The sequence below is a fragment of the Ambystoma mexicanum genome, chromosome 2q (genome assembly GCF_040938575.1).
Source record: "Ambystoma mexicanum isolate Mex_15411 chromosome 2q, UKY_AmexF1_1, whole genome shotgun sequence".
Taxonomy (NCBI): domain Eukaryota; kingdom Metazoa; phylum Chordata; class Amphibia; order Caudata; family Ambystomatidae; genus Ambystoma; species Ambystoma mexicanum.
The window spans coordinates 1380831892-1380903980 of record NC_090924.1 but is presented as its reverse complement, the minus strand read 5'-3'; positions in this window follow the sequence as shown (position 1 = coordinate 1380903980).

Here is a 72089-nt window from a genome sequence, read left to right as displayed (position 1 = left end):
TTCTTCTACGCCTAAACATGGAGAGTGGAAGGGTCTACCTGTCATAAACTGGATAATATTTTCAAACAGTGGAAATAAAAGTAAACATGTAACTTAAAATGCTGATCCAGTCTTGGATGTACCGTGCATACTTGAAGCTCAACCCCTCCAAGACCGAATTCCTACTCCTCACCAAAAACACCGAACACCCAGACATACAGACCTGACAATCAACTTGAACTCGGAGGGCTTCAGACCCGAATACACCTCCTGTGTCAAGACCCTCGGGTTCCATATCGAAAAATACTTCTCATTCAAGACACACATAGCTAAGAAAACTGAGACAGTTTGGTATCAGCTCTCCCTCCTGTGGATAGTCAAGCCCTTCCTCCCTTCAGACAGCCTTAGATCCACCATTCAAGCATTGGTCTTATGCCACCTCGGAGGCCTCCCATCATCATCCCTTCTGCCCCTGACAAGTGTTCTACACCCGGCCGCACTCCTCATCAAGGGTATATGTAGATACCAACACATCACACCGCCCAGCATTGACCTTCACTGGCTCCCACTGCACGCACAAATCACCTTCAAGTCTTGCTGCATCACCTAGAAGGCAGTCGCCTTCAAGTCACCCAGCTACCTCACAGCAAAACTCTGCATCTCCGGCAGACAGCCCACCAGCAGAAGCAAGGACACATGCAGACTTGAAATCCGCCGCTGCAAAAAGGAAAAGACCAGAAAACAAGCCATCTCTGCCTATGCCCCAAGACTATGGAACCTTCTCCCGTCTGTATCAGACACGCCCCCACGCTCCAACAATTCAGAAAAGAACTCAAGACCCACCCCTTCAAATAGTCTCTCCTCCTCAACACCTAGAGCATCATGTCACCCCTCGCGCCACCTAACAGGCTAGATGCTGCCCGCCCCTCTCCTCCCTGCCACCCAGTACAGCTGTACCCCTCCTCTATCCTCCTCTGTACCCTATGCCTGCTTTAATATGGTTTGTTGTTACTACTGAAAAACGCTCCCTTATACATCTGTAATATTGTACACCTCTGTAAAGAGCTGTTATTTATCTGTATTGTTGTATACCTCTGTAAAGCGCTCCGTTGCTTCTCGAAGCTAGTACATCGCTCAATAAATAGTCTAATAATAATAATAATAATAATAATAATATTGATAATAATGATAAAAATGTGTGGCATGATGATAGGTGCACTGATTTTGTTCAAATTGGCATTAATAAATGTCTGTGCCCCATCTGAATGCCAAGTGACGCCTCTCAGTCTTGAGGTGCCGGCCATGTCTCCGTTTCAACATATACAGCAGATCTTTCAGTCATTCGGGGCTCACTTTCTATAATGATGAAGGTGATAGCCACCTACTCTTCAAAGTGCAGTTCAACCCCAATGTCCAGGCTCTCAACTTTACAGACTGTCTAATTACCGTCAACAACTGAATGGGATCACATCACCTCGAGAAGAACCATGTAAAGGGATTCCTGCTGGTGGAAACATCCTCTGGATCCTGCAGAGATCGAGTCCCAGACAAGGAGGACCCTGCTACCTCCCTGAGAATGTGGTAAACGGTCGAGGAGCAACTTGAATGATGTATTCCCTATGGTCCTTAAAGTGGCAGCAGCACTCAAAAGTGATGTGTTTAACCTCATAGTGCCGTAACCAACCTTCTATTTGACCATTCATCTACGTGGCCATGCGGTTGTCCACTTCTGTTCTCAGATTCGACTATGCCACCCGTGTTCACTTTGGGATTCAGAAGTACGCGGTGCAGTGCGTGTAGCGAATTAGAAATACAGAGGCTCCCACCTTACTTCACTTGTGCAAGTACAACCTGCTCTGCAAATTCTAATATGGCTACTGTTTGCTGCACAAGTCAAATGTTAGCCCCGTCTGCATAGCCCGTAGCGCTTTCCATGGATCAGGTAGGACGTTTCTGTTCACTATTCACCATTGCGACAGATGCAATCAGGGACCACTGCACTACAGTTGATTCCAAAGTTTAGAAAACAGTATAACTGGGGAGGAGCCTTTCCCAGCTTTGGGGGGTTTGAGGGCAAAGGGGAAGGTTTTTGGAAAGGCCTTCCCTTCGAAACTCAAAGCATCTCAGATAGTCCTGCCTACAGCATTGAAACCCCACTTTCCTAAGCTCTCGCTTTTGTCCCCAAAGGACTGTTGTGTTCACTAACTGAAAGGATAATCAGTAGCCCATGTACACCTCTTCTGTGGTGACAGTGTGCTCTACAACTGACCAATAGCACAACAGAAGAAATCTCGCTCCACTCAAAGGTAGGTCAGTTTCAAAGCTAGGTGTATGTGTTAAAATGTGATGGAACATGTCAAGCCTTGCTCTGTAGTCTTGAAATCCATGAGTATGCTGGTGGTAATAAGGAACACATGGCCCCATTTGCCACCTGATAATCATTGAAGGGTGGAAGTACCCATCAGTCTATCACCTGCATTGTACCATGTGCACCCTTTCAAGCCCTCTCTGTGTTCCAAGTTCCCCTGGCCTGCATCGGTCCAACAGGCTGCTCTTTATCTCCAGGTTAATCGCGTGAAATATCCACCACTTCCTGACACCCGACCTACTTCCATTCAGGCCACCTTTCAGTTCCTAATCATACTTCCGCCTTTTCAGTGCACGAGGGAAGCATTCCAGTGTCTAGTACATTCGAGGGTATTGCCTCATTCCATAGTTACCATCCGGCTGAACCTCCTGCACCTGTGGAACAATTCCAACATGGCACTCTGTGTACTCACACTGCTTCCAGTACACCTCTCCTCAGCTCCATCTCTCTCCAGTGACTCCATCATGCCATTAGCCTGCCTCCTGCATCTCCTCCCTGGATATCAACTTCCTTTGTAACCATTCCAACATGGCGCTCTGTGCTCCCACCCTGCTTCCAGTACACCTCCCCCAGCTGCACCTCTCTGCACCATACCGTTTGCCTGCATCCTGCATCTCCTCCCTGGATATCAACTTCCTCTGTAACCATTCCAACATGGCGCTCTGTGCTCCAACCCTGCTTCCAGTACACCTCTCCCCAGCTGCACCTCTCTGCACCATACCGTTTGCCTGCATCCTGCATCTCCTCCCTGGATATCAACTTCCTCTGTAACCATTCCAAAATGGCGTTCTGTGCTCCCACCCTGCTTCCAGTACACCTCTCCCCAGCTGCACCTCTCTGCACCATACCGTTTGCCTACATCCTGCATCTCCTCCCTGGATATCAATTTCCTCTGTAACCATTCCAACATGGCGCTCTGTGCTCCCACCCTTCTTCCAGTACACCTCTCCCCAGCTGCACCTCTCTGCACCATACCGTTTGCCTGCATCCTGCATCTCCTCCCTGGATATCAACTTCCTCTGTAACCATTGCAACATGGTGCTCTGTGCTCCCAACCTGATTCCAGTACACCTCTCCCCAGCTGCATCTCTCTGCGCCATACCGTTTGCCTGCATCCTGCATCTCCTCCCTGGATATCAACTTCCTCTTGTGCCATTCCAACTTGGCGCTCTTGTGTACCCATACTGCTTCCAGTACACCTCTCCCAAGCTGCACCTCTCTCCACCATATCGTTGGCCTGCATCCTGCATCTCCTCCCTGGATATCAACTTCCTCTGGAGACATTCCAATGTGACGCTCTGTGCACCGACCCTGCTTCCAGTACACCTCACCCCAGCTGCACCTCTCTCCAGTGTCTCCCCCATGCCCTTGGCCTTCATCCTGCAGCTCCTGCCTGGATATCAACTTATTATGGAACAATTCTAACGTGACGCTCTGTGCACCCACAGCCCTTCTAGTGCCCCTCCCCTTAGTTGCACCTCTTTCCGGGCACTAGTCGCAGAGCTCTGCAACCTGTGGCACTCCAAATGTTTTGCAACTCCCACAATCCCTTACTATTGACTCTACTGGCTAGGTTTGATGGGGTTTGTAGTACAAAACATCTGGAGAGCCCACGGTTGCAGACTCCTGCTTTAGTGTCTCCACCATGCCCTTGGCTTGCCTCCTGAAGCTCCTGCCTCGATATCAACTTGGTATGCAGACTTTCCATCGAAAAATGTTCCATCGAGGGTTTTTCCATCAAATTTTTTCCAATGCATATTTTTGTGGGGTAAATGGTTAATTTTCTTCTGGGTGTTTCTAAGGATTAAAAACTGGGTGTTGGGGAGGGGAAACTCCCCCCAAAAATGAAAACAAAATGCATTCAATGCACATTTTTTCAATGGAAGAAAATGTGATGGTACTTACCTTCAATGGAAAAAATCTGATGCAAAGACATGTAACCTATCAACTTCCCCAGTAGCCAAACCCAGCCTGTTTTCCTCCACCCGTAGCCCAGCGCCTGCAGACTGCACTAGTAAACAGAGGGCTGCCTGCTTCCGAGCAGCATGTGGTCCGACTCATGCCTACAGCTTCTGTTCCTGCCCTGCGCTACCTCTACCACTGGCAGATGGCTTCATATGTATGCATGCTCTGTGTGTGTGAAAATATTTGTGAGTCATAGTATTGGCGGCATTCACTGAAAACCACCGCCGCACTCGTCCCGGGATGTAATAATGTCCTCCCCTCCTTAGCAGCCACACAGGGAACTTTCCAGAATACACAACCCCGGGAACCTTCACAGCGCTGATCGACCCTCTCCCCGAATGATTGAACACAGAGCTTTAAGTGCAGCCTGGCACCACCCAGGTATAGCACAACCCACGCTGGCACACAGGAATGTTTCCTCTGCTACAAATGCCTTGAAGACATCCGCCTTCCGCATCTCAAAGTAGACCTGGGGGAGCCGGGGAATTCATGGGTAGGGCCGAGCCGGGGCCGAGCCCGAGGGTAAGGAATAGCTCTAGGAGCCCGCCACAGGATGAGCAAAAAAAGAGAGAGAGGCAATGAGAACATTAAAAATAAGTGCACAAAGAGGAAAGAAAATAAATGGCGGGTGCCAGGGCTGCACATAATGTCTTTCCTTTTTATGCATTTATTTCCTTGTTGCCAATCACTCTCCTGACATGCAGCTACTAACCCCTAAACCCCTTCCAATCGCTCCCCTGACATGCAACTACTACCCCCCGTCCTTCCTATCACTCACCTGACATGCAACTACTAAATCCTAAACCCCTTCCAATCGCTCCCCTGACATGCAACTACTACCCCCGTCCTTCCTATTACTCGCCTGACATGCAACTACTACCCCCGTCCTTCCTATCACTCTCCTGACATGCAACTACTACCCCCCGTCCTTCCTATCACTCGCCTGACATGCAACTACTAACCCCTAAACCCCTTCCAATCGCTCCCCTGACATGCAACTACTACCCCCCGTCCTTCCTATCACTCTCCTGACATGCAACTACTAACCCCTAAACCCCTTCCAAACGCTCCCCTGACATGCAACTACTACCCCCGTCCTTCCTATCACTCGCCTGACATGCAACTACTACCCCTGTCCTTCCTATCACTCTCCTGACATGCAACTACTAACCCCTAAACCCCTTCCAATCGCTCCCCTGACATGCATCTACTACCCCCCGTCCTTCCTATCACTCGCCTGACATGCAACTATTACCCCCCCGTCCTTCCTATCACTCACCTGACATGCAACTACTACCCCCCGTCCTTCCTATCACTCTCCTAACATGCAACTACTAACCCCTAAACCCCTTCCAATCGCTCCCCTGACATGCAACTACTACCCCCGTCCTTCCTGTCACTCGCCTGACATGCAACTACTACTCCCGTCCTTCCTATCACTCTCCTGACATGCAACTACTAACCCCTAAACCCCTTCCAATCGCTCCCCTGACATGCTACTACTACCCCCCGTCCTTCCTATCACTCGCCTGACATGCAACTACTACCCCCCGTCCTTCCTATCACTCCCCTGACATGCAAGTACTAACCCCCAACCCCTTTCAATCACTCTCCTGACATGCAACTACTAACCCCTCAACCCCTTCCTATCAATCCCCTGACATGCAATTATCAAGCTCCCATCCCTTCCAATCACTTCCATGCCATGCAAGTTCCAACCCCACATCACGATTTCAAATGCCTAAAAATGCACCCCGGTACCAACAATGAAATGCCTTACGTTAGTAATTGCAGACCCTTTGTTCACAGCGAAGCCCAGGCACCGTTTGAAGTCTGCATGTCCTGTTCTGTCCGACCATGGCTCTGATAGTCAGCCAGGTCGAGTCAACAGAGGCCAACATTTCGGGGGAGGACAGGGGCTAGAGCGATATGCTCAATGGTGTTGCACCACTGCCAGGAAGCAGTTTTACATCATGGCAATGGGCTGCCACCATTCCACAGTGGAATGCGATTGGTGGCGGCCCATTGAAAACATGGGAGAGGAGACCGAAGCGGCACCCAGGTCGCATTTATTTTCTTTACTTTTTATGCATTTGTTTCCGTTTTGACCATGCTGCTGCAGTCCCCTCTAACCGGATTGCAGTGGCACGTTCCAAAATGGAAATAAGCATACAACAATAGAAAAAAACGAACTGGCAGCCCTGATGGTGGTGAGTGCCTGTTCTGGCTCACTGGTGTGTGGTGGGTCCAGCACGCAGCAGAGGCTGCAGCTTTTTGTTATTTATTGCGCTTTCTTCCCCATTCGGTGTGGTGGGCAGCCATGGTGGGGCCCGTGGGGTCCAGGGGTATTGGCCCTAAACAAGAGTTGGGCTGGAGCCCCCATTTCAGCCCAGCCAGACCGGGACTCACCAGGCTTGCCCACCTCTATCTCAAAGTGATTGCTTTCCCTGGCCCCCAGGAACCTTAATTACACCAGATCCATCAGCGAGTGTGGTCCATTCTTCAGCTATAGGGCGAGGCAATGCTACAGCATTGTGTGTGCATGTGTAGGGCTTGAACAAATGGCCAAACTGTGCTGACTAGATGGAAGTCTGAACTGCTGCGGCTTGAGTTGCGTATTTTCTAGGGCTGTGTTGAAATTCAGCTTTGAGTAAGTATTCAGCCGAATTCCGACTGAAAATGAAATATATATCCGACTACTTTATTCATTATCACTCGAAGCCCATTAGATTCCCCTACATAATACATTAAGTACTGCTTTTAGTTCATGCCTGGTGTCATTCAGGCATGTCATGTTTATCCTTTAAAAGCATCATTAAACAAATGCTGCATTCACTTTTTTGATTGAGTACAGGCAGAACAGAGGTGTGAACGTGCAAGTGTCCTGCCCTTCATGTGCTGGACAGACAGACTTTCATCTGGTGATTTGATGGGGAGGGGTGAGCTCAAGCAAAACTCTTAGGGGCCGATTCATGGAACAATATACTGCAATGATGAATGTCCCATACTGCGATTGGGCCTGTGCGAGCGGGGCACATGTATTTCGGGGGTGCGCGGGAAGGTTCACAGGCGATTGAGCGGGTACGTGTATTTCGTGGGGTGCGCGGGAAGTTTCACACGCGATTGAGCAGGGTACGTGTATTTCAGGGGTGCGCGGGAAGTTTCACACGCGATTTAGCGGGGTACGTGTATTTCGGGGGTGCGTGGGAAGTTTCACACGCGATTGAGCGGGGTACGTGTATTTCGGGGGTGCGCGGGAAGTTTAACACGCGATTGAGCGGGGTATGTGTATTTCGGGGGTGCGCGGGAAGTTTCACACGCGATTGAGCGGGGTACATGTATTTCGGTGGTGCGCAGGAAGTTTCACACGCGATTGAGCGGGCTACGTGTATTTCAGGGGTGCGCAGGAAGTTTCACAGACGATTGAGCGGGGTACGTGTATTTCGGGGGTGCGTGGGAAGTTTCACACATGATAGGCCTTGGGCGAGCGGGGTACCACTCACCGTCTGCGTGTAGTAGAACGCGTTGCCAACACCCACCCGCTGTGAAGTAATAGCGTGTGAACCCCAACACCTGGAAAACACACGGACCGCACCCCACGGAAAGCACGTACAGAGCAATGGAAATCCACGTGGGATCTTCAAGCCCTGCCAGGGCAACGCCCGTGCACGATACGTCACAGACACGCTTACGCGTTAAGGGCCTTTGGTCCAATGAAATCGCGTATGCGTGCAGACGCACTTATGCGCTAAGGGCCTTTCTTCGAATTACACGCTGACGTGCAATTTTTTCACATGCCAAATCACTTCGTATCAAGCTGGCCACGCGAAAACCCACAGAAGACCACGCTCCTGCCCAAAAGGCCGAATCACTGCCCCCCAGAGCAACGAGCACGCTCCCACCTGCCATCTGCTGCTGCCTGACTGCCTGCTGCCCTCGTGCCCTGCCATTTGGTGCCTGCACATCAGCCATCTGCAGGGGTCCAGTTGCGGTGCCCACCCCTGCTGTAACAGAAGACTCCCGACTGGGATACCATCACTCCACAGCCCAGCCCCAGAACCCAGTTGCCCACCCACGCCTGCCTCGGGGGTCGCCATGTCGGGGCTAACTGAGATCACTGGCGACCCCCAGCCAGAGAGGCAGAGGGCCACCAGCTTCAGTCAAAAGGAAGTTGGTGTCCTGGTGGAGCTTGTCCTGGGGCATTATGATGACCTCTTCGGATCATCACGCGCCGACAAGGAAGGACGGGACAGGATCTGGGACGACTTTCTGGTTGCCATCAACGCGGAGGGGGTGGCAACCCGCAACATCAAGCAAGTCAAGAAGCGCTGGGAGGACTTGAGGTCCAGGACCCTCATAAAGGCCCGGCGCCTCGTGGAGGGGGGCCGGGGCAGCATGAGTACCATCCAGATGAGGTTCCTGGAACGCATACGCCCAGCGTTCCATGCCCAGATCCTTGAGAGGCAGACCCATCTGGAGTCGAGCGGTAAGTGGCCAAGCATTGTTGTGTGAGACAGGGCATGTTACAGTGTGCTGGTTGTCTGATACTTGCCTGTATGTGTGACATAGGCCATGTACGCATGTGTGTGTGCAGGGACATCATGGTCATGCATGTGAGACCAGTAATGTGTGAACCACACGGTTGGTGCATGTGTTTAAATGCAACATGGGGAGCCCTATGCGGAATGGACACATGAGAGCATGCCAGTCTCTGTTCCTGGACATGGGTAGGGGTGAGTGATGGGTGCTGATGCCATGTACATGTATGGTGTCCATGTCTGTGTGTCTGAGCTGCGTGTCTGTGACTTGTGAATGCCATGGATGCATGACACATGTCTGTGACAATGTTCAGATTCACTGATGCAGCCTAGTTATCCTTGCATCCACTGTGTCTGGGGTGTACGAGACCAGATGGATGAAACGACGTTGAAGTGTGTGCATGTGATAGGCATGACCCATGATGCATGTGAGTTCCAAAACAACATTGTATGTTTCAAGAGTCCCTTGGACATGTATGCTAATGTCCATACCATGCGCCATGCCTGTTACTGCATGTGTTTTGCCTGCACTGACCCATGTGTTGTGGAGGGACATGATGGAATTGATCTTTGACAGTGCCACTCATCTGCTATTGCTTCCTGTCTAGGGGACCATTGTACAGTAGCCTGATGCTTGTGTTCTATGTCTCCCTCTACACAGCGCCAAGTGAAGAAGAGGGCGGAGACGGACCTGTGGAGCAAAGCGGCGGGGATGCACCCACGGCTGCAGCGGAAGGGGTGGGTGAGCCCCCAGAGGGGCTTGCAATGGCGGAAGACGGTGTGGAGCCATCCAGGTTGGTGGTTTCCACAGAGGAGGAGGAGGCCGCTACTGAGCTGCACATGGGGCCTGGTGGGGGCATCCCTGCTGGTGCAAGTGCTGCAGTCCAGGGGCAGGGGCAGGAGGCAGCACAGATCACCGTGGAGGGGCCTGTGCATGTCACTGTCCCTGACACTGTGACTGCACCACCATGCACCAGCAGGGATGCCCCATCCCATGCCCGTCCGCAGGTAGGGGGGATGTCCATGTCATCTGACTCCCCTCCACCTGCAGACGAGGGGAACACTGGCCATATGGAGAAGGTCCTGATTGGTGTTGCATTGCGCACGCGTGACATTCGTGATGACGTGCGTGCTTCCCGGGGGGAGCATGCACGTCATCACAAAGAGCACCGTGCCAACGTGGCCCAGTTGGGAGCGGCCATGGTCGGGGGTTTCATACATGTGTCGGCCACTCTGGTGACCCTCTCCTCCTCTGTGGAGGCTATGCGCCAGTCGTTCTAAATGCAGTCTTCCGGCCCAGATGCCACCAGGGCCCCCTGTGGACCTGCCCCGACCAACGCAGCCAACTTGGTGGGGATCCCATCCCTGCCACAGTCGGAGGTCCAGCAGGGGTGGACACACCAGCAACTGGACCCCAGCAGATGGAGGATGTGACTGCATCATCGGGCAGAGCACGTGCAAGACAGCGTCGGTGGATTCCATCAGCCTGGATGCCGTCATGCTGGCAGAGGCAGTTGCGTCGGAGGCAGCGGCAGGCTCGACGTGGGAGGCATCATGGCTCGGGCCATCAACATCAGGGGGGCAGGCATCTGTCAAGGGTTTTGACCCATGTTGAATCAATAGACTGGGTAGATGTGGGGATGAGCTGTTGCCGCCCATTATTCTATCCCAGAACAAATTAAATCAATAGACTGGGTGGATGTGGGGATGAGCTATCGCCGCCCACATTCACGCCAGAATAGGAGAACTGCGCAGTTGGCACGAGACCACTCCAAAGATACAACCTTCTTGTGGGGGGTTCCACATCACCACTCTACTGTAAGGATGCCATCAAAACAATGTTAAACAAGGGTCCTATACTATCAAGCAAAAGACCCCTCTATTGAAATGCAGTAATTCAAGACAACTCAAAAATGGATGCAGTACCGACAAATTCCCCAAGGTGGCGCTATCGGTCTAAACTCTGACAGGGAAACTGTATTTAGGAGTTGCAAGAGGGGCAGGGACTTCAAAGCTTGTTAGTTAATTGGAAATCTTAGCCACCTGCTGTTCCCAGAGGCCAAGAGGCTGGGAAACCTTAACACCTCAGAGATTCCACACCAGGAGGCAGGAAATCACATGACCCTGTTGATTGATTGAGGAGAGACTTCCAGGCAGCCTGCTGGAGCCCACACAAAAGGCTCTTTCTGTTGAATGGGGTATGTTAATTTTGAGTGTTTCCTGTCAACAGCCCTCTGCCAGCAAGGAGAGACATGTGATCACTGACCCACCCAGACTCCTGGAGGCGGACCCAAACACTTGGGAGAGTTGAAATGCAACAAATAGATATTTTATAGAAACAGTGATAATTTATTGTAACCAAATGACAGGAATGTACAACTTTGAGAGTCTTAGTATGGAAAATGCCCTCACGATTTGAGTCCAAACTCCAATTTTACCATGTTCTGGGGCAAAACACCGCTAATTATGATTATTGTAGAAAATGTGTTCAAGATAGAGACATGGAAAGTTACGGGGATATATGTGGAAGGGAAATGTACCTTTGTATAATTTTTGATGAAAAACCAATGTTGTAAAACCCACTAAAATCGAAAATAAGTTGCCATTTTTGAATGCAAGCTCCAAGAAACGCCAGAGTCGGGACAGGGACTATCTTTAGTAATATATGATGTGTGTATGTGATGTCAAACAACTGTGTACCTGGGAAATATGTATTTGGATCAGGTATAGATGTGTGGGCAAATTGACCAGGGGAGGATCCTCTGACCCATAAACAGACCTCATCACTCTGACTCACAACCCAATTCCCCAATCATGGGAGAGGGGAGAATTGGGCCAATGACAAGTAGAGAGGGGCAGGCTCAGTTAGGCCCAGGCACACACCCATTTTCAAAACACATAAAAAGGGCCACTGAAACCCAGGTAGGAAATTCAATTCCATTTTCTGCGGGACTCCAGACTTCACATCCATCAATCTCCAAAGACCAGAACTTTACTTCAGAACTTAAAGCAAGGGCCTAAACCCACAAACTGAGAACTCTTCTCAGCAGGCCTCAGCATCCTTAAAATCATTTGCAAACTATTCCACAGCCGAGCGAGCTGTTTGAATTCTTTGCCAAGAACAATTGCCAGAGACCAGACCAGAGATCTAGAGAGACCCAGACCGCTGTGAGCAGAACCGGTGCCTGATTGACCCGCCGAGCAGAGAGAACCGAAGTCCAGTCCAGTTGACCAGATCCGTGACGAGGCCCATTCATTTCAAAATTAGGAGTGAGTATCCGCCAGAACTGTGCAGAACCCAATCTCTTAGTTAAAATAATCTAATTCAAGCTATTTTAACCTAATTTGAACAGCCTCCTAGAAATCGTGTCATCTGTCATTTTTAAAGCTGCACAACTGTCACCTGTCAATTCTGCAGCTGCAAGCTGTCACCTGTCATTTTCAGTTTCACTTTAAATCCGAAAATCTACCTTTGTTAAATAATCCGTATCTCCGGAACCGTTTGTGCTAGGAACGAGATTTCCAACGAACCTAGAACCGACTTCCTACTCCCTATACTTTTTCCGTAATCGCGAGACACGCACTCGCGAAATTTACCGCGATTTGCGATTTGGCCCGATTTCTTCATCTGTAGAAATCAGCAGCTTTTTGCTTCTCTTTGCTAAAATTCGTTTGCAATCTGCTAATCATTCATAGAGTATTGTTAAAGTGAGCCTGAACTAATATAAAGTAGCCATCACCTACCCTGAACCTCTAGAGGGAATTAAAAGCAATTTTAGCACCTTTTCACTTCCTTGCAAACCACATTAAAGTAATTCGCCTGTGTTTAAAACTCATCCCTGTTTTCCCTAAGCTTGCTGGGAGAACTGGAACTGTGTATTGCATTATAAAGTGTGATTTGTGGGGATTCTTGAAGATGTGTGCTCTCCTTCCATTTCTTGTATTGCATAGGGGGGGAGTGAATTGTCAAAAGAAAAAGTGATCATATCACCTTTTGCTAAAATCATAACAAGTTATTTCTGTACTGCATTTTATTCTACCTTGCGTTTCCTTGAACCATATAAAGCATTCTTTCCCACCTTATTCTTCTGTTCCTATTCATAAGTTACCTCTTGCTGACTACTGCTCATATTCACAAGTGTAATATCGATTATCAATTTATTTATAGAAGTGTGATATATATAGATATTGTTTACATTTTCAAATAAACCTTTTAATTTGCAAAACAAACCTACTTCTTGGCTCAGTGGGGTCCGGGGGATTCTAAGAGGGGGGTGTTATACAAGGGTTGTCATCCAGAGTACTGAACTGGATATAAAAATACATCAATAAGGGTTTTCCTCAGCATCCCAGACTAGGCATTGACTTAGCTGTAGTGTTGATTGAATATCGCTTACACATCGGCTGGAGGGCAGGAGAACCCTGGAATGGGAGTGTCTTCCGTGTGGGAGTGGTTGGGCCAGCAGATAGGTGCGGAGCAGCGGCGGGCGGAGGAGGAAAGGCTCACAATGGTCAGCGCGGAGAACTCCATGCAGAGGGCGCTGAGGCGGGCTGAGTGCCTCGAGGGTATTCGCAGGGAGTTGAAGCTGGACACCGCATTATCCCTGCAAGACCTCAGGGCCAGGGAACATGCCCGCCTCCAAGGCATTGAACAGGAGTTCGATGATGCCCTGGCCCATGACATCAACCAGTGAGCCTTCGGACTAGATTGCCGCCTTTGTATATAGTTATTTAGGTTTAGGTTTCATTTCTTTATTATTATGATTTGGAGTCCACAGACTTTGCTCCACTTTTTGTATATAGTTGTATTTTAGATAGGGTTCTTGGTAGGTTTCATTTGCTTTTGGGATAATGGACCCTTTAGACTTTCGTTTTCAATTTTCAGGACATGTATATACTTTCTTTTAGTCATATTCACATGGAGTAATGTTTTTTTATGCTTTCCATCTTTGGATTTCGTTCTATGGACTTTGGGGATGCACCACTTATTTTTTTCATGTTTTGGATTTCTTTTCTTGCTTGGATTTGACTTTCTTTTTCTTATTTCAAATATTATTTCTTCATTTGCATGTGTGATTTTCATTTTGACATTTGTTATACTTTTTAATACATTTCTTTATTCAACATTATTGGTGTGGTGTACAGTGATGATTTTGGTGCATGTCTCCATGAGCATTGGCACAGTCTTGTGTTGCAACTGTGTGGCTCTGTAGAACATTTGCTGATGGGCATGCTGGTTCTTTTCAGACTATCATGGAATGGGTGATTTACTAGGGAGTGGGTGCAGTGGTTCGTTGGTTGTTTGCACTGGGGGGTGGAGGGGTGGGATTTGGGTTGGCATTAGGGACATGGGTCTGTATAGTCATGGCGTGGTGTTTCTGAGGACATGAGTGGGGGCCTGCTGGCAGGTGCCCCACACTGCTGGGGGGTGGGGGTGCAAGGGGACATTAGTGGGACATGAGTGGGGGCCTGCTGGCAGGTGCCCCAAACTGCTGGGGGGTGGGGGTGCAGGGGGACATGAGTGGGACATGAATGGGTGCCTGTTGGCAGGTGCCCCACACTGCTGGGGGTGGGGGTGCAAGGGGACATGAGTGGGACATGAGTGGAGGCCTGCTGCAGGTGCCCCACACTGCTGGGGGGTGGGGGTGCAGGGGGACATGAGTGGGGGCCTGCTGGCAGGTGCCCCACACTGCTGGGGGGTGGGGGTGCAGGGGGACATGAGTGGGACATGAGTGGGGGCCTGCTGGCAGGTGCCCCACAATGCTGGGGTGTGGGGTGCAAGGGGACATGAGTGGGACATGAGTGGGGGCATGCTGGCAGGTGCCCCACACTGCTGGGTGGTGGGGGTGCAGGGGGACATGAGTGGGACATGAGTGGGGGCCTGCTGACAGGTGCCTCACACTGCTGGGGGGTGGGGGTGCAGGGGGACATGAGTGGGACATGAGTGGGGTCCTGCTGGCAGGTGCCCCACACTGCTGGGGGGTGGGGGTGCAAGGGGACATGAGTGGGACATGAGTGGGGGCCTCCTGGCAGGTGCCCCACACTTCTGGGTGGTGGGGGTGCAGGGGGACATGAGTGGGACATGAGTGGGGGCCTGCTGGCAGGTGCCCCACACTGCTGGGGGGTGGGGGTGCAAGGGGACATGAGTGGGGCATGAGTGGGGGCCTGCTGGCAGGTGCCCCACACTGCTGGGGGGTGGGGGTGCAAGGGGACATGAGTATGTGATCAGTAGTGCAAGGAGACGTGTGCCTTTGCTGGGGGGCATGCCCATGTTGGGTGGGCTGCCTGCGGGACATGACTAGGGGTGCAGGGTAGTCCCCTGTGGTGTGGGCTGCCTGCAGGGGCCGTGGAGGGTGTACAGGGAACACCTAGGAGGACCCACAATGCCAAATCACGTGTACGACTCCCCGGCACCTCCGAAATACACGTACCTTGCTGAAATCGCGTGTGAAACTTCCCGCGCACCCCTGAAATACATGTACCCTGCTGGAATCGCATGTGAAACTTTCCGCGCACCCCTGAAATACACGTACCCTGCTGAAATCGCGTGTGAAACTTCCCGCGCACCCATGATATACACGTACCCCGCTCGCACAGGGCCAATCGCGTGTGAAACTTCCCGCGAACCCCAGTAATACACGTACCCTGCTGATATCACGTGTGAAACTTCCCGCGCATCCATGATACACACGTACCCCGCTCGCAAACGGCCAATCGCGTGTGAAATTTCCCGCGAACACCAGTAACACACGTACGCTGCTGAAATCGCGTGTGAAACTTCCCGCGCACCCCTGAAATACACATACCCTGCTGGAATCGCATGTGAAACTTCCAGCGCACCCCTGTAATACACGTACCCTGCTGAAATCGCATTTGAAACTTCCTGCGCACCCCTGTAATACACGTACCCCGCTCGCACAGGGCCAATCGCGTGTGAAACTTCCAGCGAACCCCAGTAATACACGTACCCCGCTTGCCGTGCTGGTACCATGTTAGCGCAGCCCTTTGCGCTGGATTGGGGATTTTGATGGCTTTTCCCTGCGCGAGGGGCGTTCTTGGGGGCGTAACTGGCGCTGCTGCAGGGTCGCTGCGCCACTGTGCGCCACGGCTGGTTTTGGTAGCTGAAATCCATGAATACGCTTTGCGCGGAAATGGATTTTAGCGCACGCGGCTGGCGCAGATATTCGCTCGCGCATACTGTGCGCCAGCCGCGTGTGCCACTTGTACGCTAAATTCTATGAATTACCCCCTCAATATATTACTTTCTCTCTGATCTCGTCTGTATTTTTCAGTTAGCAGTCACTGAGCTGGAACAGTAGTTCATGATCGCGCTATTGAAAATGGTATTTTCTGAAGGCTCTTATTGATTTGCTGATGACCTGTGTGAGGAATCTGAAAGTTACAGGTTCAAATCCCACCAATTTTCAATCCAAATAATATATTGTAATGGATTGATATAGCTGTTGCAGAGATATCAGTAAGTTCAGGGGGTAGTGTGCCTGTAGCAAATAACGGCATCCTGACTGCAGGTCAAGGTTAAAAAGCAAGTAAAGTGGTTCATTCAAAATACCCCAAACTGTTGCAGCAGAAATATTCCTCCCAACATTAGAGAATTAAAAAAGAGGGATGGTTGTGTAATAAAGATAAGGAGATACAAGTTTACAATTTAGAAACATTGGATCAAATGGATGAACAAGTGAAACAAATAATTAAAATACACATGCACATGCCAATTAAAGATCTGGAAATCAGCACTGTCCCTTCCCTGTAGGGTCAACCAAGAACAATGGAAGGCTCAGAATGCCCTTTATATTGTTGTCTGGTATCTTTTACCATACCCCGAAACACCACAAGCATTCCCCACATGAAAAACAAAGGAAAATACTATCTATTAATCTAAAGACATGTTTTAATAGCCTCATCTTCTCAGTACCACGGGTAGAAAGCCTGGCTTTAGCATCCCAAAGGTTTGTATTGAACTGCACTTCAGCCATCAGCAGGGGGCTAATTGATGTAATCACTCCTCTTGTGTTTCAGTGCCTTGCAGGAGCCAGAAGGCTTAAGATGGACAGGCCCAAAAGTAACATTTGAAAGTGCAAGTAGACACATCCCAGTTTCCCCTCACAGTGATTGCATATATGCACAATACACTTTTGGGCTAGTCTTACGGACTTGGGCCAAAACCAACAGGCAACACGTAGGAATGCACAAGAATAGAAACGGTACCGTTATTGAGGAGTTTATTGTCTGATAATGTAGTCCTTTCAGGGTTTATACAAACACCTTCTGTAGACAACAAAGAAGAGAAATGCAATAAAGAATCCATCTACATATTTCCAAGTGTGTTTTTAATTTACAAAGATTTGTTCTTGTCTTTAAAACTTTATTGATTATAAAAGGCAACTATTCAGATCCGGCCGAATACTTGTCCAACTATTGGGTATTTGGCCGAATACTTAAACCTACTATTCGGCACACCCGTAATATTTTCTGTGCATTAGTAATAACTTCTGTGCATTAGGCATGATATCATTGATGCTGTTTGCGCTGTACATGTTTTGTGCATATTCTGCTTGTGAGTAAAGTTTAAGAGATTATTACGGAGGGGCACATTTTATGGGTAGCAGATTTGTCTGTGTGTGTATGTGTGTGTGTGTGTATGTGTGGCCTGCTGATGCCTGTGTTATACATGCTCTCTATTTACATGTGTGAGGAACCATTCGTTGGTGGAGTCTTACTAAAGCGGCCACTGCTGATGCCTATTCTACCTGCCCATCCTGCCATGCCCTATCCCTGCTTCCTTTACTCACTGCTGTCCCCTCCCATTGGATGTTCATACAGCCTCCTGTCACTGATGCATGCGCACACTCCTTGAATCCTCCTGCTACTTGCAGGTTTTCTCTGCTGACTCCACCTTTGCCTGGGCTCTTGCTCCTGGTTGTTCAGTCTGCCAATTCGACTTGCTGCCAGTGGCTCCTCCTAATTCCTGCCCCTGCAACCTACACTTCCTCAGCAATCGTCTACTGATTGCTCCGGCCTGCTTCACTAACATCTACATTATACTGCTTGCAATCACTGCCCCCTCCCCTCGCCTACTCTCTGCTCCTGCTACTTCATCCTGTCAGTTCTGGTTCCTTCTGCAACTTCCTCCTGGCACTGTTTCCTACCACCAGTCCAATTTTCTGTTCATACTTGTTGCTCATATGGCATGCTCCAGCTACCTTCTCCTGCCGCTTGCTACTACTGCCTCCTTCTTTTACTGATGCCCAAGTCTACAACTGCACTTGCTTCCTGCTCTCAATCCCCTTGATACATCTTTAGGACTGTTCAATTCTCTCATGAGACTGCTGTGATGTGCTTTGTGATGTGCCGGTATATGTGCAGTGTATATGTAAGGGAAGGAGATGTGTTGTATAGTGCTTGTCTGTGCATGTGGGAAGTCTGTGATGTCACCTGAAATGTTGTGCTGTGAATGAGAGAATGTTTGGGTGAGGGTTCCAAGCCCAGGCAGTTAGCAAGCCCCTACCTGGTGATGGGTGCCAGTGTTTTCATGTCCATGTAACTTAAATGTAAATGTAACCTAAGAAGCTGTTATTAAACCTAAAGTAGCTTACAAAAAGGCCAGAGGTCACTTTATTACAGAGACCTCCTACAGCTTGCTTCAATCTTCTTCTTATTCCCTGCCCCTGCTGTCTACTGCTCTCATTACTGTCTTTGCATACTGCCAGCGCTTACTGCCTTCCCCTGCCAATACTGATGCCCCAACTTCCTGCTCCTATTACCTTCTCATATCAGTGCATTACTCTTCAAGTACCTGCTCCTACTACCCCTATCACCACTGCCTGATCAGATTGCTATCTCTTCATCGAGGCTGCTAATGCCTCCTGATTTCAATATTCCATCATCCATCACTCAGCCTCTTCTGCCTCCTCATGTTACTTTGGCACATTGCATCAACCTGCGTCTACTGCTGCTACTGCCTCTCGATGTCACTCATGCACCTTGCGTCACTCTGCTCCTTGTAAGAGGATTCAATTCAACACTACAGCTAAGTCAACGCCTAGTCTATAATACTGAATGAAAACCCTTATTGATATATCTTTATGTCCAGTTCATGCGTTCTGGATGACTACCCCTATATAACACCCCTCTCTTGGAATCCTCCTGACCCCACTGAGCCAAGAAGTAGTTCTGTTTTGCAAGTTAAAGGTTTATTTGATAATTTAAACAATAGATATATATATCAGACTTTATAATAAATTAATAATTGAATATCACACTTAATCTGAGATGATAAAGATTAACAACGGAGAATCTGGCGCTAGCACACTTCTTTATAATCACTAAGGAGTTGACATGAAATGGATAAGATAGCAACAATACTTTTATGGTTTCAAATGGATGCAATGTGGAATGAAATGCAGTACAGAAAATAACCTGATAGGATTTCAGCAAAAGACAATGTAATCACTTTCTTGGACAATTCACCCCCCCTTTTATGCAATGCAGGGAAATGGAAGGAAGCACACAGTTCTCAGAAATGCAATCAAATGTGATTCAGTTCACCCCAGCAACTTAGACTACAGAAGTTTACAACACAGGCAAAATGCTTTGATATGTGCTGGCAATGGAGTGAAAATATGTTAAAATGCTTTTAATTCCGTCTAGAGGTTCAGGGTGAGTGGTATCTAGTTAATATTAGTCCAGGCTCACACTAGCAATGATTCAGGGATAATTAGCAGGTTAAACGAATTTCTGGAAAATGGAAGGCAAGCAGCAGCAGATTTTTACACGCGAAGAAATTTGCAAATCGCGGCAAAATGTCAAATCGCGGCAGATTTTTCCGAGTGCGCCGGGCACTATTACAGAGGAACTACAAGGACTATCACTATCGTTTTGGGGTCCTAGGAAAGCCTAGGATCTCAGCTTCCAGATGAAAGTTACTGCAAGTCTCTAGCACAAACGGTCGCGGAGATATGAGCGATTGAATAAAGGTCGTTTTTCAGATTAAAATTTTAAAGTTCAAAAAGACAAGTGCAGCTTGCAACTAGAAAATGACAGGTGACAGCTTTACAAATGACAGGTGACAGTTAGGAGACAGTTCTACCTAGATTAAAATAGGATTGAATTATATTATTTTAACTAAGAGATTGGTTCTGCACAGTTTTCTAGGTACTCACACTATATTCTTGAGTGAAATGGGCGTCGCCACGGATCTGGTCAGGTTTTAGACTGGACTCTGGTCTCTGCACTTCACAGTGATCTGGGTCAGCTCTCTCTGGTTCTGCTAACAGGTCAGCTCTACTCTGCTGGTCTGGTCTGGGTCTCTGAAGGTTGATGGAGGTAAAGTATGGATTTTCCCGGCAGAGCTTCCAGCTGCAAATGGATTTGAAGGTCCCTATCTGTCCTGTCTCTCTGCTTTTATGTGTTTTTAAAATGGGTGTGTGTGAGCAGCATCACTAGCCAGCCCCTCTCCACTTATCATTGGCCAAGCTTTCATTTCTCCCCTGATTGGGGGAGCTAAGTTGTGTCAGAGTGATGTCATTTTACAGCCTGCAGAAAGTCCACTCTTCCTGTCAACTTGCACACAAATCTAGATTTGAACCAAATACATATTTCATAGCTACACAGTGGTTTGAAATTACATGCACCCATCACATATCACAGGAGGTATACCCTGTTCAAACTCTGCTCTTCCTGGGGGCTTGCATTCAGAAATGGCGATATTTTGCACTTTTTAACTGGTTTGCAATCCCGGACATTACCCCAAATTTACACACATGTGCGCAAGGAGTATGGACATTAGTTGATGAAGTGTCAGATTTTTCACATGCACACATTTTGAGTAATATCCTCTTTTCCGCTAAAACCCCCCTGAACATGCCACCGGTTCTAAAAACCTCTTAAAATGTGGGCAGAAAAATCACAAGAATTATGGTGTCATTTAAATAATTTTCACAAGTCCGCTCTATGAGTTATTCATCTTTTTCTAAAACCATATTCTGGCTATAGAGGTGTGTCTTTTCATGTCACATGGTACAGAAACCAGTCTTTCCAGTTTCTGCCAAGCTCAGAGACCCTGCCCCTCCCAGCTTCTGCCAAGAGGAAGCTCCATTTACGACTCCCGCCAATAAAACATTTGCCTTAGTCAGGACAGGGCTTTGTTCAGAGCTCCTGTATTCTGTGGGGGCTCCCCTTAATTCAATTATCAGAGAGATGGCATATCCTTAGTGTGGCCAGCAAAAGGCAGATAGGCCTGGGAACACAGCTGTGACTCAAGTTTCACTCCTGATGGGGGGTAGTTGCCAGGCAGAATTCAGTTCCTTAAGCCAGGTTTCAGATAAAATGTCACTTCTGTTCCCCAGTTTAAGTGAAGACATTTTTTTACATATGCAGCTAGGATGCTGATTCTAAGTTTAAAACTATGACATTTAAACAATTGCAACCTATGTGACACTCAAAGTAGGTCACTCATTTCTTTTAAACATTTAGATTTTTTAGTGTCTTTCAGTCCAAATTTACTTAAACTGCTGAAATCCACAGCTCAGCCAGTCTTGCTATAAACCTTCAAGTCACTTCAGAATATAACTTTACATTGGATCCACCTCTCAGTAAGTCTTTCTTTGGCTTGCTTTGGGTTCATTTGTTCAGTTTTCTACAAAATCTGTTGGTTTTAAAACGCCGGCTTTTGGATAGTGGTGAGTACTGGTACTGCACCCCTTTTTGGGATTTAAGAAAATGAATTCCCAACAGTTATGGGTTTGCTTTTGGCAATCAGCCTTGCCATTCCCAATGGTTTCAGACTACTGTGTGGGTAGTCCACTGGTGGTTTTAGGCAGTGTCCTTCTGTGCTCATAGCATTGGCAAAAATGAGTGGCAGCCTATTCTTCATGCATTTCCCTGTGCATTTTCTGGGAAGCTCTGGCCATCATGATGTTTTCCATGTCAGTACTGCACAGTTTTGAGGTAGGGCTCGGATGCATGGGTAAATACATCCCACAAGCCCCCCTCTTGCGATGGCCATTCTATTTCACGAATGGGACTCGCAAGGCCTGGGATGTTTCCTCATCTTCTTCCAAAAGATGGCACAGTTCAGCATCTTTTTCTCCATCCGGTCGGATCGATTGGTTCTCCTCGCCGGTCCTGATGGGAATATTGGGCGGTACCCCGGGCCCGTTGCGTCTCTGCTCCCGGTCTCCGGATCGTCCTCCTTGGCCCGTCTCAAGGTTTTCTTTCTCCTAGGACGACAAAGGAAGAGCGGCAATACCTATTCATAGACGTTTTTCCACCACTGTTGAGATAGTGGGGCAGCATATGCATTTCATCATAACGAAACATTACCTTCTTATTTTGAGAAAAAAAACAGTATAACTAAGAGACAGTTTCTTGCAAATCACAATATTTTAGAGACTAGATGTGGTATGTTTTATGGTTGGAACTGAATTAGTCTGAGACAGTACCCGCTAGGATTCCAGTGGATTCCTCCAGTTGTTGCAGAGTGTGCCTGGGATGGCAACATTTCAACTGGTTTATGTGGACCCACTTGTCTTCCCCCTCTGCCAAAGGACCTTTGGGGATGTGGATTTTGTAGGCCACAGGGGAGATCTTGTCGATGATCTCAAAGGGTCCCTTCCACGTAGGCAAAAATTTCCGCTGTTTTGCCTGGTTTCTTTGGAAATTGTATAGATAGACCCGGTCCCCCACCTGATATTCCTTCCTGGAAGTTTTCAGGTCATAGTGGGTCTTCATGCTATCCGCTGATCTTTCTAGATTCCGCTGAGCATAAGCAAAAGCATGTTGGAGGTGTTTCCTTAAATTCTCCACATACCCATGAGTAGTGGAGGCATTTATCAGTGTCTGCTCTTGGGTCCTGTAGAGCAAATGCTGCGGAAGCACCATCTTGCGCCCAGTCATCAACTCAAATGGTGACATTTTGGTTGCAGATGAAGGGGTAGATCTGATGGCCATTAGGACCAGAGGTAATCGGATATCCCAACTTGGCCCAGAATCTGCCACAAACTTCTTTAATATGCTCACAATTGTCCGGTTATATCTCTCTACTGCCCCAGAAGAAGCTGCTCTGTAAGCAATATGCAACTTCCTTTTGACCCCCAGTATCTCCCACATCTTTGTCATCACTTCACTGGTGAAGTGGCTACCTCTGTCTGACTCAATCCTTTGAGGTAGACCAAAACGGGAAAAGATGTGGTTAATCATCAAGGCAGCTGCAGTTTCTGCCTTGCAGTTTGGGGCTGGGAGACATTCCACCCACTTGGTAAACAAGCATGTCACAGTCAACATGTACTTATTCCCCCTAGCAGAGCGAATCACGGGGCCTACAAAGTCGATTTGTAAATCTGACCATGGCAGTGTCATCCCCCGCTTTTGGAGAGGCGCACGGTGCGTGAGGGATGATGGCTGAAATTGTGCACACACAAGACACCCCTTCAAGTATTGGTCGAGGTCCTGCCCCATGTGTGGCCAGTATGCAACCTCTCTTAAGATTTCCAATGTTGTGTGAAACCCCCTATGACCGGCGGTGGCCACATCATGGGCGTGACTTAACATCAGGCTTCGGAATGAGGTAGGAACCACCCACTGATCGTGGCCAGCTTTGGATTTCCTTACCAGCAAACCGTCTTGGATTTGGAACATTTTTGGACATTTCATCAACACTCTTAGGTCCTCTTTCCCAATGTAATCGGTATCCGTCAGGGGAAAGTTCTCAGGGTCCTCAAGGTGTTGGTAAAATTTACCAATTATTGGATCCCCCTTCTGAGCGGTAATCAAATCAGCATCAGGGGTCTCCTTACTCCATTGGGCAATTGAAAGGTCGTTGTGAGCATTTGTCTGGGACCTAGTGATAGCAGTGACCTGGATTTCCCCCAACAGGGACTCAATCTCAATTAGATCCCCTTGGATGGCCCCAGTTTTGGCCAGCTGATCAGCTAAGTCATTTCCAGTTTTGTCTGGTCCCTCTATTTTGGAATGACCCTTGATCTTTTTCCAATAGATGGTCATCTCATTCGAGGTGACCAGGTCATCAATGTTTTGGATCAACTTCCCATGTTTCAAGGGTTTGTTATTAGCACATAACATGCCTCTGGTTTTCCAATTAACCAGGTGCTCCACGAACCCGTTCCGTACATAATCCGAATCTGTGATTATGACCAGTTCGTGGAGTTGATGCTGGACAGCAGTGAGGATGGCCTGATGCACCGCCATCAATTCTGCCACCTGACTAGTTCGGAGCCCAATTTTGTATCCAGCGGAGGGTTCTGGAAACTCCTTCACCCATGCATTCCCTACGCCGGCCACCAGTTCTTTCTCCCCGTTGTTGTCAACATGGTAAGAGCATCCGTCCACATAGACAGTGGGCATTCCCTCACACTTGTCTTCTTCAAAGACTTTGTGTGGGGAATTAAGGTATGCCTCCATGTTGTCCTTGATTTTTAGACTTTCGTCCTCGAGACAGTTTTCTCTGGCACAATCATGCAAGTCAGCCAGACCTTGCGCGAGGGGACTCTTCTTGTTTTGGCCATATCTGACCTCCACAGGAAAGCCTTGCATTGACAGAATCCAGGAAGTAATTCGGGAATTACTCACATTTCCGGTCCGGATTCTATCACTTTGGAGATATTGCAGAGGCTGATGTGGAGTCTCCACTATGATGTGTTCCCCCTGGATAAACGGGCGGTAATTCTTCAATGCCCACACCGTTGCCAGGAGTGCCTTCTCACAATCGTTGAATTTTTCCTCCACAGAGGATAAAGTCCTGCTCGCATAGGAGATTACTTTATTGACCTTGTCATGCTTTTGGTATAATACTGCCGTCAAGCACGTATTAGAGAACCCCGTCTCCAGGAAGAACTCCTTGTTTCTGACAGGGTAAGCTAGGCAGGGCGCTTGTGAGAGGCTTCTTTTGAGTTGTCTTACTGCCTCGGCTTGTTCTGGACCCCATTCCCACTTGACCCCCCCCTTCAAGAGATGAATCAGGGGTCTGGTGATCTCTGCGTAGCCCTCAATGAACTTTCTGCTGTAATTGGTCAGTCCAAGGAGGCTCCTTAGTTCCCGCAGAGTTGTGGGGTCTTTCAGTTTCTGAAGTGCTTCCACTTTCTTTTCCTGGGGACAGAGGCCCTGAGGAGTAATCTCATGCCCCAAGAAATTAACACGGGTTCTACACCACTGTGCTTTCTGGAAGGAAAGTTTTGCTCCGGCGGCCCTCAACTGCGTCAGAACATAACGGATCTCCGCTATGTGTTCCTCCACCGATGAACTTTTGATGAGGACATCATCTACATAAGCCAGGTTACCCCTCGCACCCAGGTCGGGCATGGCCTTATGTAGGAAAATGTTGAATTCATTGCCGGAGTTGAGGTATCCGAAGGGAGTCCGGGTCCATGTGTACTGCTGGCCCCCAAAGGTAAAAGCCAGTTTGTATTGGTCTTCCCTGCTGACAGGCACGGTCCAGTATCCATTGGTCAGGTCTATTGCTGTGAATACCTGTGACCCCTGGATCTGGGCCAGCCCTTGGTCAATGTAGGGCAGAGGCCATCGGGAAGTATGGACCCGTTTGTTGAGCTCCCTGAGGTCAGCACAGAGTCTCCACTGGCCGTTTGGCTTCAATATTCCCAGCACCGGATTATTGAAGGTGCTGTGGACTGGACGGATTATTCCCCGGGACTCAAGGTTCTTAATTATTTCAGTAAGGGACTCCATTGATGCGAGAGGCAAGCGATATTGCTTCACAAACACAGGAGTCATGCCAGGGTCCGTGGGGATTGTTGTTGTGTGGATGTCGGTGCGACCACAGTCATATGAGTCTACCGCAAAGAGATCTTGGAAATCCAAGAAAACTTGTTTCAACTTTTGCTTTTGTTCCAGAGTCACACAGGCATCAGCTAGGTTGACTCTCTCTTCCACCATCTGCCTGAAGCCTGGAAAGACTTCTGGTTTGGCTAATTCAGCGGCCTCCTCCAGCTGGGTGGAGAAGTCCCTGGTCAGAGTGCTGATTTGGACTGGAGGCTTCAGGTGGGAAAGGCAGCCCTCATGGACCTGGAAAATCAGCTCATCCCTCCTGAAGTCACAAGTCACATCTTCCTTACCATAAGGGCAAGAAGTGTACACCAGGAAGTTCCCCCCATGCCGGGTAAAAATCCTGTCTGGTGTTGTATTGTCATCACTGTCACTGTCAAAACAGTCCTTGGGGATTGGCCCTAACAGTTCATTTCCAAGATCAATGGAGAAATGTCGGTCATCAACCGCCATTCCAATAATGGTGCCTGCGGCTAGAGTAATACTCTTTAAGTCGCTGTTATCCACCTCTATTGGAATGGTGTCATGTTCTATGTTGACTAATGGAGTTGGGTTTACCCCTAACCCTTGCTGTTGGAGAGAAGCATTTAGATGTATGTAAGCATCAGGGTTTTGCAAATATTGTCCTCTTTTAGCTTTCACTTCCAGGGAGAATTGTCGGGTCCTTTCTGGGATGGTGACTTCCTCTTTAATCTGACTTTCAACTGCATAAGGTAGCAATTGAGCTGACCTAAATGCTTTTTCTGGATCATCAAAGCCCATGGGATTATCCGCTAATCGGGACCAAGCTTTGAAGTTTATTAGGTCCAAACTAATGGCAAAGCGATTGAGAATGTCACTGCCTAAGTAAAAGGCGGCAGGGACGTCTCGCACGACCCAACAATTGTGGACTATGCTCTTGTTGCCAATGGAGATTTTGAGCATACACCTGCTTGGCAGGAGATGTTTGGAATTAGGTGCTTCCAGGTCCATTTCCCATTTGTCTATCAGTTTGAATGTGGGAATGGCTGGATCTTTTGGGAGTTGGCGGAACATGGCTTCGCTGATGAAGCTCTTACCATTGTTCACGCACACTCGAGCGAGAACAGAGTCCTTCCCATCATTTAACTGAACAGGGATGAACAACTGCTCTCCAATTTGCTGAATATCAGCCAGGCTTTGAGCTGATTTCACATCTTTCTGGACTATAGGAGTGGGGGTTTCTGATTGTGGATTAGTATAGAATTTCAGAGTGTTTCCTTCCAGTGTGGAATACCACCTTAGACCGGAAGGAAGGTTGATTTTCAGAAATAGAGAGGACCCCCCATCACCAGTCTGTTGTCCTACTGCTATTACTGTCACGTCTGGAATTTGGCTATTCTGGAAGTGAAATTCTACTTGGTCAGATTTTTGTTCAACCATGTGGCAGGTGCCGTTTAAACTAACATGGTTGACACTCTGTTTTAATTTTATGGGTCGGCTAGTCTGGGTCCAGAGGACCTTGTTTACGCAATCTATTAGGGGTGACAACCTTCTCAGGAGGTCATTCCCTAGTAAACAAGGGGTGCCCTCTGGAGTCACAACTATGACCGGGTGTTTCAACTTGTGTCGCCCAATTTTAATGTCCAAATCTGCCGTCCCCTCGACGGGAATTTCCTTCCCGTCAAAGTTCTGGAGTTGTCCAGGAAGAGAGGTCAGAGGAATTTGGTAATTCTCTCCCCTTCCTGCATTCAGTTCGTCAAAGGCCCTTCTGGACAGAAGGGTAGCTTGAGATCCAGTGTCCACCAGTGCCAAAATTGTACCCTGCCCCTGTACTTGTACCGGGGCATAATACCTTCCCTCCTTCTCCTCAAGGGGGCACAGATAATGCACATTTTTGGACAACTGGTGGGCTAACTTTCTGGTTTTGGACATTGCAAGAGAAGAAATTTGGGCAGAATTCTGTGGAGAGCCTTGGGAATCTGAAAGAAAAATTTGGCAACTGGAGATCAGAGCCATTGTGGGTTCCCCTGGCTCTGGTTCCGGGCCGCCCCCCCCTTTTTGGAGGCAGTCACCAGGATGGGTTTGAACCAGGGGATTTTCTTGCGGTTGGTTCTGGGATGAGATGGTGGGCGGCGGTAGCTCAGTCTCCACATCTCCCCAGTCTGGATTTGCATCCCTAGGGACCCATTTTTCTTTGGGAGGAGTTCCCCCCTCTCTGAAGGAGAAGATCCTTTTCCCAGGATCCTCTGAGGACCCCTCTCCCTCAAATTGGAAGATCTGTACCTCCTCCTCGAACTGTGTCTGTTTGGGTCTTTTGTTTCTCCTACCCCCCCTCTGCTCCTTAGGAGGCAGACTTTCAGGGGCAAGAGATTTTGTTTCCGGTTCCTGGGTTTCCAGGGGCTGTTTACAAGTGAGGAAGGAAGCTTCCTCCAAGGCTTTACACCCCCCTTCCCCTTGTGCCTCCTCCCTGGGAACCGGTGAGTTATCGGGGTGCTGCCCCCGTCATTGTTCTGGAGCACCAGGTCCAGAGTTGGGTGCGTTCTGCGCCGGCATGCCGATCTGAGGGTTATGCTGAGCCCTCAGTATGTGACCCAGATCCCGCGCCATGTTTTGAACCTGGCGCTCTAACTGGGAAACCCGCTCAGGCTGATACGGGGCCCTGTTTTCTCCCCTGGGCTGATCCCGGGAAGGGTAGCTGTCCCTTCTCTGGTAATACCCCGGATTGGGAAGATTTGGGTACCCCTCCACCCTTGGCCTCCCCTCTCCCGGATTAGGTTGTCTGGGCTCAGGGAATTGAGGAAAGAAGGATGGATGATTTTGGGGTTGGAAATTGGGTGGATACCTGGGGAAAAAGTTCTGCCCAGGATTTGGAGAATTTCTGCCCTCCTGTGGGAAGTTGGGAGGGAAGTTCCCTGGGTTAGGTGCTTGGCTGGATCCCCCCCCTTGGGCTGGAGGAGTCCACACATAGCCCAGGATGGGTCGATTTCCCTTGTAACGGGGACTTACATAATCAGGAGAGCGAGGGACCCCATTTGTGGGGCTGCCTCCCTGGCTCCCTGTCTGTGACTGGCCCAAGGACCTTCTGGGCCTAGCATTATTAGGTGCAGGTAGGTTTTTAGGCCCCCCCATCTCCAAATCCAAAACGGGGGTGACCTTTACCTCTGCCACCTTGGCAGCAGCAGGGGTGCTGTTGGCTTTGGGGTTTTTCTGGGCATTACTTTTGCTAACTACCGGTTTCTGCACCTCATAGATCCGGGTAGCCTGTTCAATGACCCAGTCTAAAGATCTTTTCTCATGAAAATCCCTCACGAGCTGGGTCATTATGTATTTGGGCAAGGCATGAAAAAATGTATTAATGAATTCTCTACTGTCTGTGCGCACCCTTCTGGTGGTCTGCGCAAAAGCACGTTTCAGTTCTTGCACAAATTCTTGTGGGGCCTGATCCTCCCCACATTGCAAATTGTAGGCTGCCTTGCGAGCCTCTTGAGGATTTCTGTGAACAGAAAAATGTTTCAAGATGGCCGCCTTATAGGTGGACCATCTTAAATGATTTTGGTCCTCCAGCCCCGCAAAGAAACTGGAGTATTCCGGGGAGAAGGTCCACTTTACATATTGAATACAGCTTTGGCTGTCCTTCAAATGGAAAGTCTCCATCATTTGCTCAAACAACTCTAAGTGCTCCCAAACAGAATACTTAGCGTTCTTATGGTAAGGCGTGATGACGCTCCTGATCGCCTTAATCTGCTTTAAGGGGTCCTTAAGCAAGGCCCTTTTTGCCTTATTGGCCTTTTTGGTTCGGGTAACCCTTGTCCATTCATCCTCTGACTCAGAGGCACTGCTCCCAGAGGTTCCTGTCTGCTCTTCCAGGTTTTCCCGGATTCTGCGAGCCTGGGAATGGCTGGCCGAATGTGGGGACCTGGTCTCCTGTGTCCTGCGCAGTTCAGAGGAGTCTTCAGATTCCTCCTTGCTGCCAGGATTTGATGGGTACCCCCCCACTGACCTAACTGGGCAGAGGTTTTCAGGATGCCCTTAATGGGCCTACTCTCCTGGGGTTCCCCATTAAATTGCACTGTGCTGGGGTGCCCATACCCGGATGTCCGCCCCTCCATACCTGGGTGGTACTGGCCTATGAGCCCCATACTTTTGTCTGGATAGTAGTCTGCCATCCCTGTGGCCCGGTGCTCATGTGCGCCAGGGAATATGGGGGTGGCAGAGTCCAGTGACTGAGAGGTATGAGGGCCTCTGGTACTAGGGCTCCTGAGGTTATGCTCCGGAGCTTCCCTTTCCCAGCGAACCTCATCTCTATCCGCCCCTGCTCCCTGTTGCAATGCAAGAGCCTGCATTTGTGCCTTCAGTTCCTCAGTTAAGGCCTTACTAGACTCTATCAGTCTCTCCTGCATCGCTACTTGTTGCTGGAGCCTATCATTGTGCTGGCAGAGAGCCTCATTCTCTCTCTGTGTTTCCTGATTGGTCCTGGAGCACTGGGCCAGTCTTTGCTGCAGGAGGGTTACCTCCTGAGCTGTGTCCCTATTGGCCTGCTCCTTTCTTGCTAGAGCATCCTCCACCCTTCTGGTGTGCTCTACCAAGTTCTGGTTTTCTTTCTGGAGGACACCCAGCCCCTGGAGGGCCAGGTGATTTTCTTCAATTTCCTTTTTTAAGTGGCAGACTTCCTGGCCTATGGCGTCTCTTTCCTGACTAAGAGCCTGCATTTGTGCCGCCAGGTCGTCCCTCTGCCTTTGAAAGGCACCAGCTTTCTGGCGTTCTTCATCAAACTCTGCCTGGGTATCCAGGTCTTTCAAAATCAGTTTGTTGCTCTCTACCTTCACTCTATCTAGATGACTTTGCAGGGTGGCTACCTGCTCCGTGCATGCCCTGTTAAAGTCTAATTGTTGCTCCAGCTTTTTCTGGCTCTGCAGTAAGGAGTACAAACTGTCTCGGTGCTCCTTCTGCAGGGCCAGAAATCTAGTATCCTGGTCAGCCTTTTCCTGTTGCAGTATATCCCTGTCCTCTTTTATTTTAATGATATACTGCCTACTGTCATTTTCTGACTCCTGGCTCCTGAGCAGCCTCTGCTCAGAAGAGTCCAGCTCAGATTGGGCCTTCTGTAATGCCAGCAGTTGCCTACTCGCCAGATCTTGGCCTTCAGCACATTTGTCCTGCATGGCTCCCATATGTAAATATAAATATGCCGCTACCCTGGCAATCTTGTTGTGCTCATCCTTGGCCTTAGAGGACATATATAGTTCACTCAGGGCCACATGTAAGGGACCCTGGTCTCTCCATGGGTCTGACCCTGTTTCAGTGACCTGTCGCGTGATGGCCTGCAACCAGGCATCCTGGCCCTGTTCAGTCCATTCACCTCTCACAAATAGTTTATGTAAGAGGTGCTCTCTGGCTATTTTCATGTCTACTAAGGTCGTCATTCTAGAGATTGGTCTCTGTCCTGACTTACAGAAGTTTGTATTTTATTTTTGCAAAACAGACCTTTTCCTAAGAGCGTTCCTATGAGGAGTGCTTTACAGCGTAACACAGCGTGGTGATCCGACCGGATATGTGTATCTGGTCAGCAGGCACGCTGTATTAATCTGCACAAATGGTAGATCTAACCCAAACGTCCGGCACGAGCCCCCAAATTGTAAGAGGATTCAATTCAACACTACAGCTAAGTCAACGCCTAGTCTATAATACTGAATGAAAACCCTTATTGATATATCTTTATGTCCAGTTCATGCGTTCTGGATGACTACCCCTATATAACACCCCTCTCTTGGAATCCTCCTGACCCCACTGAGCCAAGAAGTAGTTCTGTTTTGCAAGTTAAAGGTTTATTTGATAATTTAAACAATAGATATATATATCAGACTTTATAATAAATTAATAATTGAATATCACACTTAATCTGAGATGATAAAGATTAACAACAGAGAATCTGGCACTAGCACACTTCTTGATATTCACTAAGGAGTTGACATGAAATGGATAAGATAGCAACAATACTTTTATAGTTTCCAATGGATGCAATGTGGAATGAAATGCAGTACAGAAAATAACTTGATAGGATTTTAGCAAAAGACAATGTAATCACTTTCTTGGACAATTCACCCCCCCCCTTTTATGCAATGCAGGGAAATGGAAGGAAGCACACAGTTCTCAGAAATGCAATCAAATGTGATTCAGTTCACCCCAGCAAGCTTACACTACAGAAGTTTACAACACAGGCAAAATGCTTTGATATGTGCTGGCAATGGAGTGAAAATATGTTAAAATGCTTTTAATTCCCTCTAGAGGTTCAGGGTGAGTGGTATCTAGTTAATATTAGTCCAGGCTCACACTAGCAATGATTCAGGGATAATTAGCAGGTTAAACGAATTTCTGGCAAATGGAAGGCAAGCAGCAGCAGATTTTTACACGTGAAGAAATTTGCAAATCGCGGCAAAATGTCAAATCGCGGCAGATTTTTCCGAGTGCGCCAGGCGCGATTACAGAGGAACTACAAGGAATATCACTATCGTTTTGGGGTCCTAGGAAAGCCTAGGATCTCAGCTTCCAGATGAAAGTTACTGCAAGTCTCTAGCACAAACGGTCGCGGAGATATGAGCGATTGAATAAAGGTCGTTTTTCAGATTGAAATTTTAAAGTTCAAAAAGACAAGTGCCGCTTGCAACTAGAAAATGACAGGTGACAGCTTTACAAATGACAGGTGACAGTTAGGAGACAGTTCTACCTAGATTAAAATAGGATTGAATTATATTATTTTAACTAAGAGATTGGTTCTGCACAGTTTTCTAGGTACTCACACTATATTCTTGAGTGAAATGGGCGTCGCCACGGATCTGGTCAGGTTTTAGACTGGACTCTGGTCTCTGCACTTCACAGTGATCTGGGTCAGCTCTCTCTGGTTCTGCTAACAGGTCAGCTCTACTCTGCTGGTCTGGTCTGGGTCTCTGAAGGTTGATGGAGGTAAAGTATGGATTTTCCCGGCAGAGCTTCCAGCTGCAAATGGATTTGAAGGTCCCTATCTGTCCTGTCTCTCTGCTTTTATGTGTTTTTAAAATGGGTGTGTGTGAGCAGCATCACTAGCCAGCCCCTCTCCACTTATCATTGGCCAAGCTTTCATTTCTCCCCTGATTGGGGGAGCTAAGTTGTGTCAGAGTGATGTCATTTTACAGCCTGCAGAAAGTCCACTCCTCCTGTCAACTTGCACACAAATCTAGATTTGAACCAAATACATATTTCATAGCTACACAGTGGTTTGAAATTACATGCACCCATCACATATCACAGGAGGTATACCCTGTTCAAACTCTGCTCTTCCTGGGGGCTTGCATTCAGAAATGGCGATATTTTGCACTTTTTAACTGGTTTGCAATCCCGGACATTACCCCAAATTTACACACATGTGCGCAAGGAGTATGGACATTAGTTGATGAAGTGTCAGATTTTTCACATGCACACATTTTGAGTTATATCCTCTTTTCCGCTAAAACCCCCCTGAACATGCCACCGGTTCTAAAAACCTCTTAAAATGTGGGCAGAAAAATCACAAGAATTATGGTGTCATTTAAATAATTTTCACAAGTCCGCTCTATGAGTTATTCATCTTTTTCTAAAACCATATTCTGGCTATAGAGGTGTGTCTTTTCATGTCACATGGTACAGAAACCAGTCTTTCCAGTTTCTGCCAAGCTCAGAGACCCTGCCCCTCCCAGCTTCTGCCAAGAGGAAGCTCCATTTACGACTCCCGCCAATAAAACATTTGCCTGAGTCAGGACAGGGCTTTGTTCAGAGCTCCTGTATTCTGTGGGGGCTCCCCTTAATTCAATTATCAGAGAGATGGCATATCCTTAGTGTGGCCAGCAAAAGGCAGATAGGCCTGGGAACACAGCTGTGACTCAAGTTTCACTCCTGATGGGGGGTAGTTGCCAGGCAGAATTCAGTTCCTTAAGCCAGGTTTCAGATAAAATGTCACTTCTGTTCCCCAGTTTAAGTCAAGACATTTTTTTACATATGCAGCTAGGATGCTGATTCTAAGTTTAAAACTATGACATTTAAACAATTGCAACCTATGTGACACTCAAAGTAGGTCACTCATTTCTTTTAAACATTTAGATTTTTTAGTGTCTTTCAGTCCAAATTTACTTAAACTGCTGAAATCCACAGCTCAGCCAGTCTTGCTATAAACCTTCAAGTCACTTCAGAATATAACTTTACATTGGATCCACCTCTCAGTAAGTCTTTCTTTGGCTTGCTTTGGGTTCATTTGTTCAGTTTTCTACAAAATCTGTTGGTTTTAAAACACCGGCTTTTGGATAGTGGTGAGTACTGGTACTGCACCCCTTTTTGGGATTTAAGAAAATGAATTCCCAACAGTTATGGGTTTGCTTTTGGCAATCAGCCTTGCCATTCCCAATGGTTTCAGACTACTGTGTGGGTAGTCCACTGGTGGTTTTAGGCAGTGTCCTTCTGTGCTCATAGCATCGGCAAAAATGAGTGGCAGCCTATTCTTCATGCATTTCCCTGTGCATTTTCTGGGAAGCTCTGGCCATCATGATGTTTTCCATGTCAGTACTGCACAGTTTTGAGGTAGGGCTCGGATGCATGGGTAAATACATCCCACAAGCCCCCCTCTTGCGATGGCCATTCTATTTCACGAATGGGACTCGCAAGACCTGGGATGTTTCCTCATCTTCTTCCAATAGATGGCACAGTTCAGCATCTTTTTCTCCATCCGGTCGGATCGATTGGTTCTCCTCGCCGGTCCTGATGGGAATATTGGGCGGTACCCCGGGCCCGTTGCGTCTCTTCTCCCGGTCTCCGGATCGTCCTCCTTGGCCCGTCTCAAGGTTTTCTTTCTCCTAGGACGACAAAGGAAGAGCGGCAATACCTATTCATAGACGTTTTTCCACCACTGTTGAGATAGTGGGGCAGCATATGCATTTCATCATAACGAAACATTACCTTCTTATTTTGAAAAAAAAACAGTATAACTAAGAGACAGTTTCTTGCAAATCACAATATTTTAGAGACTAGATGTGGTATGTTTTATGGTTGGAACTGAATTAGTCTGAGACAGTACCCGCTAGGATTCCAGTGGATTCCTCCAGTTGTTGCAGAGTGTGCCTGGGATGGCAACATTTCAACTGGTTTATGTGGACCCACTTGTCTTCCCCCTCTGCCAAAGGACCTTTGGGGATGTGGATTTTGTAGGCCACAGGGGAGATCTTGTCGATGATCTCAAAGGGTCCCTTCCACGTAGGCAAAAATTTCCGCTGTTTTGCCTGGTTTCTTTGGAAATTGTATAGATAGACCCGGTCCCCCACCTGATATTCCTTCCTGGAAGTTTTCAGGTCATAGTGGGTCTTCATGCTATCCGCTGATCTTTCTAGATTCCGCTGAGCATAAGCAAAAGCATGTTGGAGGTGTTTCCTTAAATTCTCCACATACTCATGAGTAGTGGAGGCATTTATCAGTGTCTGCTCTTGAGTCTTGTAGAGCAAATGCTGCGGAAGCACCATCTTGCGCCCAGTCATCAACTCAAATGGTGACATTTTGGTTGCAGATGAAGGGGTAGATCTGATGGCCATTAGGACCAGAGGTAATCGGATATCCCAACTTGGCCCAGAATCTGCCACAAACTTCTTTAATATGCTCACAATTGTCCGGTTATATCTCTCTACTGCCCCAGAAGAAGCTGGTCTGTAAGCAATATGCAACTTCCTTTTGACCCCCAGTATCTCCCACATCTTTGTCATCACTTCACTGGTGAAGTGGCTACCTCTGTCTGACTCAATCCTTTGAGGTAGACCAAAACGGGAAAAGATGTGGTTAATCATCAAGGCAGCTGCAGTTTCTGCCTTGCAGTTTGGGGTTGGGAGACATTCCACCCACTTGGTAAACAAGCATGTCACAGTCAACATGTACTTATTCCCCCTAGCAGAGCGAATCACGGGGCCTACAAAGTCGATTTGTAAATCTGACCATGGCAGTGTCATCCCCCGCTTTTGGAGAGGCGCACGGTGCGTGAGGGATGATGGCTGAAATTGTGCACACACAAGACACCCCTTCAAGTATTGGTCGAGGTCCTGCCCCATGTGTGGCCAGTATGCAACCTCTCTTAAGATTTCCAATGTTGTGTGAAACCCCCTATGACCGGCGGTGGCCGCATCATGGGCGTGACTTAACATCAGGCTTCGGAATGAGGTAGGAACCACCCACTGATCGTGGCCAGCTTTGGATTTCCTTACCAGCAAACCGTCTTGGATTTGGAACATTTTTGGACATTTCATCAACACTCTTAGGTCCTCTTTCCCAATGTAATCGGTATCCGTCAGGGGAAAGTTCTCAGGGTCCTCAAGGTGTTGGTAAAATTTACCAATTATTGGATCCCCCTTCTGAGCGGTAATCAAATCAGCATCAGGGGTCTCCTTACTCCATTGGGCAATTGAAAGGTCGTTGTGAGCATTTGTCTGGGACCTAGTGATAGCAGTGACCTGGATTTCCCCCAACAGGGACTCAATCTCAATTAGATCCCCTTGGATGGCCCCGGTTTTGGCCAGCTGATCAGCTAAGTCATTTCCAGTTTTGTCTGGTCCCTCTATTTTGGAATGACCCTTGATCTTTTTCCAATAGATGGTCATCTCATTCGAGGTGACCAGGTCATCAATGTTTTGGATCAACTACCCATGTTTCAAGGGTTTGTTATTAGCACATAACATGCCTCTGGTTTTCCAATTAACCAGGTGCTCCACGAACCCGTTCCGTACATAATCCGAATCTGTGATTATGACCAGTTCGTGGAGTTGATGCTGGACAGCAGTGAGGATGGCCTGATGCACCGCCATCAATTCTGCCACCTGACTAGTTCGGAGACCAATTTTGTATCCAGCGGAGGGTTCTGGAAACTCCTTCACCCATGCATTCCCTACGCCGGCCACCAGTTCTTTCTCCCCGTTGTTGTCAACATGGTAAGAGCATCCGTCCACATAGACAGTGGGCATTCCCTCACACTTGTCTTCTTCAAAGACTTTGTGTGGGGAATTAAGGTATGCCTCCATGTTGTCCTTGATTTTTAGACTTTCGTCCTCGAGACAGTTTTCTCTGGCACAATCATGCAAGTCAGCCAGACCTTGCGCGAGGGGACTCTTCTTGTTTTGGCCATATCTGACCTCCACAGGAAAGCCTTGCATTGACAGAATCCAGGAAGTAATTCGGGAATTACTCACATTTCCGGTCCGGATTCTATCACTTTGGAGATATTGCAGAGGCTGATGTGGAGTCTCCACTATGATGTGTTCCCCCTGGATAAACGGGCGGTAATTCTTCAATGCCCACACCGTTGCCAGGAGTGCCTTCTCACAATCGTTGAATTTTTCCTCCACAGAGGATAAAGTCCTGCTCGCATAGGAGATTACTTTATTGACCTTGTCATGCTTTTGGTATAATACTGCCGTCAAGCACGTATTAGAGAACCCCGTCTCCAGGAAGAACTCCTTGTTTCTGACAGGGTAAGCTAGGCAGGGCGCTTGTGAGAGGCTTCTTTTGAGTTGTCTTACTGCCTCGGCTTGTTCTGGACCCCATTCCCACTTGACCCCCCCCTTCAAGAGATGAATCAGGGGTCTGGTGATCTCTGCGTAGCCCTCAATGAACTTTCTGCTGTAATTGGTCAGTCCAAGGAGGCTCCTTAGTTCCCGCAGAGTTGTGGGGTCTTTCAGTTTCTGAAGTGCTTCCACTTTCTTTTCCTGGGGACAGAGGCCCTGAGGAGTAATCTCATGCCCCAAGAAATTAACACGGGTTCTACACCACTGTGCTTTCTGGAAGGAAAGTTTTGCTCCGGCGGCCCTCAACTGCGTCAGAACATAACGGATCTCCGCTATGTGTTCCTCCACCGATGAACTTTTGATGAGGACATCATCTACATAAGCCAGGTTACCCCTCGCACCCAGGTCGGGCATGGCCTTATGTAGGAAAATGTTGAATTCATTGCCGGAGTTGAGGTATCCGAAGGGAGTCCGGGTCCATGTGTACTGCTGGCCCCCAAAGGTAAAAGCCAGTTTGTATTGGTCTTCCCTGCTGACAGGCACGGTCCAGTATCCATTGGTCAGGTCTATTGCTGTGAATACCTGTGACCCCTGGATCTGGGCCAGCCCTTGGTCAATGTAGGGCAGAGGCCATCGGGAAGTATGGACCCGTTTGTTGAGCTCCCTGAGGTCAGCACAGAGTCTCCACTGGCCGTTTGGCTTCAATATTCCCAGCACCGGATTATTGAAGGTGCTGTGGACTGGACGGATTATTCCCCGGGACTCAAGGTTCTTAATTATTTCAGTAAGGGACTCCATTGATGCGAGAGGCAAGCGATATTGCTTCACAAACACAGGAGTCATGCCAGGGTCCGTGGGGATTGTTGTTGTGTGGATGTCGGTGCGACCACAGTCATATGAGTCTACCGCAAAGAGATCTTGGAAATCCAAGAAAACTTGTTTCAACTTTTGCTTTTGTTCCAGAGTCACACAGGCATCAGCTAGGTTGACTCTCTCTTCCACCATCTGCCTGAAGCCTGGAAAGACTTCTGGTTTGGCTAATTCAGCGGCCTCCTCCAGCTGGGTGGAGAAGTCCCTGGTCAGAGTGCTGATTTGGACTGGAGGCTTCAGGTGGGAAAGGCAGCCCTCATGGACCTGGAAAATCACCTCATCCCTCCTGAAGTCACAAGTCACATCTTCCTTACCATAAGGGCAAGAAGTGTACACCAGGAAGTTCCCCCCATGCCGGGTAAAAATCCTGTCTGGTGTTGTATTGTCATCACTGTCACTGTCAAAACAGTCCTTGGGGATTGGCCCTAACAGTTCATTTCCAAGATCAATGGAGAAATGTCGGTCATCAACCGCCATTCCAATAATGGTGCCTGCGGCTAGAGTAATACTCTTTAAGTCGCTGTTATCCACCTCTATTGGAATGGTGTCATGTTCTATGTTGACTAATGGAGTTGGGTTTACCCCTAACCCTTGCTGTTGGAGAGAAGCATTTAGATGTATGTAAGCATCAGGGTTTTGCAAATATTGTCCTCTTTTAGCTTTCACTTCCAGGGAGAATTGTCGGGTCCTTTCTGGGATGGTGACTTCCTCTTTAATCTGAATTTCAACTGCATAAGGTAGCAATTGAGCTGACCTAAATGCTTTTTCTGGATCATCAAAGCCCATGGGATTATCCGCTAATCGGGACCAAGCTTTGAAGTTTATTAGGTCCAAACTAATGGCAAAGCGATTGAGAATGTCACTGCCTAAGTAAAAGGCGGCAGGGACGTCTCGCACGACCCAACAATTGTGGACTATGCTCTTGTTGCCAATGGAGATTTTGAGCATACACCTGCTTGGCAGGAGATGTTTGGAATTAGGTGCTTCCAGGTCCATTTCCCATTTGTCTATCAGTTTGAATGTGGGAATGGCTGGATCTTTTGGGAGTTGGCGGAACATGGCTTCGCTGATGAAGCTCTTACCATTGTTCACGCACACTCGAGCGAGAACAGAGTCCTTCCCATCATTTAACTGAACAGGGATGAACAACTGCTCTCCAATTTGCTGAATATCAGCCAGGCTTTGAGCTGATTTCACATCTTTCTGGACTATAGGAGTGGGGGTTTCTGATTGTGGATTAGTATAGAATTTCAGAGTGTTTCCTTCCAGTGTGGAATACCACCTTAGACCGGAAGGAAGGTTGATTTTCAGAAATAGAGAGGACCCCCCATCACCAGTCTGTTGTCCTACTGCTATTACTGTCACGTCTGGAATTTGGCTATTCTGGAAGTGAAATTCTACTTGGTCAGATTTTTGTTCAACCATGTGGCAGGTGCCGTTTAAACTAACATGGTTGACACTCTGTTTTAATTTTATGGGTCGGCTAGTCTGGGTCCAGAGGACCTTGTTTACGCAATCTATTAGGGGTGACAACCTTCTCAGGAGGTCATTCCCTAGTAAACAAGGGGTGCCCTCTGGAGTCACAACTATGACCGGGTGTTTCAACTTGTGTCGCCCAATTTTAATGTCCAAATCTGCCGTCCCCTCGACGGGAATTTCCTTCCCGTCAAAGTTCTGGAGTTGTCCAGGAAGAGAGGTCAGAGGAATTTGGTAATTCTCTCCCCTTCCTGCATTCAGTTCGTCAAAGGCCCTTCTGGACAGAAGGGTAGCTTGAGATCCAGTGTCCACCAGTGCCAAAATTGTACCCTGCCCCTGTACTTGTACCGGGGCATAATACCTTCCCTCCTTCTCCTCAAGGGGGCACAGATAATGCACATTTTTGGACAACTGGTGGGCTAACTTTCTGGTTTTGGACATTGCAAGAGAAGAAATTTGGGCAGAATTCTGTGGAGAGCCTTGGGAATCTGAAAGAAAAATTTGGCAACTGGAGATCAGAGCCATTGTGGGTTCCCCTGGCTCTGGTTCCGGGCCGCCCCCCCCTTTTTGGAGGCAGTCACCAGGATGGGTTTGAACCAGGGGATTTTCTTGCGGTTGGTTCTGGGATGAGATGGTGGGCGGCGGTAGCTCAGTCTCCACATCTCCCCAGTCTGGATTTGCATCCCTAGGGACCCATTTTTCTTTGGGAGGAGTTCCCCCCTCTCTGAAGGAGAAGATCCTTTTCCCAGGATCCTCTGAGGACCCCTCTCCCTCAAATTGGAAGATCTGTACCTCCTCCTCGAACTGTGTCTGTTTGGGTCTTTTGTTTCTCCTACCCCCCCCTCTGCTCCTTAGGAGGCAGACTTTCAGGGGCAAGAGATTTTGTTTCCGGTTCCTGGGTTTCCAGGCGCTGTTTACAAGTGAGGAAGGAAGCTTCCTCCAAGGCTTTACACCCCCCTTCCCCTTGTGCCTCCTCCCTGGGAACCGGTGAGTTATCGGGGTGCTGCCCCCGTCATTGTTCTGGAGCACCAGGTCCAGAGTTGGGTGCGTTCTGCGCCGGCATGCCGATCTGAGGGTTATGCTGAGCCCTCAGTATGTGACCCAGATCCCGCGCCATGTTTTGAACCTGGCGCTCTAACTGGGAAACCCGCTCAGGCTGATACGGGGCCCTGTTTTCTCCCCTGGGCTGATCCCGGGAAGGGTAGCTGTCCCTTCTCTGGTAATACCCCGGATTGGGAAGATTTGGGTACCCCTCCACCCTTGGCCTCCCCTCTCCCGGATTAGGTTGTCTGGGCTCAGGGAATTGAGGAAAGAAGGATGGATGATTTTGGGGTTGGAAATTGGGTGGATACCTGGGGAAAAAGTTCTGCCCAGGATTTGGAGAATTTCTGCCCTCCTGTGGGAAGTTGGGAGGGAAGTTCCCTGGGTTAGGTGCTTGGCTGGATCCCCCCCCTTGGGCTGGAGGAGTCCACACATAGCCCAGGATGGGTCGATTTCCCTTGTAACGGGGACTTACATAATCAGGAGAGCGAGGGACCCCATTTGTGGGGCTGCCTCCCTGGCTCCCTGTCTGTGACTGGCCCAAGGACCTTCTGGGCCTAGCATTATTAGGTGCAGGTAGGTTTTTAGGCCCCCCCATCTCCAAATCCAAAACGGGGGTGACCTTTACCTCTGCCACCTTGGCAGCAGCAGGGGTGCTGTTGGCTTTGGGGTTTTTCTGGGCATTACTTTTGCTAACTACCGGTTTCTGCACCTCATAGATCCGGGTAGCCTGTTCAATGACCCAGTCTAAAGATCTTTTCTCATGAAAATCCCTCACGAGCTGGGTCATTATGTATTTGGGCAAGGCATGAAAAAATGTATTAATGAATTCTCTACTGTCTGTGCGCACCCTTCTGGTGGTCTGCGCAAAAGCACGTTTCAGTTCTTGCACAAATTCTTGTGGGGCCTGATCCTCCCCACATTGCAAATTGTAGGCTGCCTTGCGAGCCTCTTGAGGATTTCTGTGAACAGAAAAATGTTTCAAGATGGCCGCCTTATAGGTGGACCATCTTAAATGATTTTGGTCCTCCAGCCCCGCAAAGAAACTGGAGTATTCCGGGGAGAAGGTCCACTTTACATATTGAATACAGCTTTGGCTGTCCTTCAAATGGAAAGTCTCCATCATTTGCTCAAACAACTCTAAGTGCTCCCAAACAGAATACTTAGCGTTCTTATGGTAAGGCGTGATGACGCTCCTGATCGCCTTAATCTGCTTTAAGGGGTCCTTAAGCAAGGCCCTTTTTGCCTTATTGGCCTTTTTGGTTCGGGTAACCCTTGTCCATTCATCCTCTGACTCAGAGGCACTGCTCCCAGAGGTTCCTGTCTGCTCTTCCAGGTTTTCCCGGATTCTGTGAGCCTGGGAATGGCTGGCCGAATGTGGGGACCTGGTCTCCTGTGTCCTGCGCAGTTCAGAGGAGTCTTCAGATTCCTCCTTGCTGCCAGGATTTGATGGGTACCCCCCCACTGACCTAACTGGGCAGAGGTTTTCAGGATGCCCTTAATGGGCCTACTCTCCTGGGGTTCCCCATTAAATTGCACTGTGCTGGGGTGCCCATACCCGGATGTCCCCCCCTCCATACCTGGGTGGTACTGGCCTATGAGCCCCATACTTTTGTCTGGATAGTAGTCTGCCATCCCTGTGGCCCGGTGCTCATGTGCGCCAGGGAATATGGGGGTGGCAGAGTCCAGTGACTGAGAGGTATGAGGGCCTCTGGTACTAGGGCTCCTGAGGTTATGCTCCGGAGCTTCCCTTTCCCAGCGAACCTCATCTCTATCCGCCCCTGCTCCCTGTTGCAATGCAAGAGCCTGCATTTGTGCCTTCAGTTCCTCAGTTAAGGCCTTACTAGACTCTATCAGTCTCTCCTGCATCGCTACTTGTTGCTGGAGCCTATCATTGTGCTGGCAGAGAGCCTCATTCTCTCTCTGTGTTTCCTGATTGGTCCTGGAGCACTGGGCCAGTCTTTGCTGCAGGAGGGTTACCTCCTGAGCTGTGTCCCTATTGGCCTGCTCCTTTCTTGCTAGAGCATCCTCCACCCTTCTGGTGTGCTCTACCAAGTTCTGGTTTTCTTTTTGGAGGACACCCAGCCCCTGGAGGGCCAGGTGATTTTCTTCAATTTCCTTTTTTAAGTGGCAGACTTCCTGGCCTATGGCGTCTCTTTCCTGACTAAGAGCCTGCATTTGTGCCGCCAGGTCGTCCCTCTGCCTTTGAAAGGCACCAGCTTTCTGGCGTTCTTCATCAAACTCTGCCTGGGTATCCAGGTCTTTCAAAATCAGTTTGTTGCTCTCTACCTTCACTCTATCTAGATGACTTTGCAGGGTGGCTACCTGCTCCGTGCATGCCCTGTTAAAGTCTAATTGTTGCTCCAGCTTTTTCTGGCTCTGCAGTAAGGAGTACAAACTGTCTCGGTGCTCCTTCTGCAGGGCCAGAAATCTAGTATCCTGGTCAGCCTTTTCCTGTTGCAGTATATCCCTGTCCTCTTTTATTTTAATGATATACTGCCTACTGTCATTTTCTGACTCCTGGCTCCTGAGCAGCCTCTGCTCAGAAGAGTCCAGCTCAGATTGGGCCTTCTGTAATGCCAGCAGTTGCCTACTCGCCAGATCTTGGCCTTCAGCACATTTGTCCTGCATGGCTCCCATATGTAAATATAAATATGCCGCTACCCTGGCAATCTTGTTGTGCTCATCCTTGGCCTTAGAGGACATATATAGTTCACTCAGGGCCACATGTAAGGGACCCTGGTCTCTCCATGGGTCTGACCCTGTTTCAGTGACCTGTCGCGTGATGGCCTGCAACCAGGCATCCTGGCCCTGTTCAGTCCATTCACCTCTCACAAATAGTTTATGTAAGAGGTGCTCTCTGGCTATTTTCATGTCTACTAAGGTCGTCATTCTAGAGATTGGTCTCTGTCCTGATTTACAGAAGTTTGTATTTTATTTTTGCAAAACAGACCTTTTCCTAAGAGCGTTCCTATGAGGAGTGCTTTACAGCGTAACACAGCGTGGTGATCCGACCGGATATGTGTATCTGGTCAGCTGGCACGCTGTATTAATCTGCACAAATGGTAGATCTAACCCAAACGTCCGGCACGAGCCCCCAAATTGTAAGAGGATTCAATTCAACACTACAGCTAAGTCAACGCCTAGTCTATAATACTGAATGAAAACCCTTATTGATATATCTTTATGTCCAGTTCATGCATTCTGGATGACTACCCCTATATAACACCCCTCTCTTGGAATCCTCCTGACCCCACTGAGCCAAGAAGTAGTTCTGTTTTGCAAGTTAAAGGTTTATTTGATAATTTAAACAATAGATATATATATCAGACTTTATAATAAATTAATAATTGAATATCACACTTAATCTGAGATGATAAAGATTAACAACAGAGAATCTGGCACTAGCACACTTCTTGATAATCACTAAGGAGTTGACATGAAATGGATAAGATAGCAACAATACTTTTATGGTTTCCAATGGATGCAATGTGGAATGAAATGCAGTACAGAAAATAACTTGATAGGATTTTAGCAAAAGACAATGTAATCACTTTCTTGGACAATTCACCCCCCCCCTTTTATGCAATGCAGGGAAATGGAAGGAAGCACACAGTTCTCAGAAATGCAATCAAATGTGATTCAGTTCACCCCAGCAAGCTTACACTACAGAAGTTTACAACACAGGCAAAATGCTTTGATATGTGCTGGCAATGGAGTGAAAATATGTTAAAATGCTTTTAATTCCCTCTAGAGGTTCAGGGTGAGTGGTATCTAGTTAATATTAGTCCAGGCTCACACTAGCAATGATTCAGGGATAATTAGCAGGTTAAACGAATTTCTGGCAAATGGAAGGCAAGCAGCAGCAGATTTTTACACGTGAAGAAATTTGCAAATCGCGGCAAAATGTCAAATCGCGGCAGATTTTTCCGAGTGCGCCAGGCGCGATTACAGAGGAACTACAAGGAATATCACTATCGTTTTGGGGTCCTAGGAAAGCCTAGGATCTCAGCTTCCAGATGAAAGTTACTGCAAGTCTCTAGCACAAACGGTCGCGGAGATATGAGCGATTGAATAAAGGTCGTTTTTCAGATTGAAATTTTAAAGTTCAAAAAGACAAGTGCCGCTTGCAACTAGAAAATGACAGGTGACAGCTTTACAAATGACAGGTGACAGTTAGGAGACAGTTCTACCTAGATTAAAATAGGATTGAATTATATTATTTTAACTAAGAGATTGGTTCTGCACAGTTTTCTAGGTACTCACACTATATTCTTGAGTGAAATGGGCGTCGCCACGGATCTGGTCAGGTTTTAGACTGGACTCTGGTCTCTGCACTTCACAGTGATCTGGGTCAGCTCTCTCTGGTTCTGCTAACAGGTCAGCTCTACTCTGCTGGTCTGGTCTGGGTCTCTGAAGGTTGATGGAGGTAAAGTATGGATTTTCCCGGCAGAGCTTCCAGCTGCAAATGGATTTGAAGGTCCCTATCTGTCCTGTCTCTCTGCTTTTATGTGTTTTTAAAATGGGTGTGTGTGAGCAGCATCACTAGCCAGCCCCTCTCCACTTATCATTGGCCAAGCTTTCATTTCTCCCCTGATTGGGGGAGCTAAGTTGTGTCAGAGTGATGTCATTTTACAGCCTGCAGAAAGTCCACTCCTCCTGTCAACTTGCACACAAATCTAGATTTGAACCAAATACATATTTCATAGCTACACAGTGGTTTGAAATTACATGCACCCATCACATATCACAGGAGGTATACCCTGTTCAAACTCTGCTCTTCCTGGGGGCTTGCATTCAGAAATGGCGATATTTTGCACTTTTTAACTGGTTTGCAATCCCGGACATTACCCCAAATTTACACACATGTGCGCAAGGAGTATGGACATTAGTTGATGAAGTGTCAGATTTTTCACATGCACACATTTTGAGTTATATCCTCTTTTCCGCTAAAACCCCCCTGAACATGCCACCGGTTCTAAAAACCTCTTAAAATGTGGGCAGAAAAATCACAAGAATTATGGTGTCATTTAAATAATTTTCACAAGTCCGCTCTATGAGTTATTCATCTTTTTCTAAAACCATATTCTGGCTATAGAGGTGTGTCTTTTCATGTCACATGGTACAGAAACCAGTCTTTCCAGTTTCTGCCAAGCTCAGAGACCCTGCCCCTCCCAGCTTCTGCCAAGAGGAAGCTCCATTTACGACTCCCGCCAATAAAACATTTGCCTGAGTCAGGACAGGGCTTTGTTCAGAGCTCCTGTATTCTGTGGGGGCTCCCCTTAATTCAATTATCAGAGAGATGGCATATCCTTAGTGTGGCCAGCAAAAGGCAGATAGGCCTGGGAACACAGCTGTGACTCAAGTTTCACTCCTGATGGGGGGTAGTTGCCAGGCAGAATTCAGTTCCTTAAGCCAGGTTTCAGATAAAATGTCACTTCTGTTCCCCAGTTTAAGTCAAGACATTTTTTTACATATGCAGCTAGGATGCTGATTCTAAGTTTAAAACTATGACATTTAAACAATTGCAACCTATGTGACACTCAAAGTAGGTCACTCATTTCTTTTAAACATTTAGATTTTTTAGTGTCTTTCAGTCCAAATTTACTTAAACTGCTGAAATCCACAGCTCAGCCAGTCTTGCTATAAACCTTCAAGTCACTTCAGAATATAACTTTACATTGGATCCACCTCTCAGTAAGTCTTTCTTTGGCTTGCTTTGGGTTCATTTGTTCAGTTTTCTACAAAATCTGTTGGTTTTAAAACACCGGCTTTTGGATAGTGGTGAGTACTGGTACTGCACCCCTTTTTGGGATTTAAGAAAATGAATTCCCAACAGTTATGGGTTTGCTTTTGGCAATCAGCCTTGCCATTCCCAATGGTTTCAGACTACTGTGTGGGTAGTCCACTGGTGGTTTTAGGCAGTGTCCTTCTGTGCTCATAGCATCGGCAAAAATGAGTGGCAGCCTATTCTTCATGCATTTCCCTGTGCATTTTCTGGGAAGCTCTGGCCATCATGATGTTTTCCATGTCAGTACTGCACAGTTTTGAGGTAGGGCTCGGATGCATGGGTAAATACATCCCACAAGCCCCCCTCTTGCGATGGCCATTCTATTTCACGAATGGGACTCGCAAGACCTGGGATGTTTCCTCATCTTCTTCCAATAGATGGCACAGTTCAGCATCTTTTTCTCCATCCGGTCGGATCGATTGGTTCTCCTCGCCGGTCCTGATGGGAATATTGGGCGGTACCCCGGGCCCGTTGCGTCTCTTCTCCCGGTCTCCGGATCGTCCTCCTTGGCCCGTCTCAAGGTTTTCTTTCTCCTAGGACGACAAAGGAAGAGCGGCAATACCTATTCATAGACGTTTTTCCACCACTGTTGAGATAGTGGGGCAGCATATGCATTTCATCATAACGAAACATTACCTTCTTATTTTGAAAAAAAAACAGTATAACTAAGAGACAGTTTCTTGCAAATCACAATATTTTAGAGACTAGATGTGGTATGTTTTATGGTTGGAACTGAATTAGTCTGAGACAGTACCCGCTAGGATTCCAGTGGATTCCTCCAGTTGTTGCAGAGTGTGCCTGGGATGGCAACATTTCAACTGGTTTATGTGGACCCACTTGTCTTCCCCCTCTGCCAAAGGACCTTTGGGGATGTGGATTTTGTAGGCCACAGGGGAGATCTTGTCGATGATCTCAAAGGGTCCCTTCCACGTAGGCAAAAATTTCCGCTGTTTTGCCTGGTTTCTTTGGAAATTGTATAGATAGACCCGGTCCCCCACCTGATATTCCTTCCTGGAAGTTTTCAGGTCATAGTGGGTCTTCATGCTATCCGCTGATCTTTCTAGATTCCGCTGAGCATAAGCAAAAGCATGTTGGAGGTGTTTCCTTAAATTCTCCACATACTCATGAGTAGTGGAGGCATTTATCAGTGTCTGCTCTTGAGTCTTGTAGAGCAAATGCTGCGGAAGCACCATCTTGCGCCCAGTCATCAACTCAAATGGTGACATTTTGGTTGCAGATGAAGGGGTAGATCTGATGGCCATTAGGACCAGAGGTAATCGGATATCCCAACTTGGCCCAGAATCTGCCACAAACTTCTTTAATATGCTCACAATTGTCCGGTTATATCTCTCTACTGCCCCAGAAGAAGCTGGTCTGTAAGCAATATGCAACTTCCTTTTGACCCCCAGTATCTCCCACATCTTTGTCATCACTTCACTGGTGAAGTGGCTACCTCTGTCTGACTCAATCCTTTGAGGTAGACCAAAACGGGAAAAGATGTGGTTAATCATCAAGGCAGCTGCAGTTTCTGCCTTGCAGTTTGGGGTTGGGAGACATTCCACCCACTTGGTAAACAAGCATGTCACAGTCAACATGTACTTATTCCCCCTAGCAGAGCGAATCACGGGGCCTACAAAGTCGATTTGTAAATCTGACCATGGCAGTGTCATCCCCCGCTTTTGGAGAGGCGCACGGTGCGTGAGGGATGATGGCTGAAATTGTGCACACACAAGACACCCCTTCAAGTATTGGTCGAGGTCCTGCCCCATGTGTGGCCAGTATGCAACCTCTCTTAAGATTTCCAATGTTGTGTGAAACCCCCTATGACCGGCGGTGGCCGCATCATGGGCGTGACTTAACATCAGGCTTCGGAATGAGGTAGGAACCACCCACTGATCGTGGCCAGCTTTGGATTTCCTTACCAGCAAACCGTCTTGGATTTGGAACATTTTTGGACATTTCATCAACACTCTTAGGTCCTCTTTCCCAATGTAATCGGTATCCGTCAGGGGAAAGTTCTCAGGGTCCTCAAGGTGTTGGTAAAATTTACCAATTATTGGATCCCCCTTCTGAGCGGTAATCAAATCAGCATCAGGGGTCTCCTTACTCCATTGGGCAATTGAAAGGTCGTTGTGAGCATTTGTCTGGGACCTAGTGATAGCAGTGACCTGGATTTCCCCCAACAGGGACTCAATCTCAATTAGATCCCCTTGGATGGCCCCGGTTTTGGCCAGCTGATCAGCTAAGTCATTTCCAGTTTTGTCTGGTCCCTCTATTTTGGAATGACCCTTGATCTTTTTCCAATAGATGGTCATCTCATTCGAGGTGACCAGGTCATCAATGTTTTGGATCAACTTCCCATGTTTCAAGGGTTTGTTATTAGCACATAACATGCCTCTGGTTTTCCAATTAACCAGGTGCTCCACGAACCCGTTCCGTACATAATCCGAATCTGTGATTATGACCAGTTCGTGGAGTTGATGCTGGACAGCAGTGAGGATGGCCTGATGCACCGCCATCAATTCTGCCACCTGACTAGTTCGGAGACCAATTTTGTATCCAGCGGAGGGTTCTGGAAACTCCTTCACCCATGCATTCCCTACGCCGGCCACCAGTTCTTTCTCCCCGTTGTTGTCAACATGGTAAGAGCATCCGTCCACATAGACAGTGGGCATTCCCTCACACTTGTCTTCTTCAAAGACTTTGTGTGGGGAATTAAGGTATGCCTCCATGTTGTCCTTGATTTTTAGACTTTCGTCCTCGAGACAGTTTTCTCTGGCACAATCATGCAAGTCAGCCAGACCTTGCGCGAGGGGACTCTTCTTGTTTTGGCCATATCTGACCTCCACAGGAAAGCCTTGCATTGACAGAATCCAGGAAGTAATTCGGGAATTACTCACATTTCCGGTCCGGATTCTATCACTTTGGAGATATTGCAGAGGCTGATGTGGAGTCTCCACTATGATGTGTTCCCCCTGGATAAACGGGCGGTAATTCTTCAATGCCCACACCGTTGCCAGGAGTGCCTTCTCACAATCGTTGAATTTTTCCTCCACAGAGGATAAAGTCCTGCTCGCATAGGAGATTACTTTATTGACCTTGTCATGCTTTTGGTATAATACTGCCGTCAAGCACGTATTAGAGAACCCCGTCTCCAGGAAGAACTCCTTGTTTCTGACAGGGTAAGCTAGGCAGGGCGCTTGTGAGAGGCTTCTTTTGAGTTGTCTTACTGCCTCGGCTTGTTCTGGACCCCATTCCCACTTGACCCCCCCCTTCAAGAGATGAATCAGGGGTCTGGTGATCTCTGCGTAGCCCTCAATGAACTTTCTGCTGTAATTGGTCAGTCCAAGGAGGCTCCTTAGTTCCCGCAGAGTTGTGGGGTCTTTCAGTTTCTGAAGTGCTTCCACTTTCTTTTCCTGGGGACAGAGGCCCTGAGGAGTAATCTCATGCCCCAAGAAATTAACACGGGTTCTACACCACTGTGCTTTCTGGAAGGAAAGTTTTGCTCCGGCGGCCCTCAACTGCGTCAGAACATAACGGATCTCCGCTATGTGTTCCTCCACCGATGAACTTTTGATGAGGACATCATCTACATAAGCCAGGTTACCCCTCGCACCCAGGTCGGGCATGGCCTTATGTAGGAAAATGTTGAATTCATTGCCGGAGTTGAGGTATCCGAAGGGAGTCCGGGTCCATGTGTACTGCTGGCCCCCAAAGGTAAAAGCCAGTTTGTATTGGTCTTCCCTGCTGACAGGCACGGTCCAGTATCCATTGGTCAGGTCTATTGCTGTGAATACCTGTGACCCCTGGATCTGGGCCAGCCCTTGGTCAATGTAGGGCAGAGGCCATCGGGAAGTATGGACCCGTTTGTTGAGCTCCCTGAGGTCAGCACAGAGTCTCCACTGGCCGTTTGGCTTCAATATTCCCAGCACCGGATTATTGAAGGTGCTGTGGACTGGACGGATTATTCCCCGGGACTCAAGGTTCTTAATTATTTCAGTAAGGGACTCCATTGATGCGAGAGGCAAGCGATATTGCTTCACAAACACAGGAGTCATGCCAGGGTCCGTGGGGATTGTTGTTGTGTGGATGTCGGTGCGACCACAGTCATATGAGTCTACCGCAAAGAGATCTTGGAAATCCAAGAAAACTTGTTTCAACTTTTGCTTTTGTTCCAGAGTCACACAGGCATCAGCTAGGTTGACTCTCTCTTCCACCATCTGCCTGAAGCCTGGAAAGACTTCTGGTTTGGCTAATTCAGCGGCCTCCTCCAGCTGGGTGGAGAAGTCCCTGGTCAGAGTGCTGATTTGGACTGGAGGCTTCAGGTGGGAAAGGCAGCCCTCATGGACCTGGAAAATCACCTCATCCCTCCTGAAGTCACAAGTCACATCTTCCTTACCATAAGGGCAAGAAGTGTACACCAGGAAGTTCCCCCCATGCCGGGTAAAAATCCTGTCTGGTGTTGTATTGTCATCACTGTCACTGTCAAAACAGTCCTTGGGGATTGGCCCTAACAGTTCATTTCCAAGATCAATGGAGAAATGTCGGTCATCAACCGCCATTCCAATAATGGTGCCTGCGGCTAGAGTAATACTCTTTAAGTCGCTGTTATCCACCTCTATTGGAATGGTGTCATGTTCTATGTTGACTAATGGAGTTGGGTTTACCCCTAACCCTTGCTGTTGGAGAGAAGCATTTAGATGTATGTAAGCATCAGGGTTTTGCAAATATTGTCCTCTTTTAGCTTTCACTTCCAGGGAGAATTGTCGGGTCCTTTCTGGGATGGTGACTTCCTCTTTAATCTGAATTTCAACTGCATAAGGTAGCAATTGAGCTGACCTAAATGCTTTTTCTGGATCATCAAAGCCCATGGGATTATCCGCTAATCGGGACCAAGCTTTGAAGTTTATTAGGTCCAAACTAATGGCAAAGCGATTGAGAATGTCACTGCCTAAGTAAAAGGCGGCAGGGACGTCTCGCACGACCCAACAATTGTGGACTATGCTCTTGTTGCCAATGGAGATTTTGAGCATACACCTGCTTGGCAGGAGATGTTTGGAATTAGGTGCTTCCAGGTCCATTTCCCATTTGTCTATCAGTTTGAATGTGGGAATGGCTGGATCTTTTGGGAGTTGGCGGAACATGGCTTCGCTGATGAAGCTCTTACCATTGTTCACGCACACTCGAGCGAGAACAGAGTCCTTCCCATCATTTAACTGAACAGGGATGAACAACTGCTCTCCAATTTGCTGAATATCAGCCAGGCTTTGAGCTGATTTCACATCTTTCTGGACTATAGGAGTGGGGGTTTCTGATTGTGGATTAGTATAGAATTTCAGAGTGTTTCCTTCCAGTGTGGAATACCACCTTAGACCAGAAGGAAGGTTGATTTTCAGAAATAGAGAGGACCCCCCATCACCAGTCTGTTGTCCTACTGCTATTACTGTCACGTCTGGAATTTGGCTATTCTGGAAGTGAAATTCTACTTGGTCAGATTTTTGTTCAACCATGTGGCAGGTGCCGTTTAAACTAACATGGTTGACACTCTGTTTTAATTTTATGGGTCGGCTAGTCTGGGTCCAGAGGACCTTGTTTACGCAATCTATTAGGGGTGACAACCTTCTCAGGAGGTCATTCCCTAGTAAACAAGGGGTGCCCTCTGGAGTCACAACTATGACCGGGTGTTTCAACTTGTGTCGCCCAATTTTAATGTCCAAATCTGCCGTCCCCTCGACGGGAATTTCCTTCCCGTCAAAGTTCTGGAGTTGTCCAGGAAGAGAGGTGAGAGGAATTTGGTAATTCTCTCCCCTTCCTGCATTCAGTTCGTCAAAGGCCCTTCTGGACAGAAGGGTAGCTTGAGATCCAGTGTCCACCAGTGCCAAAATTGTACCCTGCCCCTGTACTTGTACCGGGGCATAATACCTTCCCTCCTTCTCCTCAAGGGGGCACAGATAATGCACATTTTTGGACAACTGGTGGGCTAACTTTCTGGTTTTGGACATTGCAAGAGAAGAAATTTGGGCAGAATTCTGTGGAGAGCCTTGGGAATCTGAAAGAAAAATTTGGCAACTGGAGATCAGAGCCATTGTGGGTTCCCCTGGCTCTGGTTCCGGGCCGCCCCCCCCTTTTTGGAGGCAGTCACCAGGATGGGTTTGAACCAGGGGATTTTCTTGCGGTTGGTTCTGGGATGAGATGGTGGGCGGCGGTAGCTCAGTCTCCACATCTCCCCAGTCTGGATTTGCATCCCTAGGGAACCATTTTTCTTTGGGAGGAGTTCCCCCCTCTCTGAAGGAGAAGATCCTTTTCCGAGGATCCTCTGAGGACCCCTCTCCCTCAAATTGGAAGATCTGTACCTCCTCCTCGAACTGTGTCTGTTTGGGTCTTTTGTTTCTCCTACCCCCCCTCTGCTCCTTAGGAGGCAGACTTTCAGGGGCAAGAGATTTTGTTTCCGGTTCCTGGGTTTCCAGGGGCTGTTTACAAGTGAGGAAGGAAGCTTCCTCCAAGGCTTTACACCCCCCTTCCCCTTGTGCCTCCTCCCTGGGAACCGGTGAGTTATCGGGGTGCTGCCCCCGTCATTGTTCTGGAGCACCAGGTCCAGAGTTGGGTGCGTTCTGCGCCGGCATGCCGATCTGAGGGTTCTGCTGAGCCCTCAGTATGTGACCCAGATCCCGCGCCATGTTTTGAACCTGGCGCTCTAACTGGGAAACCCGCTCAGGCTGATACGGGGCCCTGTTTTCTCCCCTGGGCTGATCCCGGGAAGGGTAGCTGTCCCTTCTCTGGTAATACCCCGGATTGGGAAGATTTGGGTACCCCTCCACCCTTGGCCTCCCCTCTCCTGGATTAGGTTGTCTGGGCTCAGGGAATTGGGGAAAGAAGGATGGATGATTTTGGGGTTGGAAATTGGGTGGATACCTGGGGAAAAAGTTCTGCCCAGGATTTGGAGAATTTCTGCCCTCCTGTGGGAAGTTGGGAGGGAAGTTCCCTGGGTTAGGTGCTTGGCTGGATCCCCCCCCTTGGGCTGGAGGAGTCCACACATAGCCCAGGATGGGTCGATTTCCCTTGTAACGGGGACTTACATAATCAGGAGAGCGAGGGACCCCATTTGTGGGGCTGCCTCCCTGGCTCCCTGTCTGTGACTGGCCCAAGGACCTTCTGGGCCTAGCATTATTAGGTGCAGGTAGGTTTTTAGGCCCCCCCATCTCCAAATCCAAAACGGGGGTGACCTTTACCTCTGCCACCTTGGCAGCAGCAGGGGTGCTGTTGGCTTTGGGGTTTTTCTGGGCATTACTTTTGCTATCTACCGGTTTCTGCACCTCATAGATCCGGGTAGCCTGTTCAATGACCCAGTCTAAAGATCTTTTCTCATGAAAATCCCTCACGAGCTGGGTCATTATGTATTTGGGCAAGGCATGAAAAAATGTATTAATGAATTCTCTACTGTCTGTGCGCACCCTTCTGGTGGTCTGCGCAAAAGCACGTTTCAGTTCTTGCACAAATTCTTGTGGGGCCTGATCCTCCCCACATTGCAAATTGTAGGCTGCCTTGCGAGCCTCTTGAGGATTTCTGTGAACAGAAAAATGTTTCAAGATGGCCGCCTTATAGGTGGACCATCTTAAATGATTTTGGTCCTCCAGCCCCGCAAAGAAACTGGAGTATTCCGGGGAGAAGGTCCACTTTACATATTGAATACAGCTTTGGCTGTCCTTCAAATGGAAAGTCTCCATCATTTGCTCAAACAACTCTAAGTGCTCCCAAACAGAATACTTAGCGTTCTTATGGTAAGGCGTGATGACGCTCCTGATCGCCTTAATCTGCTTTAAGGGGTCCTTAAGCAAGGCCCTTTTTGCCTTAATGGCCTTTTTGGTTCGGGTAACCCTTGTCCATTCATCCTCTGACTCAGAGGCACTGCTCCCAGAGGTTCCTGTCTGCTCTTCCAGGTTTTCCCGGATTCTGCGAGCCTGGGAATGGCTGGCCGAATGTGGGGACCTGGTCTCCTGTGTCCTGCGCAGTTCAGAGGAGTCTTCAGATTCCTCCTTGCTGCCAGGATTTGATGGGTACCCCCCCATTGACCTAACTGGGCAGAGGTTTTCAGGATGCCCTTAATGGGCCTACTCTCCTGGGGTTCCCCATTAAATTGCACTGTGCTGGGGTGCCCATACCCGGATGTCCGCCCCTCCATACCTGGGTGGTACTGGCCTATGAGCCCCATACTTTTGTCTGGATAGTAGTCTGCCATCCCTGTGGCCCGGTGCTCATGTGCGCCAGGGAATATGGGGGTGGCAGAGTCCAGTGACTGAGAGGTATGAGGGCCTCTGGTACTAGGGCTCCTGAGGTTATGCTCCGGAGCTTCCCTTTCCCAGCGAACCTCATCTCTATCCGCCCCTGCTCCCTGTTGCAATGCAAGAGCCTGCATTTGTGCCTTCAGTTCCTCAGTTAAGGCCTTACTAGACTCTATCAGTCTCTCCTGCATCGCTACTTGTTGCTGGAGCCTATCATTGTGCTGGCAGAGAGCCTCATTCTCTCTCTGTGTTTCCTGATTGGTCCTGGAGCACTGGGCCAGTCTTTGCTGCAGGAGGGTTACCTCCTGAGCTGTGTCCCTATTGGCCTGCTCCTTTCTTGCTAGAGCATCCTCCACCCTTCTGGTGTGCTCTACCAAGTTCTGGTTTTCTTTTTGGAGGACACCCAGCCCCTGGAGGGCCAGGTGATTTTCTTCAATTTCCTTTTTTAAGTGGCAGACTTCCTGGCCTATGGCGTCTCTTTCCTGACTAAGAGCCTGCATTTGTGCCGCCAGGTCGTCCCTCTGCCTTTGAAAGGCACCAGCTTTCTGGCGTTCTTCATCAAACTCTGCCTGGGTATCCAGGTCTTTCAAAATCAGTTTGTTGCTCTCTACCTTCACTCTATCTAGATGACTTTGCAGGGTGGCTACCTGCTCCGTGCATGCCCTGTTAAAGTCTAATTGTTGCTCCAGCTTTTTCTGGCTCTGCAGTAAGGAGTACAAACTGTCTCGGTGCTCTTTCTGCAGGGCCAGAAATCTAGTATCCTGGTCAGCCTTTTCCTGTTGCAGTATATCCCTGTCCTCTTTTATTTTAATGATATACTGCCTACTGTCATTTTCTGACTCCTGGCTCCTGAGCAGCCTCTGCTCAGAAGAGTCCAGCTCAGATTGGGCCTTCTGTAATGCCAGCAGTTGCCTACTCGCCAGATCTTGGCCTTCAGCACATTTGTCCTGCATGGCTCCCATATGTAAATATAAATATGCCGCTACCCTGGCAATCTTGTTGTGCTCATCCTTGGCCTTAGAGGACATATATAGTTCACTCAGGGCCACATGTAAGGGACCCTGGTCTCTCCATGGGTCTGACCCTGTTTCAGTGACCTGTCGCGTGATGGCCTGCAACCAGGCATCCTGGCCCTGTTCAGTCCATTCACCTCTCACAAATAGTTTATGTAAGAGGTGCTCTCTGGCTATTTTCATGTCTACTAAGGTCGTCATTCTAGAGATTGGTCTCTGTCCTGACTTACAGAAGTTTGTATTTTATTTTTGCAAAACAGACCTTTTCCTAAGAGCGTTCCTATGAGGAGTGCTTTACAGCGTAACACAGCGTGGTGATCCGACCGGATATGTGTATCTGGTCAGCTGGCACGCTGTATTAATCTGCACAAATGGTAGATCTAACCCAAACGTCCGGCACGAGCCCCCAATTTGTAAGAGGATTCAATTCAACACTACAGCTAAGTCAACGCCTAGTCTATAATACTGAATGAAAACCCTTATTGATATATCTTTATGTCCAGTTCATGCGTTCTGGATGACTACCCCTATATAACACCCCTCTCTTGGAATCCTCCTGACCCCACTGAGCCAAGAAGTAGTTCTGTTTTGCAAGTTAAAGGTTTATTTGATAATTTAAACAATAGATATATATATCAGACTTTATAATAAATTAATAATTGAATATCACACTTAATCTGAGATGATAAAGATTAACAACGGAGAATCTGGCAGTAGCACACTTCTTGATAATCACTAAGGAGTTGACATGAAATGGATAAGATAGCAACAATACTTTTATGGTTTCCAATGGATGCAATGTGGAATGAAATGCAGTACAGAAAATAACTTGATAGGATTTTAGCAAAAGACAATGTAATCACTTTCTTGGACAATTCACCCCCCCCTTTTATGCAATGCAGGGAAATGGAAGGAAGCACACAGTTCTCAGAAATGCAATCAAATGTGATTCAGTTCACCCCAGCAAGCTTACACTACAGAAATTTACAACACAGGCAAAATGCTTTGATATGTGCTGGCAATGGAGTGAAAATATGTTAAAATGCTTTTAATTCCCTCTAGAGGTTCAGGGTGAGTGGTATCTAGTTAATATTAGTCCAGGCTCACACTAGCAATGATTCAGGGATAATTAGCAGGTTAAACGAATTTCTGGCAAATGGAAGGCAAGCAGCAGCAGATTTTTACACGTGAAGAAATTTGCAAATCGCGGCAAAATGTCAAATCGCGGCAGATTTTTCCGAGTGCGCCAGGCGCGATTACAGAGGAACTACAAGGAATATCACTATCGTTTAGGGGTCCTAGGAAAGCCTAGGATCTCAGCTTCCAGATGAAAGTTACTGCAAGTCTCTAGCACAAACGGTCGCGGAGATATGAGCGATTGAATAAAGGTCGTTTTTCAGATTTAAATTTTAAAGTTCAAAAAGACAAGTGCCGCTTGCAACTAGAAAATGACAGGTGACAGCTTTACAAATGACAGGTGACAGTTAGGAGACAGTTCTACCTAGATTAAAATAGGATTGAATTATATTATTTTAACTAAGAGATTGGTTCTGCACAGTTTTCTAGGTACTCACACTATATTCTTGAGTGAAATGGGCGTCGCCAAGGATCTGGTCAGGTTTTAGACTGGACTCTGGTCTCTGCACTTCACAGTGATCTGGGTCAGCTCTCTCTGGTTCTGCTAACAGGTCAGCTCTACTCTGCTGGTCTGGTCTGGGTCTCTGAAGGTTGATGGAGGTAAAGTATGGATTTTCCCGGCAGAGCTTCCAGCTGCAAATGGATTTGAAGGTCCCTATCTGTCCTGTCTCTCTGCTTTTATGTGTTTTTAAAATGGGTGTGTGTGAGCAGCATCACTAGCCAGCCCCTCTCCACTTATCATTGGCCAAGCTTTCATTTTTCCCCTGATTGGGGGAGCTAAGTTGTGTCAGAGTGATGTCATTTTACAGCCTGCAGAAAGTCCACTCCTCCTGTCAACTTGCACACAAATCTAGATTTGAACCAAATACATATTTCATAGCTACACAGTGGTTTGAAATTACATGCACCCATCACATATCACAGGAGGTATACCCTGTTCAAACTCTGCTCTTCCTGGGGGCTTGCATTCAGAAATGGCGATATTTTGCACTTTTTAACTGGTTTGCAATCCCGGACATTACCCCAAATTTACACACATGTGCGCAAGGAGTATGGACATTAGTTGATGAAGTGTCAGATTTTTCACATGCACACATTTTGAGTAATATCCTCTTTTCCGCTAAAACCCCCCTGAACATGCCACCGGTTCTAAAAACCTCTTAAAATGTGGGCAGAAAAATCACAAGAATTATGGTGTCATTTAAATAATTTTCACAAGTCCGCTCTATGAGTTATTCATCTTTTTCTAAAACCATATTCTGGCTATAGAGGTGTGTCTTTTCATGTCACATGGTACAGAAACCAGTCTTTCCAGTTTCTGCCAAGCTCAGAGACCCTGCCCCTCCCAGCTTCTGCCAAGAGGAAGCTCCATTTACGACTCCCGCCAATAAAACATTTGCCTGAGTCAGGACAGGGCTTTGTTCAGAGCTCCTGTATTCTGTGGGGGCTCTCCTTAATTCAATTATCAGAGAGATGGCATATCCTTAGTGTGGCCAGCAAAAGGCAGATAGGCCTGGGAACACAGCTGTGACTCAAGTTTCACTCCTGATGGGGGGTAGTTGCCAGGCAGAATTCAGTTCCTTAAGCCAGGTTTCAGATAAAATGTCACTTCTGTTCCCCAGTTTAAGTCAAGACATTTTTTTACATATGCAGCTAGGATGCTGATTCTAAGTTTAAAACTATGACATTTAAACAATTGCAACCTATGTGACACTCAAAGTAGGTCACTCATTTCTTTTAAACATTTAGATTTTTTAGTGTCTTTCAGTCCAAATTTACTTAAACTGCTGAAATCCACAGCTCAGCCAGTCTTGCTATAAACCTTCAAGTCACTTCAGAATGTAACTTTACATTGGATCCACCTCTCAGTAAGTCTTTCTTTGGCTTGCTTTGGGTTCATTTATTCAGTTTTCTACAAAATCTGGTGGTTTTAAAACGCCGGCTTTTGGATAGTGGTGAGTACTGGTACTGCACCCCTTTTTGGGATTTAAGAAAATGAATTCCCAACAGTTATGGGTTTGCTTTTGGAAATCAGCATTGCCATTCCCAATGGTTTCAGACTACTGGGTGGGTAGTCCACTGGTGGTTTTAGGCAGTGTCCTTCTGTGCCCATAACATCGGCAAAAATGAGTGGCAGCCTATTCTTCATGCATTTCCCTGTGCATTTTCTGGGAAGCTCTGGCCATCATGATGTTTTCCATGTCAGTACTGCACAGTTTTGAGGTAGGGCTCGGATGCATGGGTAAATACATCCCACATCCTACTGCTGCTACTGCCTCTCGATGTCACTCATGCACCTTGCGTCACTCTGCTCCTACTGCTGCTACTGCCTCTAGATGTCACTTATGCACCTTGCATCACTTTGCTCCTACTGCTGCCACTGCCTCCCGACGTCACGTATGCACCTTGCATCACTCCGCTCCTACTGCTGCCACTGCCTCCCGACGTCACGTATGCACCTTGCATCACTCCGCTTCTACTGTTTAAACTGGCTCCCAGTGTCACTTCTGTACCCTCCGTCCCTCTGCTCCTATTGAATCCTGATGTCAATATTCCATCCTCCATCTCTCTGCTTCTATTACCTTCTGTTTTCACTACTGCATCTTCGATCTCTCTGCTACTGTTCCCTCTTGATTTCACGATTCATCATTCATCAATCAGATTCGATTGCCTCCTATTATCCCTTATGCATCTTGACTCACTCTGCTTCTGCTGCCTCCTGATTTAACTTCTGCACCCTCCATCCCTCAGCTTCTGCAGCCTCCTGATTTCACTTCTGCACCTTCAATCTCTCTTCTTCTGCTGCCACCTGATGTCACTTCTGCACCTTCAATCTCTCTGCTCCTGCAGCCCACTGATTTCACTTCTGCACCCTCCATCACTCGGCTTCTGTTGCCTCCTGATGTCACTTTGGCACCCTCAATCTCACTGCTTCTGCAGCCCACTGATTTCACTTCTGCACCCTCCATCTCTTGGCTTCTGCAGCCTCCTGATGTCACTTCTGCACCCTCAATCTCTCTGCTTCTGCTGCCACCTGATGTCTCTTATGCAATCTCCAGCTCTCAACCTCTACTGTCTGTTGTTCATTAATTATGTTATTCGTGGAGAGAAAACAACTGCCAAAATGCAATGCTAGCTTTCAGACTATGAAAAGCAAATATCCGGGTCAGCAATGAAACATGAAGGGGCTCATTTTCCACTGAGCTGTAATGTGATTGGTTAAGGCTTTAACACCTTGCAATCATGCAATGGCTAATTTTCAAGTATGGGCATGGCGGAGAGGAGGGGCAGAACGCAAATTGTGTTCCCCCCAGTGGTCGATATGTACGAACAGAAGTAGTGGAACTATGTTCCCTGCTGGCCTGTGCCCACTCCCCACAAACCCCATCACCCCGCCCCTTCTCACACACAATACAAACCCCCAAACACATGCCCCTGCTGTTTAAAGGAGTGTTCAGTGTAGTGCGCTGAAAGTGCAAGTTTCAACTTCTGCCTACTTTTATTTTAAAACAAAACCATTTCGGAGCGGTTTCTTTTTAAATTAAACATATAGGAACAGTAAAACATAATTAAAAAAAGTAGAGTAGCACTGCTCCAAACCACTCCCGCCCACTTCGACCGCTGGTTCCCCACATTCGCTTCTTCTTTACCACAAAAATGCTCCAGCGTCTGCACCAGCATGGATTGTCCTGCCGAAAAAAAATTCTGCTCGTCGCTATTGCGTCTGCCTGCCATAGGGATCCATTGTACAAGCTCCCTGCCATGCTAGCATGACAGGGACACTCTACAATGAGGATTATACCCTCCCCAACATGCGAGCATGACAGGGACACTCTACAATGACAATTACACCCTCCCCAACATGCGAGCATGACAGGGACAGTGTACAATGACGAGTACACCCTCCCCAACATGCGAGCATGACAGGGACACTCTACAATGACAATTAAAAGCTCACATGTGGGGAAGAGTTTCATTTCATTTGTGAGCACCAATCGGCATGCGAGCATGGCAAGTGGCACTCAAAAACAAAAGTAAACGCTGCCTCGCATGCCAGCATACATTGTTTACTCACTTTGCACTGTGGAGTGCAAATGTGAAGTGCAAAAGGTGTCTTACACGCTTGCACGCTGCATTTTGTCCTTTGTATCTGCACCCTGCAGTGTAATGACGACAATGTGGCGGCGGGGGGCTGCTTACGTTACAGCGTAAACATTACAGCTCCCCGCCGCCAAATTATTATTTTGAAAAACATGAGCCACAAAAACATCAATTACAACATACATTAGCTTCACTCACCTCAAAGCTTAAATCGGCTAAAGACCCTTGCCATTATAGTGTCCTGGTATTGCCCTCTACTGCCTTCATCTACTGCCTGCTCCTGCAGCCACTCACAGGTGGCAGGTGGCATCTGTTCTCTGCATGCACACACCTGATGCATGGCTCAGTGTAATACAGTCATGTGCAGAGGCAGCTTCTCATTTCCTGATGCTAACCTTGTTTATTGTGGGAATTGGGAAGCATTGCACCTGCAAATCCCAATGATAAACGTAACGGAAATAAAATGTTCTGCACATTTCATTTCGGTAACAGCAAATTTTCCTTGCTTTGTATGGCACAGAGGAGAAGCGGAACGTAACTTACATATCTGCTGCTCCCTTCCTCTCCTCCAAATACTCCAGAATTTGCACCAGCATGGATTTTCATACCGGAGAACATGCTGGGGATTCCGATGGATTGTACCAACTTTTTGCACCAGCCAATAGCTGGTGGACTCTATAGGAATTGAATGAAACGCTGCCTGCGATGCCTACATGGCAGGCAGCATTGACTAAATGTTTACCACAGAGTTCAAAAGGGTGGCATACAAGTGTGTATGCCGCTTTGTTTGCCCTTCCCTTTTGGTGGAGAGATCCCTCCCTCCCTCCCTCCCTCCCTCCCTCCCTCCCTCCCTCCCTCCCTCCCTCCCTCCCTCCCTCCCTCCCTCCCTCCCTCCCTCCCTCCCTTCCTTCCTTCCTTCCTTCCTTCCTTCCTTCCTTCCTTCCTTCCTTCCTTCCTTCCTTCCTTCCTTCCTTCCTTCCTTCCTTCCTTCCTTCCTTCCTTCCTTCCTTCCTTCCTTCCTTCCTTCCTTCCTTCCTTCCTTCCTTCCTTCCTTCCTTCCTTCCTTCCTTCCTTCCTTCCTTCCTTCCTTCCTTCCTTCCTTCCTTCCTTCCTTCCTTCCTTCCTTCCTTCCTTCCTTCCTTCCTTCCCAGAAATGATACTGGGTGGAGCACTTCAAAGTAATCTAAACCACTGTCACTCACGAATCTTGCTCACCATCGTTCTTTAGCCCACCTTTATAACTAAAGAAGGCCACCAGGTATATGCAAATCTGCGTTGATACTTGGAGATGCCATAGCTGCCATGTGATTCGGGGCAGCAGGTGCGTGCGGAGGAAAGTCACTCACAGCAATGATCGAGAATACCAAAACAAGGGGCAGTCAAATATACCCTGGTAAAAAAAGAATGAACTGCTTCAGCCATGTTTCAGATGAAAAAGCCCACATATATGTAAAGGATAAGGTAATATTTTACCTACCAACTACCAAGCATGGGGGACCTGGCTGCTAAGTTATTGGCTCTGTGAACAGAAGGATTGAGTTCTAATTTTAATTTCCCACATAGCCAAAAATATTGGCTTCTAAGCATATCACTTTATCTCTCAGACTCATTTACAATGATTTCCCTTTCATCAGGAATTGTGAGTGGACTTATACACCGGGAAAGGATCATGGGCGCGCTTATGGAGCTGGCAGCCAACATCATCCTCCCGGCTCAGTATTGCTTTTGCTTATGGGCGTTCAAATACAATTTCCTGATCGCGGGATACCGCCCAACGTTAATTGCTTTAGTGCCACCTGTTCCGACGCTATTATCTCCAGCTCATGGGTTGGGCGATAACGGGAAATCCACACTCCCCATTGGGTCCATTGGACTCAATGGGGTATTTTCAGTACAATTACTGCACGCTAATACCGCTGGCAGTTATTGCGCCAAAAACAGGACGCTAAATGGGATTTTCACCTCCAGCAACAAGCTGGAAGTAGCACAGTGTTGTAATGTGCATCTGAGGTGAGGTGGTGACATCACTGTTCCATGGAATGTTGTGATGTCAGAGTGAGTGGAGTGTTGGGATATTATGCTCTGAAAGCTGGGTTCTAAGATTTACAGGTAACATTTATGCTGGCTTGAGGGGACATGCCAATGTTGCTCCTGGCAACTAACTTGCAATAAACCTACTTATAACTTACCTGCTGGTCCAGGTGTTACTCCAGGTATCAGGTTTTTACACTGGCGATGAGGATGGGATCCTGTTGAGCAGGGGACAGTCCAGAACCAGGAAACATTGCCCTCCATTGAATCCATGTCCCACGAAGAAGCTGTCAGCAGGTTTAGGCCCAGAAATTTTTCAACTCGGCTGCAGATGCCTTTTCAGCAGGCCGGGTGGTGCTGAGTAAAGGATTTGAGTCGGCACACAGGTCGGTGTGCGGTGCTGGAGGGGCACTTGATTTATTGCACGAGCGGAAGGGGGCCTTAATTGGCCAGCCAGCTGGTAGTTTTGTGCCCTGGGCAGTGTGTTTTCTGTGTTTTCCGATTTACATGAAGCGCTGAGGGGTTTCTTACTAGGCGGTGCTGTGGTGAAGGAGACTGCGCTGAGCTTAGCTCCGGAGCGTGTGAAGCGGAGAGGCGCTCATTGCCGTGTGCATGGAGATGAGAAGAGTGTGGACAGGCGCCAACAGGCCGGGAGGTGCTGGTGATAGGGATCCCGTCTCTGTGCTGTGGACATGCGCGAGCATGCCGGGAGGTGCTGGCGGTGGCTATCTGGTTTCTGTGCTGGCTTCGGAGCCCATGGTGACGGAGTGCTTCGGGGACCGTGGGTGGCCCGTTGCCTGGGAAGTCTTGGCAAGAGAGGCACACATGTGTGTGTGTGCCGGGTCGGGACTCGCTGCTGTGCCCTGCGAGAGGTGTGCTGAGTGGGAGCCGCTATGGCGAGGCTGCCTCTGGGACTCCAAAGACGAAATAATGACGTTGCGTGGTCATCGAGAAGAATTCCAGCGCGGCTGTCAGCAATGTAAGGGGAATTCAAGACGCGCTGCGTGTACGCGCCAGAGGAGACTTGCTTCCGTTCCTTCTTTTGTTGCCAGAAGAGGTTCTCTTTGTGGTGGCAACAGTAATAACGTGTGCCAGGCCTACAGGAAGGTCGCCTTCGAAGACCGCGTTTATAATCCCATGAATCAACCCGCGAGGAGTTTGGGACAGTTGTTTGAAACGTGCAGTGAAGGCGGTTCATCGGACCGTGTTTCCATGTTGCCAGGCGAAATGGAGGATTTGCCTGCATTCTACATCCAAAGTTCATGTGCTGTATGGGTCTTGGAGGATTTAGGTCCTGAGTCACTGCAATTTCATGCGAGGAGGAGGACGTTCCAGTTTAAGCGGAACATTTTTCACTAGTGAGCAAGATATGCGTGTGGCCCTTATGGGTGGTGGCCGCCTGTGTGTTTGGTTGGTGGTGTGTGTGTAGCATGGGCCCGTGTGGATGTGTGTGGATGCATGCATTTTAATGAAGTGTATATGGATGTGTCTGGATGTGTGTTATTGAGACATGGTTGTGTGTTTATATATAGCTGTGCAGATGTGAGATTGTGTTGAGTATGGTTAATGTTTTAAGTTATAGTGCACTAATATTGTGAAATGTCAATTGCACTTTCGGTGTAACTTGTTTTCCCTTCAGGAGAGGTTGTTGGGATTATGGACTCGTGGGTGGGGGTACTCACCTGTAAAGACCTGTGGTTGATATACTAACATGTGTACTAAAGTAAAAGTGTTTAATGTCTAACAGGTTTTCTTGCAGGACGGGTTCGCACTATTGGGTTTGGATGGACTTGTGGGTGTGGGTACTCGCGGGTTGTGATCCTTTATAAATGACAGCGTTATTATCCTGTGCTAAGACGATTTTGAAGTAATGCATTTTGCTGCACTAACACCTATCCTTCAGTAGACTTGCTGCAGTAATTTTGATCCCCAATTGTGCGCTTTTGCATATTAATGCCCAATTTTGTTGTTTTATATGCCCGCATATCTGCATACGCATTGCAAAGTTTTTGTTTTATATGCCCGCCTATATTGTGCTTAGCAGGTGTGCATATGGTGCATGAGTGCAACCTCTAAATTCTGTGTGTGTGTGGGGCATGTGTTCTACATCTTAGAGTGTACCATGTTGGTTTCTCCCGATGGTAACCTAGTGTGTTTTTCATTGGTTAGGACTTGGTGTCCTCTTTGGTAGAGTTAGGTGTGCTGCATGATGCAGTACGGCATGGACTAGGGGTCCCAGGTGTGTGTGTTGGTGTACTGCAGTGGTGCAGTTGGCTGGACTAGGGGTCCCAGGTGTTTGTGGCTGTACCTTGGTTGTGCAGTTGGCTGGACTAAGGGTCCCAGGTGTGTGTGTGAGTGTACTGCGGTGGTGCAGTTGGCTGGACTAGTCGTCCCAGGTGTGTGTGGGTGTACTGCGGTTGCGCAGTTGGCTGGACTAGTGGTCCCAGGTGTGTGTGTGAGTGTACTGTGGTGGTGCAGTTGGCTGGACTAGGGATCCCAGGTGTGTGTGGGTGTACTGCGCTTGTGCAGTTGGCTGGACTAGGGGTCCCAGGTTTGTGTGAGTGTACTGCGGTGGTGCATTTGGCTGGACTAGGGGTCCTAGGTGTGTGTGGGTGTACTGCGGTTGTGCAGTTGGCTGGACTAGGGGTCCCAGGTGTGTGTGGGTGTACTGCGGTTGTGCAGTTGGCTGGACTAGGGGTCCCAGGTGTGAGTGGGTGTACTGCAGTTATGCAGTTGGCTGGACTAGGGGTCCTAGGTTTGTGGCGTACTCGTATTGTGTTGGTTTAAGGTGGGTGTTTTTGAGCAATCCTATAGGATTGGGTTTCTTAGGTGTTCTTGTTGTGTTGGGGTACCCTGTTGGGGTGCTGTTCTGGACTGATCTTGGGATGGTGTGCTTGTTGTTGCTCGTGTTGAGCTGGGTTTGTGCCCGGGGTGGCAGCCCTGGTGCCCTAGGGTGCAGACTAGGGCGGAAGGTTGTTTGTGCACAGATGGTTTGGCGCGTTAGGTATTGTATCTGTGGGAACGCTGGATCGTGGCAGGTTTTAGGTTCCAAGGGGCAGCTTGGAAGAGGTGGTAGTGCTTATGTTATTGTTTTTGTTTCTCAAGGGTATTTCCAGTTCTGTTTATGGGAGGAATTAGCCCTTATTAGATTGTGTTGGGTTCCTCATTGTGTGTTTTTAGAGGGAGTAGTAGATGTGGAGTTGGAGATGGGTGTCTTGGTTGACACGGGTTGATTTGTGTAGTCCAATTTGTTGGTGGCACAGTTAGATAGTGTATTCTTGGGGTGCCATGTAGGTATTGTTTGTCCCATGGTTTCGTGGTTGAGCACATTTCCCTAGTGTCATAAATCTGGAGTGTTGAGGGTCATTGGTGAGCTCCGGGTGGCAGTTTCTTGTCGTCAGTGGAGTTTCGTTACTTGGTACATATCGTGCTGGCCACACGTGTATGTAGGGGTTTGTGTCAGTGGTGGTTTTAGTGGAATTCTTCTCCTTGTTCTAGAAAATGAAAGGAGGGAGAGGTGTTGTAATGTGCATCTGCGGTGAGGTGGTGACATCACTGTTACATGGAATGTTGTGAAGTCAGAGGGAATGGAGTGTAGGGATGTTATGCTCTGAAAGCTGGGTTCTGAGATTTACAGTTGAGATCTATGCTGGCTTGAGGGGACATGCTAATGTTGTTCCTGGCAACTAACTTGCAATAAACCTACTTATAACTTACCTGCTGGTTCGGGTGTTACTCCAGGTATTAAGTTTTTACACACAGCCCATTTAGCGCCCAACTCGTTATCAGGCCACCCCTTAAATGTGTCGATATTAGCGTTACCGCTACATTTAAGGCCTACTGGCCAACTCGTGATCAGGCCCACTGCCTTTGTCACGCATTGTTTTTTGCATTTGTTTACAAAGTGCAGGAGTGGGCTGGACTTACAAAGATTTCCTTTGTAATTAAAGATCAAAATCTATGCCTTATCATTTAAGGGGTTACAAAGATTGACCCAGAGATGTATGCATCTTCACCCCTGTTTCTTGCCCTGCAGACAGAGAGCAAGGACCAGCAAGTGGGTCTCTTGAGGGCAGCGTCGGCCTTACCTTTGGCAGTGCCTGGGGCGAGTCCCAACCCCTGGAGCTTCCCCATCTGGGTCCCTGAGGGGGAGCGCAGGTGTGAGGTCTCCATGACATACAATGGCTGCCACCTTTTCAACAGTCCTGTCATTTCTCTGCCTCTTCCCCCATCAAGGATCAAGGACAGCGGGCCATTGAGTGAGAAAGTGTGGGGAGGGGGTACCCTGTTTTTGCTGAGCATGCTCAACCGTGGGTGGGGGGGGGGTGCAGCTATTTCGGTCTCTTGGCGGGCAGCTTCCTTCCGAGGTGGCGCCGCTTTCCGTGTTTGCTGAATTAGCGTTGCATGAAAGAAACAGCTGTTGAGAAATTGGTCCAATTATGAAGCAAATATGGGATTTGGTGTTTCATGTGTTAGTAAGTGCCGCTCGTTCGCCGGCTTTAAAAGGCAGGCCTTTTATGACAAGGCTCAGTAGTTCGGCACGCAGCTCTGCGAAAGGGCTAACACAATCCCATTTTCATTATTTGATTACGGGTTTCACCATAATATAAAATGTTTAATCAGATAATAGCTGTGTGTTTTATCATTCTATTTATTGCTACACTTTATCCGGACTAATTGAATTTTCAATCCCTCGCAACCACTGTATGTACGGGATGCTATCGACTCCCTGAGGAAGTTTGTTTTAATTTCTTTTAGTGTCACCGAACTGCATTCGTGCTATATTCCCGGGAGGATAGCTCAGTGGCAAAGTGCTTGCCGTGGAAACAAGTCGACACGTTCGATCCCCAGGTCAGACTTAAAGCCCTCTGGGTATTTAAACACGCTATAAATACACAACTAAGACAAACTACGCAACTAAAACAAACCGTTTCCTGATGCCCGCGGCCTTGTGAGCGCTTTAAAAAAAATGCAAATTAATGATATTGTGCATACCAAATATAACTAAGACAGTGTTTGTCGCAGTTCTAGTGAAATGTTTTGTGTGCCAAGGTGGGACAGAGGTCACTTACCTTATTTTGACAAAATGACGGCCACTTCTCCACACTTGTTCATCATATGTGCGCAATACCTGCAATATCCCAATCCATCCATGCATATTGGTTTCAAGGCCAGTAATGCTAAGAATATAAGAAACTTGCACTCATAATAGAAATGAAGGAAAGACTGAGTGATGGGACAGGATAATGGAATCCCTTCTCTGAGTTGGGACATATTAAGGTATAGCTCTAATGAGCCTTTAGCAAAAAACGATACACCTAGGTGGGTATATGGTTTGAGCCTGAGCTTGATATTCTAGGGGTAGGCAGTTGGAATAAAACCAACAAACCATTGCTGTAGGTGTAGAGGTAACATTTTGGGAGAAACAATGGACTGGAGCTCATAGTTAGCTCAGGAATGGGGCAATTTCGAACCGACGTTGGTCAATTTTACATTGATAATTGCACTTAGGGACGAGTGCGAAACGTGACTTTCTGCACTGGTTTGTTGCCAGATAGGGGTTCAGTGGAACTATTGGTGTAACATTGACTGTTACCGGTGCCATTTATGTTATCCTGGCCAAGGAGAGTACAATGCAGTATGGATGATCCCATTTAGAAACAGATTTGTGCTTTGATTGTCAGGTATTTATAGTTATTTAATAAAGCACAGCAGACCAGAGACTTATTTTTAAAGTGCTGTACATAAAGAAACTGTACAGATAGAACTCACAACACGAGGATGAACGGTACAGATACCATGGTCTTCAGCAGCCATGTCAGCAGAAGAATTCATGCAGGAAGAGAGTATAAACTCGCCATCACCAATCAAATGCAAGATCAGTTGGGGCGATAAGACCCCTCCTCAGTGTCTAGGCAAAGTGTGCTGAATTGAGTCTCCTGAGGGTCAAGACTTCCGTCACCCATCTTCTTACGCTTGAATAGGCAAGGAACCAACATTTGAAACTGAGGCCGCAATGATCTAAACATTCAACAATGAAAAATGCAAGAAAGAAAATGTAACTTGAGATTGTTTCATTAGCAGGTTATTGACAATGCGACAATACGTTTTGTATGAAGCTGTTTCATCGGATAACTATCATGTACTACTACACAGGCCTAATGCCGCCAGAATGCAGTCTCGGAGACCAACCAACAGACTGCACACATTCGACTGATCTCTCACTATCACTGCACCTAATGTTAGGATGCACCAAGCAATCGCATCAGCTGCTCACGTATTGAGTGCACCCAAGAACCGAATGCTACCCTACTCACCTACTCACTCGACTGACCTGGACTACGGTCCCCAAGGGAGTTCAACCCACAAGCGCTTTGAGATCAAACCAATGCTATATATTACGTCATATAAATGTCAAATAACATAACATAACATGTACTGTTTAATGGGCATATTACATTTCCAGAGAGCAACACATATACATGCTGCTACAAGAAAAAAGGAAAAAGTTTGCTCAAGTATCAATGAGACAAGCATTACAAATAAGAAAAATAAATGATACTGACCTATATTCAACAAGAAATCGGGATACAAATCCACAATGCCTCATATACACAAAATATAAATAACAAGAATTTACAGGAAAACATAGAAAAACAAAAGAGTTTTTTCAAAGTCTCAATATTATATTCCAAATACAGGCATCAAATTAAACCACACAATGAAGGCCAATAATCCATGCATATTGCTGCTGAGGCCATTATTCCTACCTGTTGATGGTGAGGCTGAAATGCAACATACCTATGTTCGGCATACAATGTTTCAGTGTATTCTTAATTTAGACACCTTCTTCAGGAACAGAAAACCCTGCAATGCTAATTCCCAATGGACAACAGGCATTAACACTGGTGTTAAGAGTGATTTCCATTTTGATTTGCTAAGAGATACAAAGGCACTCTAGCTCCTTTGTCCAGGAGCAGATGTGGTTGCAGTGTCAGAGAGCGGGACCATTGTAGAAGGTTAATTCTGTTCTCTATGTGATCTCAGAGAAGTTTGTGTGAGATCCTCTATGCACGTGCTATTTCAATAGCAGACCCTAGAGAGGTCCATAGAGTGGAACAGAGTCTGGATAAATGTAGTCTGCTGGAATAACGATGAGAGGCAAGATCTTGGCAAGGGAGGTAGACGGTAGTGAGCACCCTGCACACTTCAATGACCTGGGCCAGAATTGCAGAAACAATGGGCCTAATTACGGGTTTGGCGGTAACCGTGCCTGTAACAAAGGCACCGCTGCTGCCGGACCAGTGATTTTACCAGCACCTGTGAATGGGCAATTACGATGGTCCTGCCAAGGTCGGCGGACCTGGTAATTGCCCATTTGCGGGTGGCGACAATAAGGGACTCCCCATCCCCATTCGGCCCATAGGGCTGAATGGGGAGTTTGGATGCACCGGCACTGTTCATAACGGTGTCGGTGCATAATTGAGTTGTGCTCGCGTGTGCCACACTGCCCACCAGGTTGGACCTGGCAGGCAGAGTGAGACCCACGAGCACAGTAGTATGGCGATACGGTAGCAACGGTGCTGGTAGCAATACTGGTGCCTTTGTTGCCCTACCGCCATACTTATAATGAGGCCCAATGTGCTAATTTAATTCAGTTATTGACCCATTGCAGAAATGCATCTAAGCAATACATGTTTGCACTGGCACAAGGTTTGCACAAGCAAAGTTTGTGTAATACTAGACAAATGATCAAACGATAGATGAACATCAAATTGGACATGCAGATTGTGGCCTACCTCGACTGACTGTGAAGCAGGGATTAACACAGCAAATCAAGAAAAAGGGTATAGTCATGCGATTGAATGCACATGCCAAGAGAAGTGTCTGACTTGTCTGTTTTTAAGGAAAGCCATAACTCCCACCTCAACAGATTGGATCTGTATAAGCATTTTCCCACCTGTGCTGTATCCTCAAAGACAGAGACAAGATTAAGGAGTGATTGCTGTATCCTCAAAGACTGAGACAAGGTTACAGAGCGATTGCTGTATCCCCCAAAAACAGAGACAAGGTTAAAGAATGATTGCTGTATCCTCAAAGACAGAGACAATGTTATTGAGTGATTGCTGTATCCTCAAACACAGAGACAACGGTAAGGAGCGATTGGAGTGTCATTGCTAACAGGTAAAATGCCATGGCAGGTTCCAGGATAACCCTGGTTTGGGAGCAGCTCATAGATGTTGCAGAGCAAGAGGTAGATGGCAGATCCCTGTGGGACTCCACATGTCACTGGATGCCCCTAAGATCAGCAGATCAGTGCTCTCACTCCTTAGCCTCTGGAATCATGAGCACCAGGAAGGGCCTGTGGATCGGGACAGACTGCTCAGGCCATTGATTCGAATTGAATGATTAAAAGTATTTAATGCAACTGACAAGTGGAGAGTGATGACTGCTCAAGGTTTCACCTGGCTGTTAGCTATTACAGCTTCTTAATTATGAACTTCGAGGAGGGCGGTACTGGTGCCTTTTTTTTACGATAAAACACTGAATGACATTTATGGAATATATGGTGTACTTCTATACATGCATTGCATTCAGAAGTAACACTTTTCACCAGAATACTATACACCAATGACCGTTGTGAGATCGGTTACTGGTTTTCAATGACGTTATGATCTACTAAAATCATTCTCAACAAGGAAGAGGGATAAATCGCTTTTTATGTTAGATCAGAATGAGGTGGTCCGTACTGTGGTTCCCTAGCGCCAAGTTGCTTTTAGGTGGTGGTGTGCTCAATACATTTTTATAACATAACAAAGGGTACGTGACACAAAGCCAAGGGGAGCTAGCCAGCCCATATTATTTGTTGTTCCTTTCCTCCCAACAAGTTAAATGGCCAACTGGTGATTAATTTGTGGTAGCGTAGTTATTAATATGATACACAGACTTTGTTTCCAAGAATATGTACACATTTTGATGGGCATTAGGATATGTGTCAGAAATAGACATCGGAACCGAGAAAGAGAAAAAGGAAGAAAGAGACAGATCCGTGTTTTTGGGCTCATAGTGTAAAGTATGCATACAAAGACTTGAGGAGCATGACATGAGAGATATGATGCAGAGAGAGAGGATAGAAAGAGAGAGAGAAAGAGAGAGGGAGAAGGAGAGAAAGAGGGAGGCAGGTGGA